At 41.5% G+C, this 70,739-nt stretch overlaps 1 protein-coding gene, 1 long non-coding RNA gene and 2 pseudogenes across 3 annotated transcripts; all 4 read right to left on the reverse strand.

The window, feature by feature from the left end:
• Positions 1 to 4,966: 4,966 nt before the first annotated feature.
• On the reverse strand, positions 4,967 to 6,218 carry LOC118565402. Its single transcript, XR_004932378.1, has 3 exons — positions 6,107 to 6,218; positions 5,879 to 5,958; positions 4,967 to 5,284 (listed from the first exon to the last, which is right to left on the reverse strand). It is a non-coding gene; the product is annotated as an uncharacterized LOC118565402 (long non-coding RNA).
• Positions 6,219 to 14,454: 8,236 nt separating this feature from the next.
• LOC118565141 lies at positions 14,455 to 20,296 on the reverse strand (annotated as a pseudogene).
• A 9,807-nt stretch (positions 20,297 to 30,103) lies between these two features.
• LOC105924121 (major histocompatibility complex class I-related gene protein) lies at positions 30,104 to 40,170 on the reverse strand. 2 transcript variants are annotated; one of them, XM_036145816.1, is made up of 8 exons: positions 40,064 to 40,170; positions 38,209 to 38,352; positions 37,860 to 38,120; positions 35,944 to 36,222; positions 32,852 to 33,154; positions 32,237 to 32,335; positions 30,445 to 30,462; positions 30,104 to 30,290 (listed from the first exon to the last, which is right to left on the reverse strand). In XM_036145816.1, exons 2-8 carry the CDS (start codon positions 38,258 to 38,260, stop codon positions 30,238 to 30,240), a joined length of 1,065 nt encoding a protein of 354 aa, XP_036001709.1. In that variant the 5' UTR covers positions 38,261 to 38,352; positions 40,064 to 40,170; the 3' UTR covers positions 30,104 to 30,237. The 2 variants fall into 2 exon arrangements, with proteins under 2 accessions (XP_036001709.1, XP_036001708.1); XM_036145815.1 differs by lacking the exon at positions 38,209 to 38,352 and having other exon boundaries at positions 30,105 to 30,290; positions 40,064 to 40,161.
• Positions 40,171 to 55,487: 15,317 nt separating this feature from the next.
• Positions 55,488 to 64,911, reverse strand: LOC110367873 (annotated as a pseudogene).
• Positions 64,912 to 70,739: the final 5,828 nt, after the last annotated feature.

The following is a 70,739-nucleotide window of genomic DNA, read 5'->3' on the forward strand; positions in this document are numbered from 1 at the left end:
AGAGAGCTGGTGGACCTACTTTGTGACATGGTGTGGAAGCAATCATCTCATCTTGAATGTGAACAAAACAAAGGAGATGATTGTAAATTTTAGGAGAAACAGGATTAAATCAAACCCATTTTCCATCATGGGAGAAGAAGTGGAGGTGGTTGAGGAATTTAAATACCTCACTGTTCATCTGGACAACAGACTGGACTGGAGATGCAACAGTGAAGCCATCTACAAAAAAGGACTGAGCAGACTATACCTTTTGAGGAAGCTAAAATCCTTCAAGGTTTAGAGCAAGATGCTGTAGATCTTCTCTAAGTCTGTTGAGAGCATCATCTCCTCTGCCGTCATCTGTTGGGGAAGCAGCATCAGAGCCAGGGACCCTAAGAAGCTCAACAACACGATAAAGAAGGCCGGTTCTGTTCTGGGGACGACTGTGGAACCTCTGGATACGACGGCGATGCAAAGAAGGATTTGCATAAAATCAAGGAAATTATGGACAAATTTGAACATCCTCTTCATGACGTTGTCATCGGAAAACAGAGTCTCTTCAGTCAAAGGCTTCTTCAGAGAGGTTGTAAAACAGACCGCTACAGGAGATCTTTCCTGCCCAAAATCAGTTACATAAACATTTAATTTCCCTTTAGGACAAATAAAGTATTTTTGAACTGAATTAAATTTTGCTGTTGGGACATGTGATTTTTCCACTGAGAAACAATAAAGGTTAACTCTATACTAATAAGGAGACCTTGCTAAAAAAAAGTATCCGACTCTTTTTCTGTTTTGATTCAATGCCAGATCATGTGGTTCCCCACAGAGAGAGAAAAGGTAAAAAAAAATGTTGCAATAATAGCACTGATTTTTAAATTTTTACATGTTCTAACTCACCTGCCGTAGCTCCTGGTAGTCCCAGTAGATTTAAAAAGATTAAGGCCGTCATGTTGGCCATGTCCCTTTCATGTTTACATCCATCCGTTCTTGTTCCGTGAGAGAAAACACCTGAAAACCAGGTAGGACAGGTGTGTACCTGGAGTTCAGCTTTCATCTGGGCCAACAGGAGCGTTTATTCTCACTGAAACTTAAATGTGGTAATACCACCACCAACTGATATGGAGTGTGGTTCATATCATGTTTTAATTAATCAAATAAAATTGATTCAGTTTCTTTTGTTTAAATAGAAATGGTCAATAAGTTGTATATATGTTTGCTTCCTAAATTCCTTTGCAACAAGTATAATGTTTTAAACTTTTCTTCAATATGAATTCATTATATTTCTGACACCGTGCTCTGTTTCCTCCTCCCCAGTGATCACATTTCTCTGTATTACTCTACTCTACTGTCTATTTTTAAAAAGTGTAGTGTTAACTTTTGTGGGTCAAAATCTTAATCTTATTAATTGTTCCTTCTGTCTTCTCTTTCTTTTAGTTCTAATTAGCCCTGATTCTTTTGATCTTATAAAACCATCCTCATTTTCTTTCTCTATCCAACCTTTTCTGCTATTCTTTCCTCAGTTTTTGTTTGATGGTACTTCTTGGTTCTGATTTACTAATATGAACTCTAAATTTAACATGACTTTGCGTTGCCTTTTTTGCCCTCCTATCTGCCATTCCATTTCCACTTATTCCAATAAGAGTTGGTGCCCATAAAATACTACAGTTAATTTGTATAGTTTGTATTCTGAATAAAGTTTGTAATATTTCTAATAAAATGCCTGACCTGCTGTCTGAATAAATGTTTCTCAAACTCAGTAATACGGAACTTGAACCTCGGCAAATTAGTTTTTAATGCTTTTGTCATCCACGCACTGTATAGCAAATAAAGTTTCCCACATTTCCGTTTTATAAACAGATAATCCATTTGTCACTTGTTTTGCAATTTTTATTTCAAATTCATGTACTACAAAAGCGACTCCTAATTTTTCCTGTTTTTTAAGCGTCTGTTTGAATCTGGACGTACTGATAATAATTCTTTATATATGCCTGTGTTGTATTGATTCTAAATTGAATGTCTTATCCTCTATCTTTTCTATTAATGTCATTTCAACTGTTGGTTCTGGTAAAATCCACGGTGCTATAATTGGTATTAGTATTATTGGACTTATTTCTAAAGTATGTATTTGAAATTCTTCTGTCATTTTCCTAATAGCCCATATGAAACTTAATGTTTATTTTTATTTTTCCCCTTTTCCCAGCATAGATTTAAGTGTCACGTGTTGGATAATCCAGGTTATTACCTTATACATTTAACCGTTAATGTATTGCTAATTTTGTTCTTCCAAGTTTCATATCAACTTTGACTGCTACTGTTGCAGTGTTTTTATTTTATCTTATTTTTTTGCTGAACCATAAGCTATACTTCCATAACTCATATTATCAATTCTGCGTGAACCAGTGTTAAAGCTATTTTATCTGCTCCCCAGTCACTGTTTAAACATCTCATGATATTTAATATTTTCTTACATTTAAATTTTTTTCATTGTGGTGAATAAATAGTTCATGATGTTTTATGCATAAATATCCACATATCATTTCTTAAAATTACCCTACTCAAGTCACAAAGTTCTATGAGTTTAACAGCTGCACATGAGGTTTACACTAAGGTTAGCTAATATAGGGTAGTTCACCCGTGACGTCCGCGCTACTTCCGGGTCCCGCTTGTAGGCAAACACAGGACTGTTCTCACATTCTATCATTACAAAACGGGTGAATTAGAGCGCGCTTTTAGTTTGTTTATTTTCGAAATGTAAACAATGCCTACGACTTGTTGTGCTCCCGGTTGCACACAGAGGCATTCCAAATCGTCGGATGTACGTTTCATTCGTTTACCGAAAGAAAGACAAAAGAAATGGATATTTTCAATGAAGAAGGACCCAGGCAGACACTCCCAATCGACTGGGGCAGCCATCATACCACGACAGAATTTGCAGTCTACACTTCATCTCCGGTAAATACAACTTAATTCCGCACTAGTCATTGTTCTACTAAAATAGCGACGGAGGGGAGGTGGCGATCGCTAGACGGGGCCGGGAGAAGCGGAGTCGATGCGCTGCAGCAGCCGCTGTCTGCAGCAGCGGCTGCTGCAGACAGCGGCTGCATTACGCCCCCCGTTCACTGTGCAACATCGCCGACACCTCCACCCATTTTAATAACACAAAAACACCAAAATAATCCCTTGTGAACAATTTTTTAACCTACTGGGCGGGTCTTCCTGTCTGCTGAGGCTCTGTGTGTCCGACTCCGCTTTCTGCTGTTACACAAACATGTGTGAACATCCATCCATCCATTTTCTGACCCGCTTAATCCCTCATGGGGTCACAGGGGTTGCTGGTGCCTATGTCCCGATATCAACCATCAACTTACTCTTAAAACGATCTTGTGATACGTTATCTAAAGAAGAAAAATACATTGAGAACTGGTCAGTTTCCTTTGTTTTTGCACGCTATGTGTTCGCCTTCTGCATTCCAGTCCGGCGCGCATGTGCGAACAACCCGGATGAAAACAATAGCAGTGAACTGGTCTATAAAGCGTAATAAACTTTAATGCTTTACTATTACAAACAATAACATTTTCCAACAATATGACACTCAAAAATAGTAAAGTTTACAGCTCACCAAGACCTATACAATAATTTCATACAATGTCTTTTGTAAAATCTGACTTCAAATGTCATCAAGGCATCAGGAGTCAAGAATATTTCTAGTCATTATGTGTTATCATAATAACATTTTTGATGAGAACCCACATCTCAGAATGCACAGATTACAGATAACAGGCAGACACAACAAGACAATCGTTTTTTCTCCATGAAATCAGCTGATTGCACAACCCCTCCTGAGAACCTTAAAGGATGCAAATAGTTCTTATGATCTAATAAGAGTCAGATTGCAGTCTCTTTACAGACATTATGGATTACTGTACAGTTGAATGCACATATCACACGAACGCGCCATCATCTGATACTCATGCACACAGTAAATACTCTGCAATAAATTCAAATATTCAAGTTACAGAACTGTGCAATCTGCACTGATGTCCAAACAAAACACTCCCTGAGAAACCCAAGTGTGCAAATAGACATTAGCATGTGAGAGAAAATATAAATTATTCTCATCTGATCAAGAACTTGTGGAAGCAGTAGTGTATTTGTAACATGTAAACAGATTATGAACTGGGCTGGTGGCCTGTTGATTGTCAGCAGGGGGCGATAGCCCTCGAGGCTTTGGGAGAGAAGCTGTTTTACGTCTATTAGTTTTTCACTTAATATTTCTGAAGCATTAACCAGATGGAAGTGGGTCAAACAGTGCATTGGTCAGGTGGGTGGGCTCTGTGGCAATACGTCTGGCTCTTTTCTGGACTCTTCCAGCATGAATTGTTTCTACATCCTGTAGACAACATCCCACAATCCCCTGTGCTGATCTTACCACCCGTACTAGATTCTTCCTTTGCTGCACCATGCAGCTCCCACACTGTAACGCTGAGACATAAAGTGTTTTCTATTGTAGCTCCGTAAACGTTTATTAGCAGCTTAGTGGAAAGCCCAGTCAGTTTAAGTTTCCTGAGGAAGAAGAGTCATTGTTGGGCCTTCTTCACCAGGTGGGAGGTGTTCACAGTCCTGTAAAGGTCAGACAAGATTCAATTCAATTTTACTTATATAGCGCCAATTTACAACACACATCATCTCAAGGCTCTTTCCAAAGTCAGACTCCATCAGATCCTCCAGGGTGGTCAGAAAGTTTCCTCTCTAAGGAAACCCAGCAGGTTGCATCAAGTCTCTCCAAGCAGCATTCACTCCTCCTGAAAGAGCGTAGAGCCACAGTGGACAGTCGTCTGCATTGCTGATGGCTTTGCAGCAATCCCTCCTACTGAGCATGCATGAAGCGACAGTGGAGAGGAAAACTCCCCTTTAACAGGGAGGAGAACCTCCAGCAGAACCAGAACCAGGCTCAGTGTGAACGCTCATCTGCCTCCACCCACTGGGGCTTAGAGGAGACAGAGCAGAGACACAGAAAGCTCAGAAGCTCACATTGACCCAGGAGTACTTTCTACATTAGATGATAACAGAACTAAAGAAAATATGTGAATGGCTAGGACCTTTATATTATCCACACGGAACACCACCTCCCCCTGTTTGCAGAGAAGAGTGTGTCCAGTCTTCCTTGACCTCATGTAGTCCACTATCACCTCTTTGGTCTTCAGTATGATTTTGTTCCTGGAGCATCACTGTGTCAGATCGTGGACCTCGTGTCTGTGGTGGTTCTCATCGTTGATGGAGAAGAGACCCACCACAGTGGTGTCGTCTACAAACAACAGAACAGTTCTGTGTGAACTGGATAATAAATATGAACTGAGACAAAATGTGATTTTGCAGATAAAGTCTGTAGGTCAGAATAAAAACAACAGCATCTGGAGCGATTAATGTACACTACTAAATTTTAAAACTTAAATTTCTCTTGTTTCTGTTAATTTTCATTTCTTCTGTTTTGCATTTTCTGCTGTGAGGTGAAAGCTTTGAGTTTTCTCTGCTGACACTTTTGATTTCTTACATTCTGGACATTTTCCTTCTGAACATTTTGTATAGACTCAAACAAAAGTTCACTAAAATCTAACCACTTTTAATCCACTGTATTAATTTAGCTTCATTAAACATTTTTATAATCCTTTCAACTGTTGCAACCAGCAGCTTTCTAGTCAGGACTGTGTTTCTTGTTCAACCAGATGTAGCAGCTTGTTAAGCTCTAGAAGCTTCCTCTGTTAATGGCAGCGTCATGTTACATGATTAGAGTTCTATATGGATTGGTTTTGGAAATGCAAATTAAAAATCTTAATAAGTCAAATTATATTTGGGTGTTATGTTTATTAATAACAGCTTTGTTCAGCTTTGATCCACTCACATCTTTGTGTTTGTCTGTTTCTGTTTTTCAGGCTTCTGGAAGAAACATGGTTTCCTCTGGGGGTGTAATGTTCTCCACAGCTGGAATTAAAAAAAAAGTGTGTGAATAAATGCTCTGAACTAAGGTAAACATCCTGAAAATATCTCCACCACCATAAAACAGAAATACATTTAGAAAATGAAGAGCTAAGAATAAAACCAGATCAGAGCAGAGAGTGGCTGTACTTACGAGGAGGTGGACGATTGGCTGAAACAGACAAAAAAATAAATACATTTAAAAAAGCCTTTCACATCTGCCTTCATTCTACAGATAAAACCCTATCAGCATTTTTATCAAAATAAATCTAAACACATAGTTCAAAGACCTCAAGGCTAAATTTGACAGATATTTGGTTTAAAGGTGAAACACTTTTGAATGTCGATAATTAGTTTTGGCTGACATGTCTTAAAAGAACATGCAAGACGTTAATCTGCCTGAATCAGGACCCATGAATCACTGTTAATTACCAGGTAAGCCACAGAATATCATTATTTGCACAAATAATGTTATTTCAGCAAATTCTGTGATTCTGGTTTCGTTATTATCATTTCACAGTTAGAAAATAGACACTTTAACAAATATGCAATAAATCATGACTTTTACACATAGTTGTGACATCAATAATATCAATATTGTTATATTCAATGAAAGGCATATTTTTTAATTGAAAGGCATAAAAAAAAATTCATTTTCATCTTTGCTGGTTAGATGTCCCTCAAGGACTGCCAAAAGGCGCAATATCCACTGGCTCGTAGGTTTCAAACCACAGCGGAGCGGCTTTGTGTCTGCGGTCCAATGCAGCGAGGACTGCTCAGACTCCAACATCAGAGAAACTACAACAGCTACATAAATGCATGGAAAAGCAAACAAAGAACAAAGGAGACTCTTGATGACAATGATGTCCATATTTCAGACAGGGAGAACAGATGGTTTTAAAGAGAGATGAAAGAAGCTATCTTTGTCAAAACAGAAAAGCCTTCATTAAACAGAGGAAGAGGACTGAGCTCCTAACTCCCCAGTGTTTACAGCTCAGTCTGTCAGGACTCAGCTGGCAGAGCCGTGCAGTTTCTGCCGGCCCTGCCCTCTCTGCTTCCCTCCGCAGGTGTTTGCGGTTGACTGGTGGGCGGGGCACGCACACCTACGGTTGGTTCAGCAGCGCCGGGCCGCGCTATAAGAACTGCGCACGGACAGCAGGAGGATGCCAGAGTATTAACCTGAGTGGTATGCGAAAGGCCACTGTCTTCGACAGATCTCCAGTTTTCGATAAACTGATCATCTCTCTGTGCTCTCCAGGTCTCACCTGATCGCCCTCCCGGCGGATCCCTCTCTAGGAGTCACCTGTGCCCGCTCAGTACGGTTCCTCGGATCCCTTCCCCGTGCCAAGTGTCTGAACTGGAACCCCTCGGGACTCACCTGGTTCCTCCTGCTGCTCCTGGACCTCTGGATTCTCCGGCGCTGCTCGGATTCCGTTCAGCCTGCGCCCGCCGGTCACTCAGACACCTGCCACCAGCTCCATCAGGCAAGGCTGAGTCCGTCCCATCCTCCCCGGCCCGGTTTCCTGCGCCCAGTGGTGAGCTTATGCCCAACTCTAACGTGTTTGGTTCCATCAACCCCTTTTTGACGTTTCCCTTTCCCTTGCAGCGTCTGAACGCGTCCTGGTCGGCCTTCGTTCCCGCTGTCCTCGTACCCTGATTTTCTGCTTAAATAAATCCTTTGAAACTGATTCCCTGCTGCCGTTCGTGTCCTGCATGTGGGCCAAACACTTAAAACCAGCCATGACAGAAGAATACTCTGGCCAAACCGAGCCCGCGGACACGTTCGGAAGAGCGTTAACCGCTCAGCAGGACCAAATTCGGGGCCTTGAGTCCACCGTTATGGCCATGCAAAGTCAGCTCCAGGGCGTAGCCGCCCAAATCCAACAGCTGACAGGCATCCTTAGCGCAACCTCCCAGCCAGTCGCCTCCGCGTCCCAGGGCCCCTCCCCTGAGCTTCCGACAGCCGAAGCGTCTCCGCCTACCTCCGAAACTTCCTCACCCAGCCCCGAGAAGTTCTCGGGGGACAGCGGGGACTGTGGAGGTTTTTTGTTTCAATGTTCCCTCACTTTTAATCGCTGTCCTCGCTCGTTTCCCCATGACGACGCAAAGATTGCTTATATTTTGCGTTTACTTTCGGGAAGAGCTCTCAGATGGGCCGAGTCCCGTTTCCCCGATTGTAATCAATTCGGCTGCACTTTTAGTGAGTTCTTGACTGAGTTTAAGATGGTTTTTGCGGCGGAATCTGACGAAGTCCAAGACTCCAGACGCCTCCTTGCCCTCAGGCAGCGGGGGCGGCGCGTCGCAGATTATGCCATAGAGTTTCGCACTCTGGCGGCAGCAGCCGGCTGGGAACAGCGCGCGCTTAAAACGGTGTTTCATCAATCCTTAGATGAACCTTTAAAGGATGAATTGGCTCGCCTAGAGGAACCCACATCCTTAAATGAGCAGATCGCGCTCGCGATCCGGCTAGATAACCGTTTAAGGGGGAGGTTTAAGGGCAGAACTGAGAGAGTTCTCACGGCCCGACTCCCGGACTCGGCATATGTTAAACCCACAGCGGCTTCCCCACCCCCTGCGGCCCCTCCTTCTCCACCCGAGCCCATGCAGCTGGGCCGATTGCGGTTAACTCCCGAGGAGAGGCAGCAGCGCATGACTGCCAGGTTGTGCCTATATTGCGCTTCTCCCCGTCACTACATAAACGATTGCCCCGAACGGCCAAAAGAACGGGCCCGCCGGCTGTAGCAGGGAAGCCGGCGGACCAACCTATGTTGTTCGCCCCTGCCCCGTCACGACTTTGCCTTAGCGCGATTATTGTTACTTTTCGAGAAACCTTTAAGTTGTCCGCCCTGATAGATTCAGGGTGCGATTTTAATTTAATCGACCAGTCTTTTGTTCGTCGTTCCCAGCTCGAGACTGTGCCCCTTCGCACCCCTCTCCGCGTCTCAGCCCTAAATGGTGGGATCCTCCCATGTATTACCCACCGAACTAAGCCCCTGGAGTTCGTAGTTTCAGGAAACCACAGAGAACGAACTACCTTTTTAGTTTTCCCTGTAAAACAGGCTTCGCTTGTCCTGGGCTTTCCGTGGTTGAAACAGCACAACCCACACATAAACTGGACCGACCGGCGAATCGAAGCCTGGTCACCTGAGTGCCTCTCTACTTGCTTGCAGTCGGCGGTCCCTGTCAGCCCGATCTCCGCTCAGCCCTCAGCTGAGGTGGATCCGGAGATTTTAGGACTAATACCCGAGTCATACCGAGACCTTAAGCTGGTTTTCAGTAAGTCTCAGGCAAGCTCGCTGCCGCCCCATCGGCCGTACGACTGTGCGATCGACCTTCTGCCGGGCGCGCCACTGCCTACCAGCCGCCTGTACAATATTTCTCGAGCTGAGCGGCAGGCGTTAGAGAAATATATTAAAGAGTCACTAGCTGCTGGGTTGATTAGACCATCGTCCTCTCCCCTCGGGGCCGGGTTCTTTTTTGTCGCTAAGAAGGATGGCACCCTTCGCCCATGTATTGATTACCGCGGGCTAAACGCTATTACGGTCAAGAATAAATACCCCCTCCCACTCCTCTCCTCCGCACTCGAACCGGTTCAGTCCGCTACCATCTTCACCAAGTTAGATCTGCGTAATGCTTACCACTTGGTCAGGATCCGCCGGGGGGATGAGTGGAAAACAGCTTTCAAAACACCGCTGGGTCACTTCGAATACATGGTGATGCCCTTTGGTCTCTGCAACGCTCCGGCGGTTTTCCAAGCTCTAGTAAACGACATACTTCGTGACTTCCTGAACCTCTTCGTTTTTGTTTATTTGGATGACATCCTCATTTACTCCCAAACCCTCTCAGAGCATCAACATCATGTGCGCCTCGTACTCCAACGACTCCTCGAGAACCGACTTTTCATCAAAGCCGAAAAGTGCGAGTTCCACAAACCTTCCGTTACCTTCCTTGGTCTGATCTTGGAAGGGGGGCGAGTCCGATCAGACCCAGAAAAGATCAAGGCTGTCATCGAGTGGCCGGTGCCCGAGAACCGCAAGGAGCTGCAACGCTTCCTCGGTTTTGCCAATTTCTACCGCCGCTTCATCCATAGTTACAGCCAGATCGCCGCCCCCCCTCCATGCCCTCACATCCACTAAGATCCCTTTCGAGTGGAGTACAGAGGCTAACTCTGCCTTCTGCAATTTAAAAGAGAGGTTCTCCCAAGCTCCTATCCTCATCCACCCCGATCAAACCAAACAGTTTGTTGTGGAGATCGACGCCTCCGACACAGGAGTGGGGGCCGTGCTCTCTCAGTGCTCAGACCAAGATCAGAAGATGCATCCCTGTGCCTTCTTCTCCCGTCGTCTGTCCCCCGCAGAACGCAATTACGACGTCGGGGACAGGGAACTTTTGGCCATAAAATTAGCCCTAGAGGAATGGCGCCACTGGCTTGAAGGGTCCGAGCAGCCCGTGTTGATATGGACAGACCATAAGAACCTGGCCTACCTGCAAACAGCCAAACGCCTCAACCCCAGGCAGGCCCGTTGGTCTCTTTTTTTTTTTCTCGGTTTAACTTAACAATTTCCTACCGCCCTGGTTCCAAGAACCTAAAGCCCGACGCCCTTTCCCGCCTATATGCGCCCCTGGACTCCATTAAGGAACCCGCCCCCATCCTACCCCCGACCTGCACCTTTGGTGCGCTGCAATGGGAGATTCAGGACCTCATCTCCCAAGCCCTGCACTCCGACCCTGATCCGGGAAACGGCCCGCCCAACCGGACCTACGTCCCCTCCTCCGTGCGGCTTCAGGTTATCCAGTGGGCACACTCTGAGAAATTCTCTGCGCATCCCGGTGTCCACAGAACCCTCACATTCATCTCCCGGCGGTTTTGGTGGCCCACCTTGTCCAAAGATGTTAGACAATTTGTCCTCTCCTGCCCTGTGTGTGCACGAAACAAACACTCCAATAGACCTCCCGCGGGCCTGCTCCAGCCCCTGCCGATCCCAGAACGTCCATGGTCCCACATAGCCTTAGATTTCGTCACGGGCCTGCCCTCCTCTCAGGGCATGACCACAATCCTTACCATTGTTGACCGGTTTTCTAAAGCTTGTCACCTCGTTCCCCTCCGAAAGCTCCCTTCAGCCCTCCAGACGGCCCAGCTCCTGGTGAAGCATGTTTTTCGCCTGCATGGCATCCCGCAGGACGTTCTGTCTGATCGTGGTCCTCAATTTATATCTCGGGTCTGGAAGGAGTTTGCCTCGGCCATTGGTGCCAGGTACTCCTTAACCTCCGGTTACCACCCACAGACCAACGGTCAGACAGAGCGGCTAAACCAGGAGCTGGAGACCGCTCTGCGTTGTCTCACTTCCTCGAACCCCACTGACTGGAACCAATATTTGCCCTGGGTCGAATATGCACACAACAGCCATGTCTCCTCCGCTACAGGCCTTTCCCCCTTCGAGACCTCCTTGGGGTACCAGCCTCCTCTCCTTCCTGAGGACCACAGACAGATCGCGGTCCCGTCTGTCGAGACTCACATCAACCGCTGCAAACAATTCTGGGCCCAGACAATCAGAGCGCTGAAGACGTCAGCTGAAAGAAACCGTCGATTCGCTGATCGGAGGCGAATTCCGGCTCCCACCTACCACCCCGGTCAGCGAGTTTGGTTGTCCACTAGGGACATTCCAGCCAGGTCCTCCTGCCGCAAATTGTCTCCACGTTTTACTGGTCCCCATGAGATAGTTTCCATCGTCAGCCCCACAGCCGTCCGTCTCCGCCTCCCGTCTCACTCCCGAGCTCATCCTACGTTTCATGTTTCTCTAATCAAGCCCGTCCTCCCCAGTCCATGTGGCCCTCCGGCCGAACCCCCACCACCCACCCTTGACCATCTCGGACGTCAGGTTCAGAGGATCGTTGCCTCCCGTCGGCGCGGTAGAGGACATCAGTACCCTCGTCGATTGGGTGGGCTGCGGTCCCGAGGATCGGTCGTGGGTTCCTGGGTCTTCCATTCGTGACAGCTCCCTGATCAATGCTTTCTTGTCCTCTCGTCCCTCCACATCCTCCTTAAGGTCGCCGGGTGGCGACCGTTGAGGGGGGGGTGGTGTCAGGACTCAGCTGGCAGAGCCGTGCAGTTTCTGCCGGCCCTGCCCTCTCTGCTTCCCTCCGCAGGTGTTTGCGGTTGACTGGTGGGCGGGGCACGCACACCTACGGTTGGTTCAGCAGCGCCGGGCCGCGCTATAAGAACTGCGCACGGACAGCAGGAGGATGCCAGAGTATTAACCTGAGTGGTATGCGAAAGGCCACTGTCTTCGACAGATCTCCAGTTTTCGATAAACTGATCATCTCTCTGTGCTCTCCAGGTCTCACCTGATCGCCCTCCCGGCGGATCCCTCTCTAGGAGTCACCTGTGCCCGCTCAGTACGGTTCCTCGGATCCCTTCCCCGTGCCAAGTGTCTGAACTGGAACCCCTCGGGACTCACCTGGTTCCTCCTGCTGCTCCTGGACCTCTGGATTCTCCGGCGCTGCTCGGATTCCGTTCAGCCTGCGCCCGCCGGTCACTCAGACACCTGCCACCAGCTCCATCAGGCAAGGCTGAGTCCGTCCCATCCTCCCCGGCCCGGTTTCCTGCGCCCAGTGGTGAGCTTATGCCCAACTCTAACGTGTTTGGTTCCATCAACCCCTTTTTGACGTTTCCCTTTCCCTTGCAGCGTCTGAACGCGTCCTGGTCGGCCTTCGTTCCCGCTGTCCTCGTACCCTGATTTTCTGCTTAAATAAATCCTTTGAAACTGATTCCCTGCTGCCGTTCGTGTCCTGCATGTGGGCCAAACACTTAAAACCAGCCATGACACAGTCCTCCAACACGTTCCAGAGAGATTACATCAGCATCTCGTCATGATTCAGGTGACCAAGTACTCCACTCACACCAATAGCTTCTAAAGACCCGGGACAGTGACGGTAGGTCATTGATTTGCCTCAGACTTAGAATGCGCCTAGGAGGATGGGTCTCCATGTCCTTAAAAACGGAAGCGCTCCAACTGCAGGTTGCTCAAAATGTGAGCGACCAGAAATGACAAACACTCCTGGATAGGTGTTGAAACGTTTTCAGAAAGAAATGAATGAAAAGCTCCGTCTTCACAAAATTGAGAGACCAATAGTGAGATCCTCTGCCGAAACCGCCATGCACATATTGTCCATAACACTGTGAAAAAAGCTTTGGACAAGCTTTCAGTTAATGCGAAAAATGTTGTCCTAAAGATATACGGTTACTGATATACTATTCTATCATGGACTCGTTTCTGAGAAGGCTGATTCAGAGAAGAGATTATGGGTACCTAACAAGACAGAAGCTTCAGCGTCTCTTGCCATGAGATGCTGATGTTGCCAGGCAGGAGTTTACAACCTTCTTAAACACGACCATCGGTTATACACAAAAATGGTTCTGATAGGAAAACTGGCTCTTTCCCCTGCAGCCTCTCTCTGTAGCATTTTTGAACATCTCCTTTGAGAACATGGAGAAGATCACTGAAAAGTTTCATCTGGCTCACAGCTAAAAATATAGCTATTGCTTGTGCAGTGATGAACCTCGAGGCTTGTAAACAAAAGTATACAATTTATAGAGTATACAAATAAATACATACTCATTTCATAACTTTTTGTATGTTCAACCTGTCTATGGACGAGCTTTATGCAGACATCCTACTAGAGCGCCTCACTACAGGAAGGAAAACTGTCAGTCCAAGGGAACAGCAGAGAGATGGATGCAAGCAGCAACTTCCAGACTGTCATATTCTTTGTCCTCAGCATTCTGTCTTTCACTGGGTTTGTGGAAAGAATTTTCTCTATCATGAAAAATAAGTGGACTGACATTTGAAACAAATGTTCTTCTGAATTAATCAGAAATTGCTCATTGTGAGTCTAAATTATGAAATGTCCTGCTCAGAGTTTTACTCTGCGGTGCTGAAAGACAACCGACTTTTTACAGCAGCAAGAGCTCAAAATAAATACAGAATAGAATTTACACATGATTTAGAGTTGCACTTTTCAGTTCATAAGTTACATTTTTTGTACTACATCTTTACAGTCATGCCCTTTGACTGCAAGTTTTAAAGTTTACAACTTTCTTACTTTTGTTTCTGTGATATTAAGGAAATGTTGTGCTGTTTTGTATATTTATACTCTTAAGTTAAGAGTAATTTTTCAGACATTTTTTTCTTTTAAAATGATATTTATGTTAGTCTGGTTTGTTAGTCTGGTAATTTTTTGACCAAAAAACAATAATTATATATTAAGTTTGACTGACCTAGTCTGACACACACACATCATACGTCCTGATCTTCATCTGAGACTCCTCTACTAAAGTGTCAACCAAATATATAATAGCATCTACATCATTGTGTCATTGACTCGTGACTAAATGACGTCTATATGTAGCTTTAATGTTTAAATGAGTTCTATTTCTAAGTGACCCAAAGATAAATTCAAAATCACAATTGCCACATATTTAAACTGGGAGAAGGTTGACAATCAAAATACGGGAAAAGGGAGATAAAATATCTGTCTCTCATTGTTATTTCTGTAAAGAAAGAATCCAATCACACCAATAAGACCCAGGACAGTCACAGCAACAAGAAGGCTAATGATCACCGTTCTGCCATTTGCTGTTGAGAAGAACAAACCAATTAAGACTCACAGGTTTGTTTGTGTCTTTTATTCCAAATTACCTTAACATCATGACCAGATTTTAGCTTTGTTCATCTTTCACTTGTTCTAGTTTCTGTTCTGAACATTTTTCTTACACTGAACACAATTACACCTCCAATAAGATTCAGTGTGTTTTTTTTTTACAGTTAATATGATTGCGAGTGGTTTATTATATAATAATAATAATAATAATAATAATAATAATAATGCTCATAGATTTTCAACTGTTATAAAGCTGTTTATTAAATTAGTGTAGTGACTGGTTGAACAACGTCTAACATAAATTAAAACATCAAAATGAATAAATCTGAACATTTTTATTGACAACGGTATTTACTGATAATATAAAAGAAGCACAAACAACTGGAGCAGATTGTGACAGTAGCAAATCACTTCTTCTAACTGTGGAACAAGCTAAGATCCATCCATCCATCCATCCATTTTCCAAACCGTTTAATCCCTCATGGGGTTGCGGGGTTGCTGGTGCCTATCTCCAGCATTCACAAGCTTAGATAATGATCACAAAAAATCCTTCTGATCTAAGCCCTAAAACATATAGTAAATTTTAAAAGAGAAGAACGGCAGACAGAACTTTAACATCAAAACATGTGGCTCTTTTTTCAAATCCTTACATTCATTGCTCAGGATTCTTGTTTTCTCCAGTCTATTGGTGATGTCTTCATTGACTCCAAAGAGCTGAAACACACATTCATACTTGTTCCAGTCTTCAGGTTTAACAGATGACAGATCGATGTCAACACTCATCTGGAAGGTCCCATCATTGTTAGGGAGGATCTCTCCTCTGACCACACCATCATGAACCTCCTCTCCATCTTTCCTCCAGAACATCTCTGCTCTGTTGGGGTAGAAACCTGTAGCGTGGCAGCTGACTGGAGACGAGGAAGACTTCTGGAGGAAGGAGACTGATGGAAGATCTGCAGATAGAGACAGCATGTTGGAATATAAACTGTTTATAATTTTAGAGCTAGAGACCAACCTCAGATACGCAGAAATTATGCAAAAAAAAAAACATGGCAGTGCAAAAATTAGTGTGCAGTTAGAAAAGTCCTTTTAGTAATTCTGTTTTGTTTAAAAGTATTAAAAAAAATCACTTAATACAAAGAAAATCAGGATATGTGACTATACCTGTTCTCATCAGAGAGCTCCTCCCATAGTCGACATATTTCTTCAGCCACCCAGGACAGTGGTTGGTCAGGTAGTTCTTCCTCGCCTCCAGATAACCTTTAATATTGTTCACTTTGTTTGTAGTGATTTCAGCCTGGTCGGTTTGGAGCAATCCATCTGTTTTCCTCTATGTCCATTATTAGGAAGTCTTCTCCATCATAGCCACGCTGGTTATAGCCAGTAACCTCTCCAGTCTCATCATCCCACTCACAGCCGTACATGTGCTGGACAATGTGAACTCCTAAAGACAGAGAGAGAAAACAGAAAACTGTCATGCTATCTGCTGTTGTTTATGTTTTTTTTTTGTTGTTGTTGTTTTTTGGTTGGTGCTGACCAGCTATTTTTACTCCTTCTGCCCAGCTATGATTATGGTCATGACTGGGGCTGCTTCTGATTTGTGGATTTTACCTAGACCTTTGGACTCTACTGCCTGATACCATCTCATTATTGACAATAAACCACACTTAGTGGAGACCTGAGATGTCCCAGGAGAGGGAACAGTCTATGTCTATGTTCATATGAACATAGACGTAAAAGCTTTTACTTTTAAAAAGGTTAATCCTATTGTTAATTTAGTTTTACATCATGTGTTTCTGGTTGTTTAGCCTGATGGGAGACGTTATCGACCACTGAGAGGTTCTGTTCTCTGAAGGACCGTTCAGGTCCAGGTTCTCACTCTGCAGCTTCAGCTTCTAGTCTCTATTCTCCAGCAGTAGCTCTGATCTTTCTGCTCGGTCAGCTCCTCTCAGTTAGGAACATTTCAGATGATCTTCACTTCACTTCATCTTGTTTCTGTCTGCTCAGAGTTTCTGGAAAGACTCAACTCATGGAAGCAAACCCACCTGCCTACAAATATACCGACCAGAACCAGAACCACTGACCCAGCAGCTCCTCCTCTAGAAAGCAGCTAAATCCACAGCAGATGTTGGACCTGATGGTTCTTCTGCTGCGTTGGTGAAGATGTTCCTCCTGATCAGAGGAGACCTGATTAACCTTCAGTCCAGACAACAATAAACTGAGTTTGTGATCAGCTGGACAGCTGGAGTAGCAGTGTTTTGCCCTCCTGGGGCTGTAACGGGTTGATTCTCACTGGGGGACTACTGGCAGGTAGGTTTGCTGTTTGTTGGTGAGCACAGCGTTCGCCCCTCCTCTCTCAACTCGGCTTGCGGTAACGGTGTTGGTAGTACACACTGTATTTACTATTAAAGCTACAGTTGGTGACAGTAGCATTTTTGCCCCTTCTCACAGTTCTAGCTGATCTCATAGTCAAAGTTTGATGACAGCTAATGGTGTTAGCCTTCCTTAGTTTGTTGTCTATAATTGATGACAGATAGCTGAAGTGGCTGATGACCAAATCCTACCAATAGCTAGAGAGGTCTGGACTGGAGGACAGCATTGAAGCACTAATCATGGCAGCACAGGAGCAGGCCTTGAGCACCAGAGCAACAGAGGCCCAGATCTAATGGCAGGCAAGATCCCAGGTGCAGGCTATGCAAAGAGGTCTCAGAAACCACCCAGCATGGGTGTTACATACTAGCAGGGAAGGAATAAAAACACACACACAAATTGTGTGATTAAAGTTATTTCTGTGTCCATTATGGATTTTTCTTTCATTAAACAAGGGGTACCGACAGTTTTGTCCATGTGTATCATATGTATATATATAAATATGCATTTATAGCTGCTGCAGTTACTGTTCTGAGCAAAGGAATATTTAAACATTTTGAAAATATTCAAGATGTATCATGTTATATTGTTGAGATGCATGTGGAAGCCACCTACTGTACATTTCATTTTATTTATGTATTATTTTAATCATGTAATTTTATTTAATTTGAATTAAGTTTGTATTTCATAACCTAATGTGCAATGTGTTTTTAATTTTTGAAAAGTACTTTTAAGTACAGTACATCTTGATTTTCTGTCCTATGTTTTCAAAACAACTCAAGTTTACAGAGTACTTTGAAATACTGTTTACAGATCTGTAGTTCTGAACTATCATGATACCGTTTGGATGGAAACATAACACTCCAGTTTTACCATGCTTGATTCATTACTGGCAGGAGTTTAACATTTTATGGTACCAGGATGTTTTCGTTCCAATTTCTGAAAAGTTCTTAAAAAATAAAAAACGTTTTTTTTTAGACATGTTTTTTACTCATGTCATTTATTGCATATTAAAAATGCTCAAATAGGCTTTTATACTTCAAGAAATAAAGGGATAAAATATGTGATTAATTAATTAATGTTGTAAGTCATATTTTTGTGTTTCTCTGGTACAAAATATGCTGTTAGCATTGATCAAGGATGATCATAAAAAGTTTAAAATCAAGTCTGTTACTAATTTATAAATGTACTCTCACATGGGAGATAAACTTCAGTCAGTTTCAATTTTTTTATAATTAATTAATGTTTTAACTTTCAATATTTTTACCATCACTCTAACAATTAGTAACACTAAATGCTTACAAACGTTACACCTGCTGGATTCCTGATGGATTCCCTTCAGCAATAATGTAAATAAAGTGCCTCTGAGGACAATAAAAATATTGACTATATATGTAAACACTTATAATGGACAATATTAGGAATCTATGAAATGTTAAATATCACCATTAAACAATTTGATGATTATATGCTTACTGTTACTTAGACATAAGTTTGGCTTTTGCTTCTTGGAAAATTTTATAATTGTATTATCCCTGTGTGATTAATTTAACATTATATAAGTTAATAAAGGAAGAGTCACCTTAAGAAAAGTTAATTTCATTTGAACAATTGTTGTACTTTATATTTGTTCATAGCTAAAAAAAAAAAATGTTTAGTGGAGTCTCTCGATCTTGTTTGTGTGTGTTTTTGTATCATACTTGCTGTAAACAACAATAAGACAGACAAACCTCCAGTATGGTTGAAGCGCTGCTTTAGAATTTCCATATTGCCTTTAAAGGTCTGCTGGTTACCCAAAAGGATTTCAGTCTCTCTCTCCCAGTAGTGTGGATCAGTGTTTATCCTCATCCAGTCCTGTTTGGGCTCACATCTCTGGGTGTTGCTGTCGTAGTAATACTTCTCAACATCATCAACCAAACCAACAGCCACAAACTCTGGGAAGTTTGGGACCTGAGACGATTAAGTGTAAAAATACTTCAGGGAGTGGGTCACTAGAAAAAAGACAAAATTGTGGTTTGAGCTGAGAAAATAAAACCAAAGATTTAAATCCACCCTTCATTCAAGTTGTTGTGTTTAAGTAAAACGATACATAACATAATACCATTAATTATTATTAATAAATGAAATTTGCATGAAAAACATCCTCCAGAAAGTGTTTTTTTCCCTTTTAAATATTTCTAAAGAATGTAATTATTTGATATAAATATTGTGAATTAAATATGTTTTACATTCAGTTTAATCATGTTATCAACTTTTTATTTTACTTCTTCATGTGGCTTTATATCCACTCGTTACACGACATATTTAACCGTTTGTTTAATTTTAAGAAGTTAAGAAATTCAGAACAGTTTTTAAAGTTATGAAATACATCTAATGTTCTCCTTTCCTAAAAAGGTTGTTGTAAACATTCTGTGACCATTTTATATAAAACAATATAAAATCTTGTATTAATCTTATGACCTCCATTCTTAAAACATTTCAGATTCTAAAAGACTCAGATCTACCTTGTTTCCTTTGATCAAAGTTCACTTTGAGTTTTATTAGAGCTCTATTACCTTTATTGTAGAGAATGTTTTATCATAAAACTATATTAAGACAAACGTTTTGTGGGAGACATTTTAATATTTAATAATTCGTGGCTACAATGACCTAAAAATAATTAAATGTTTGATTTCTTTATATATCAAAGTAATTCATTACACATGTTAACAATACTATCTCCACACCGCAAAGGATAAAATCCAATAACTGTTACAGATAATGTTAAAATCTATTTAGTTTTACAATACATTATTTTTAGAACAATGAACTGATGGGGAATTTAAGTTAAAATACATAGGCGACTGTATATTAATACACAGTTGCCTATTATATGTAACATTAATAAAAGCAATCATGATCATGGTGTAAATCGACAGCATTCAGCATCTTATTGGGGTCGGGACACCCTCTGCAATATCTCCGCACGCCCCCTAGGGGTCGCCACCCCCACGTTTAATACCATTCTTATAGAGGCAATAATAGATTGAAGAGGACAAATACAATAGTTCAGCTTTGTAATAAAATGCTGGACGTTACTTGATTTCCTGAGTTATTTATATTTATAGAATCAATTGCCTTAATGTCAGAGAGGGGGTTGGAAACAATATAAACCCGAAGTTTACCAGAACTGTACATTTTTCTCTATATTAATTCATAACATTTGGATAAAACAAGATACAAAAAAAAAAATTACAGCTAACTTACCAGTATTAGCACTGTGTATTCTCAGGAAAAGCAAAAGGATCCATTTTAGCATCTTGACTTGTCCACGTCAACAGATCTATTCACAGAGGATCTCTTCATTCAAAAGGGGGCGTCAACGTGAATCAGAACCAATGGAAAAATACTCTGACTCCTGACGTCACATATATCTGGGCGAAATTTAGCTTCTGGGGTTGGATTTACTTTTTGTCCCACGTCATGACCTCAGATGTATGGAGGACCAGCTCTACCATATTTAAAAATAAATACATAAATAAATTAATGCTCAATAAATAAATAAGCATACAATTAATTGCCACCAAAAATACAATGAACAAATAAATGTAGGTAGAAATTAAATTATACACTGAGACATAAATGTATATATCTCTTTTAATTAGCTTCTTTATTGTAGTTGATTCTAAAATCAACTACAATAAAGATATTTATAATTATATTTATAAATTATATATATATATATATATATATATATATATATATATATATATATATATATATATATATATATATATATAAATAACACCCAAAATATTTCAGCACATGACTTTCTCAGTACTTGATAGTTTTAGAACATAACATAAGAGTATATGGCATTTGACATTTTAAAAGTCTTAAAAACCCCTGAACATGAGAAAATCCTCGTTATTCGATGCTGCGCACATATTCACTAGTCACTGGAGGAAAATAGAAAGTACCTATACCTATATATTTTTGTAAAGTGAAGTTATAGTGAGTTTACAGGCTGTTGTATAAATGGATGACTTTTAATACTTTCCTAGCCTTAGCAAGAGTATTTTGGGTGCGGGAAAACGAAGTGGAATTTATGTTTTTTTATGCAAGAATACTGAACACTAAGATGTCATCAGCGGGTTGAGTGGACGCTGGCGCATTTTGTAGCTGCTGCTCTCCACTACCTGTTTTTAAGTTATTTTTAACGTTTTTACGGATCACTGGGCCGTATATTTACACTCAAGTTAGAGCAAAAGCATGCGCCTTTGCTTTGATTGTCCTGACTTCGGCTGCCATCCCAATGTTTTCGTGTCTAAGTGTGGTTAACTAACCTCATTCTCCACCTGTCTTCCCGACTCGACGCCGTTGCTGCTGTTAGCTAGCCACCCGCTGTCATTTATAATGTCGGCCTGCAAGTTTTACATCTGGTGTATCCTCCTCTGGACTGTTCTTTCCACTCTACATTGACCTGGGGCAGGTTTTTGCCAGTATACAGCAAGCTAATCTCCTCCCGCTCCGTGGGCTTCTATCTGCGCCTCCACCGCTAGTTCTCCAGCTACACCCAGAGATCGCTCTCCATCCTTGCCGGAGATACATCCTCCGCGGATCTCGCCAGAATTTACACCTTGATGACTGTAATCCAGTAACTTCATTCTGGTCCACTTCTAGCCGCTATCGCCAATATTCCAGTCGGGCCGCTAGCCTGGCTAAGTCAGCAAGCCCCGACCCGGCCACAACAGCTACACTGTCAACTTTAGTCTCCTGAATGTCCGCTCTCTCACGAACAAGGGTCAGCTCATCCAGGATCTTCTCCCTGACTGTAAGCTGGACTTCCTCTGTCTTATGGAGACCTGGCAACAACCTAATGACTTCTCCCAGCTCAACGCCTCCACTTCACCTGGGTTTGTTTACCACTCTCTTCCTGGTGGCTCTGGGCGTGGGGGAGGTCTCACACTACTACAATATTTTGCCAGTTTCCACTCCAGTTTTCCGCTCTATGAAATGCTCTGCATTTGAATTGCCTGGTCCCACTCTGATATTTATTGGCATAGCCTATCGCCCCGCCAAACCATACAGCAACTTTTTAAACAAATTCTCAATACTACTCACCCACCTGACTACTCCTAATGTCATTCTCTGAGGTGATTTCAATATTAATATGGACAATATAAACCTCCCAATCACCAGAGACTTTACCTCCTGCCTAGACAGTTTTGGATTCCATCAGTATGTTGATTTCCCCACTCACATAAAAGGACATTCGCTCTATTTGATTTGCTGCTCTGGTTTAATCCCCTCCAACTGTTTGCTAATGATGTTCACATGTCTGATCACTTTCTTCTGTCCTCCAGATTTGTTTTCGCAATATTAAGAACATAAATACAGACATTCTACCCTCCCACATTGACAATATCCCAATCCCTGCTCTTTCCTCTCCGGACCACCTAGTCACCCACTGCAACTCTGGACTTTCCAACATTCTCAATTCCTTTGCCCCTCTCAAAACCCGGTCTGTGTCCTTTTCCCGCTCTGCCCCTTGGTTTACTCCTGAGCTCCGCCTCATGAAAGCCAAAGGCCGGCAACTTGAACGCCTCCATAAAACAACTGGTCTCTCCATACACAAAGAAATGCATAAAACTCATTTTCTTCACTGCCCAAACTTAATAGCCATAAATAAATCAAACTACTATTCTGACCTTATCTGCGCCAACGACAGAAACTCCAAGTCTCGCTTCTCAATAATGCAAAAGATTTTTGACCCGCCTGATTCCCTGCCTTCTCACATGTATTGAAGTCAGACTTATAATTCGTTAATATAATTTTTTTATAAAAAAAAATCGGCTCCATTCACCAGCAACTACATGTGACCCCATTGCCTCCCCCTTCCCCTCTGCCCCTCCCCCATAGCCAGTCATTCTCCTGCTTCCTACTGCCCACTTCTTCCGAAATTTCTGATCTCATCCATAAATCCAAGTCCTCAACCTGTTCCCTTGAGCCTCTCTCTCCTCTGGTATTGTCCCCTCACTTTTCAAAACTGCATCTGTCTCCCCGATTCTGAAAAAACCTGGCTCAGATCCCACTAACTTTAATAATATTCGTCCCATCTCAAGTCTTCCCTTTGTTTCTAAAATACTTGAAAAATAGTGTCTGCTCAACTCCACGCCCATCTTAAGGTCCATTCATACCCTACGTATGGCCTCAAGGCTCAGTTCTTAGCCTCCTCCTTTTCATCACCTATCTCCTTCCTCTTGGCAATATTTACCACAAATTCAACATTCATTTTCATTGTTACGCAGATGACACCCAGCTTTACTTATCCAGTAAACCCACTTCCTCACTCCTCCCCCCTTGTCCCTTACTAACTGCTGACTTGAAATTAAAGACTGGTTACCTCAAACTTCCTAAAACTAAACAGTGATAAAACTGAACTCCTCCTCATCGCCACCAAATCCACCCTATCCAAAATCAATAGTTTCTCATTACCCATTGACGACTCCTTGGTCTCGCCCTCCCCTCAGGTCAAGAGTCTGGGTGTCATCCTCGACTCCTCCCTATCCTTTCAGTTACACATAAATAACGTTAGCCGGTCTGCACACTTCCACCTACGCAACATTAACCGCCTCCGTTCCTCCCTTACCACTCACACTGCCTCTGGCCTTATCCACAGCCTCATCACCTCCTGTCCTGATTATTGTAACTCTCATCATTTCGGCCTCCCCCATAAATCCCTCCATAAACTCAAACTTCTTCAGAACTCAGCAGCTCGTGTCATCACCTGAACCCCCTTTTTTTCATCATATCTCCCCTGTCCTTCAGCAGCTCAATCGGCTCCAGGATCAATTCAGAATACAATTTAAAATCCTTCTATATACTTTCAAAGCCATCCATAACCTTGCTCCTCCATATCTATCAGACTTCCTTCACATCGCCACCTCCTCCCGCTTCCTTAGATCCTCCTCCTCCATCCACCTCACTGTACCCCCAGCTTGACTCGTCATCATGGGGGGCAGAGCCTTCAGCCGCTCTGCTCCCCAGCTCTGGAACTCCCTCCCTCCTGACCTCCGCAGAATTGACTCTCTCCCTTTATTCAAAACCAGAACCAAAACCCTCCTGTTCCAGCTTACTTATTTGTAAATACACTGTTCTTGTCCCTCCCCATAACTGTTTTTATGTTCCCTGTATTTGTATTTTTGTATTTTTATTTTTTATTGTCTGTAAAGTGACCTTGAGTGTCAAGAAAGGCGCTGTTAAAAAAATGTATTATTATGAGTTGCAGTAAAGGTATAATTGAGATGTTAAAAGACTAGTATTACAAGGTTACATAATATTACTACAAGTTAGTGTGTAGTTGACAAGTTAGCGAGTTGTATGATGAGTCATCGTAATGTAAATCTTTATCTAGCAGGGGAGTCTGGGAACACAGATAAGTGCATGATGATGTCGGGTACGGGAGCTGTATGTGGATGGGTGAGAGATGGTAGATAAGCATGTTAGTGGCTGTCCGACTGGAGCCTGATTATCAGTGTTAAACAGAAGTAAGGAAACATAAGACTTTATGCTTTAAGATCTGTTATTTTGAATTGAAGGAGGGCATGGTTTTTGCTGAGTCATTTTGCGTAGATGTTTTGCTAAAATGATGATTAAAGTAATGTTTTTTCCTTGGCTGTTATATCTAGATTATTGGCATTAACAAGTATGTCAAATTTGCTCAGAAAGATATCTTTTTTTATACATTTTGTGAAATATATCTTTGTAAGTGGAACCATAAAGTAGGAAGAAACGTACAGATATTTGCTTTTGAAGGGTAGTAACGATGTATAATTTTGAACAAAATATATTTGATTTAGTTTACAATTAAATATTGATGATGTAGCAGTAAGATCACATTCAACAAAGTATTTTGTTCAGGAGAGTCCATCAATGTCTACATAAAGGAGTGATTAAAGGCACAAGCTGATTTTCTGATACAAGTTTTGTTACGTTTCTTATCTGGGATACCAGAAATACTAGGAGAGCTAACTATTATGGGTAAAGAAGTACCTGTTAGTATGCTTTGTGTTATAGAAACAACATTGATAGGAAAATGAATAGATTTGATCAGTTGTGTTTAAAAGTCTGATTCCAATACAACACAAGTTGTTTATGTTTATGGATGGAGAAAGGTAATATGAACAGAAAGTTGAGCCCACCAAGTATCAAGACTCAAGAGCATTTTATTTGTCACCCAGGCAAAATTTTTCTTTGGCCACTTCATTTCACATTACACATAAAGAAAGCAAAAAACGACAAATAGACATACAATGAACTAGGGTTAATTTTATTTTTTTGACCGTTCAGGAGGCTTCATCTACAGAAATGTTAATTCAGATATTCAGAGATGTTGGTGTGCAGCAGGCAGTAACATTAAGGTTATTGTAACGTATGACGGATTAGTAACAGTGGAGTGGTTTTAAAGCGCTGGACTGCAGTCTCCCATCAGGGGGCGATTGCCCTCACAGCTCTTGTGGTCTGCAGTCTCACTGGTACCCTGGTACTTCCTGGGAAGAAGCTGTTTCTAAGCTTATTTGTTTTGGTAAATAAGTTATTTGAGATGATGTTCCACATGCTGTTTAGACATTTAAGGAATCTTTTAGTACACTTTAAGTGATGTAAAAGTCAGGACATCAGCTAAAGGGTTTGAGCCAGAGGAGCATCATCAGCTTCTCGTGCTGCAGCTTCACCAAGTGACCTCCTCCTTGAATGTTCAGCCACCAACAAGGCCGCAGGTCCAGACATGGTGTCAGGTCAGACAACTAAATTGTGTGCTGACAAGCTGGACATCTTCAACCTCTCCCTGCAGCTCCCCAAAAAAACTCACCATCTCCTGCCTCAACAATTATCATCCTGTTGGTCTGACCACGGCATCATGAAGTGCTTCCAGAGGATCCTCCTTAAGTACATCAAGGACGCCATCCCTGCTGGACTAGACAGTCTGCAGTTTGCCTCCAGGGAGATTTGCTCCACGGAGGACGCTGTCTGGTTACCCACTCAGCTCTGATTCATCTGCAGCGTCCAACACCTATGTTAGGACTTCATGGACTTCAGCTCACCATTCAACACCGTGCTTCCAGACAGGCTGGCTCTGAAGATCCACAACCTGGATTATCCACACCTCTCTGCTCCTGGATCAGTGACTTCCTCACCAACAGACCCCAGGTGGTGAGGATAGGGAACATCTGCTCCACTGATCCTCAACACAGGAACACCACAGGGTTGTGTCCTCAGCCCTGTTCCTTTCACCCTTTTCACCCAGGACTGTTCTGCTGTCCACCCCACAAACACAGTGGTGAAGTTTGTGGATGACATCACTGTAGTGGGTCTCATCTCCAACAATGATGAGTCCATGTGGTCAGCAATCTCACAACAACCTGGTCCTGAACACCAGGGAGACCAAGGAGATAATAATAGACTAGAGGAGGTCCAGGAGGACTGAACACACTCCTCTCTTCATACAGAGCGATGTTGTGGAGCGTGTGGACAGCATTAGGTATTTGGGCATCCACATCTCCTCTGACCTCTCCTGGACTGTGAACACCTCTCACCTGGTGAAGAAGGCCCGAGAACGGCTCTTCTTCTTCAGGAAACTGAAAAGGTCTGGACTTCCCACTAAACTGCTAAAGAACTTCTATAGAGCTATCATAGAGGGTATTTATGTATCAGCATAACTGTGAGGTATGGCAGCTGCACAGTCCAGGAGAGGAAGGATAAGATAAGATAAGTTAGGCTTTATTGATCTCACAAAGGAGAAATTCACATGTCACATCGGCTCAGTAATCAGTAATCATAGGAAGAAGGAGTCAAATAGGACGAGGTGCATCAAATATATACACTGTGTCCTCGTTATACCATGGATCAAAAGGAGTAGATATGAAAAAAAAATACAAAAAGAAAGAAGTTGGGAAGCTGGACTTAGCATGGGTGGTGAGGACAGCGCAGGGGATTGTGGGATGCCGTTTGCAGGACTTGGACTCAGTTTATACTGAACGATTCCGGAAGGTGAGCGATACCAAATTCAGAACTAATAAACTCAGAAACAGCTTCTTTCCAAGAGCTGTGAGGGCTATCACACCCCTGCTGAGAAGTTTGTGGTCTATCATATGTTACAATCACATTGTATTATTGCCTATTTGTACAATTTTATTCTCAGGAATATCAAATTGCACATTTCTGTAAATGAAGCCTCAAGATCACGGCACAAAAATGACATCATTATCTCAATGCTTGAGATTCATGAAGGAGGGACTAATCTAACTAACATGGCTCATGTCACTCGCTAAGGGACAGCAATTAAAATGAAAGACAAAGTAAACAATAAATACAAAAGCATGTGGGAGAAAATGCATAATTTAACCCATAACAAAGTATTAATGAAAGAATTAGGTGAACATTAAAGCAATAAAAATAATAATGTAGATATTTATTCATTCCTGTTATGCAAAATCTAATCCAGTTGTTGTACTAAACGTCTGACAACTAGACAGATGTAATGGTATACAGTGGGGCAAAAAAGTATTTAGTCAGCCACCAATTGTGCAAGTTCTCCCACTTAAAAAGATGAGAGAGGCCTGTAATTTTCATCATAGATATACCTCAACTATGAGAGACAAAGGGAGAAAAAAAATCCAGAAAATCACATTGTCTGATTTTTAAAGAATTTATTTGCAAAATATGGTGGAAAATAAGTATTTGGTCAGCTACAAACAAGCAAGATTTCTGGCTCTCACAGACCTGTAAGTTATTCTGTAAGAGGCTCCTCTGTCCTCCACTCGTTACCTGTATTAATGGCACCTGTTTGAACCCGTTATCAGTATAAAAGACACCTGTCCACAACCTCAAACAGTCACACTCTAAACTCCACCATGGCCAAAACTAGAGAGCTGTCAAAGGACACCCGAAACAAAATTATAGACCTGAGAATGCTGTGTTTCATCCAAAGAACACCCTAGCTACTGTGAAGTGTGAGGGTGGAAACATCATGCTTTGGGGCTGTTTTTCTGCTAAGGGACCAGGACGACTGATCCGTGTAAAGGAAAGAATGAATGGGGCCATGTATTGTCAAATTTTGAGTGAAAACCTCCTTCCATCAGCAAGGGCATTGAAGATGAAACATGGCTGGGTCTTTCAGCATGACAATGACCCCAAACACACAGCCCGGGTAACAAAGGAGTGGCTTCGTAAGAAGCATTTCAAGGTCCTGAAGTGGCCTAGCCAGTCTCCAGATCTCAACCCCATAGAAAATCTTTGGAGGGAGTTGAAAGTCCGTGTTGCCCAGCGACAGCCCCAGAACATCACTGCTCTAGAGGAGATCTCCATGGAGGAATGGGCCAAAATACAGTGTGTGAAAACCTTGTGAAGACTTACAGAAAACGTTTGATCTCTGTCATTGCCAACAAAGGGAATACAACAAAGTATTGAGATGAACTTTTGTTATTGACCAAGTACTTATTTTCCACCATATTTTGCAAATAAATTCTTTAAAAATCAGTCGATGTGATTTTCTGGATTTTTTTTCTCCTTTTGTCTCTCATAGATGAGGTATATCTATGATGAAAATGACAGGCCTCTCTCATCTTTTTAAGTGGGAGAACTTGCACAATTGGTGGCTGACTAAATACTTTTTTGCCCCACTGTACAATCAGATCAGACCAATTTAAACACCACTTAGTATCAGTACATTATTCAAAATCTCCAATTGTTGTATCTTACATTTAATTTTGATCCATGTGCAATGTTCTCTTTACTGGCAAGCAAATGTTTTCTTCAAAACGAATAGCAAAATGCACCATTTTGTGTATGGTGCATTTCAGAAATGTATAAGGTAAGTCTTGCATTATTAACCATTACTTATTAATTCATTTATTAATATAATATGCAATTTTACAATAACTAACACTAGTAAAAAAAACATGCTTGTACAAAAAATATTTTTATTTTTTATTTTCAAGCACTTTTCAGAATTGGGATGAAAACATCCTGGTGCCATAAAATGTTAAACTCCGGCCTATATTGGCTAAATCACTAATCATAACGCCCTGATGTTTAAACAATGTGTAAAAAAAAATGTGTAAATAAATAAATATTTTATGTCAAAATATTTTTTTGCCTCTTAAACAAAGATAGAAATGGTATTAAGTATTTACATAGTCAAAGTCAAAATAAGGTTTTATTAATTTTTTTCACTCTCTCACACACATCTAATCTTGAGCTTTCAAACCAACAACAATAATTTCGTTGTAAATTTTTGCATGCTGATTAAATCCACATTCATACATTTTAAAACCTGGAAAAGGTTTTAAATTTCCAGGTCATCCCAGAGTCTTACACTTTGCTTGCAACGGGGGCAGGACCTTAATACCCTTGAAAGAGAATCGTTTAGCACAGCTTCATGTGCTGACACTGTAACGCCGGGTACTTAATTTGGCAACGTGATTCAGCCTTAGTCTGTCAAATGCAGAGACAACAAATTAATAAGCATTATAGTATGGTTTATGGGTTGGTTTCTGCAATGTTATCAGCGCGTAAAAACTCATCTTCAGAACCAATCTCTGCTCGAAATGGTGATCTGCACCAAGTAATCTACTTTCAGCAGTTATCACAGGTTATTGTAGCCATATGATGAGCCGAGGGAGCCGTACTCCCTATGTCAGTCTAGAGGAGAAAAGACCCCGCAGCGACGCAGGATGCGCTCCAGTGCGTAATGAGGCGGAGGGATATTTCACTTGGTTATACTCACTGTGTCTGTAGTGCGGCAGCGACACTTATTTTAGAGCCCAAATAAGCGACTTCACTTTCAGAAACTAGCCCAAAAAACTGCAAACCTCATGCAACTCATGAAATTTAGAAGCGATTTTAGGAAAAAGAAGCCCAAAGTCACATAAAATAAGCGGACTTGGCAACAGTGAGCGCAGGTCTGTTTTGCTAATGTCAGTGTTATGGTCTAACAGAGTTAACGCGATAATAACGTGTTAAAACTGACAGCCTTGTGGCGCAGAAGGTAGCGCGACCCATATACGGAGGCCTTACTTCTCGACGCGGTCGACCCCATCCTTTGCCGCATGTCTCTCCCCCTCTTCTAACCCCCTTCCTCTCAGCATACTTTCAGAAAAAGCGAGCCACTAGAGCCGCAAAAAATCCCCCAAAAAAACCTGACCGCCCTAGTTTATTACTAAGAGCTTCAACATTAATGAGCTCACATCTCTGTGTTCGTCTATTTCTGTTTCTTCAGGCTTCTGGAAGAAACTTGGTCTCCTCTGGGGGTCTAGCGTACTCCACAGCTGGAACAGTAAAAAGTGTATGAATACATGTTCTAGTATGAGCCGAGGTCAAATGGATAGAAAACATCCTGAAAAAATCTGATGGAACATAAAAAAAAACACTTTTAGAAAATGCATAACTAATAAAAACAGATCAGTGGGTGGCTGTACTTACCAGAAGGTGGACGCTTGGCTGCAACAGACAAAAACCCAACATTAGATCTTCCCTCAAATAAATCCTTTCACTTCAGCTTTTTTACAGATAAAACCCAGTGAGCATTATTTTATCAAAATACATCGAAACAAATATTTCACAGACCTCAAAGCTAAATATAATGGATATTCAGTTTAAATGACAGACACTGTTAAACATCTACAATTAGTTTTAGCTTACATGCCTTGAAAAAGAAGATAAGAAGATAGAATCAGAATCCTTTAATTAGTGTCAATTACCAGGTAAGCAACAGAATATCAACATCCATCAATCCATCCATCCATCCATCCATCCATTTCCTGACCCGCTTAATCCCTCATGGGGTCACGGGGGTTGCTGGTGCCTATCTCCAGCGTTCTGGGCGAGAGGCGGGGTACACCCTGGACAGGTCGCCAGTCTGTCGCAGGGCAACACAGAGACAAACAGGACAAACAGCCACTCACACCTAAGGAGAATTTAGAGAGGCCAATTAACCTAACAGTCATGTATTTGAACCGTGAGAGGAAGCCAGAGTACCCGGAGAGAACTCACGCATGCACAGGGAGAACATGCAAACTCCATGCAGAAAGACCCAGGGTTGGACTTGAACCCAGAACCTTCTTGCTGCAATATGTACCAATAATATATTGGGTAAGTAGAATTAGTTATTCTGAGTTTTTCCGTTGTTTTTATTTTTACAATTAGGAATCATCAGTCTGTCTTCTGCCTCTGAGTGCTGAATAATCTCTGTGTTATTAACTGGAAAATAGAATTAATGGTGATTTACTGGCATTTTTTTACTTTTATGAAAGTAAAAAGTACTGAACTTTGCTTTCAAAACTGTATAACTAGATAACTGCTAATATCCAGCAAACAGCTGCCTGTATAGCTCAGATGTTTAAAGACTTTTTTGATTAAAGCTATAGTTGGTAATCCTGTTTTTTTTTTTGTTCTACTTGTTAAATGGTCCTTTCATCCTGAAAGTAGTTAATAAATTATCAATTCAGAAATTCTGCCTTGTGGCAGCTGCAGACCTGTAAACAACTCTGAACTATTGGTCTTCGCTAACTGGTCTTCAGGAAATAAATCGCCAACTCTATGGCTCAATCCGCATATCCTTAATAATAACGTCTCGCACTTGGTTCAAGCTCCTGTTCCTTGACCTTTCATGGGATCAACAGTCAGAATTTATCATGGGGAGGAAAGGAGCTTTGGACTGCTGTGCCGATTTTGGACAGCCTTTACCTCTGATGTTGTCACGTGACAGAAACGCACATGGATGATGAGAGTCAGATCCAGGCCTACAGCCTTCTGAAAATGAACTACAAAGTGTGCGCCCTTTTCTGCAGACATTTTCTGTGATTTTCATGAGGGGGCTGTGTGAAGGATTATAGGATCCCTTAAAGCTTCTTAGCGCTGATAAAGGACGTTGGCGAGGTTCCTCGGCAAAACTAGTTGCAGGAGAAAGCATACAGGCTCCTTCCCTACCTCCTTCCTCACTGACTGCACTTTTCAGACAGCATTGATCATGGCGTCCGCTGACGCACTTCCACTTTGGCTAAAGAGTCCTGACTCTATGAGGGTGTTCGGATTGAGCCTAACTTTATCTTTTGCTCTGAAACCATGTGTAACTTACAGCTACATATCATGTCACTGACTAATGTGTATATGATGTCAATAAACACCTTTAATGTTCACGTGAGGTCTATTTTTATCAGGGCAAATGTCAATCATCAAAATACAGGAAATCAAAGATAAAATAACCATCTCTTACTGTTCTTGTTGTTGTGAAGACAGAATCCTGTCACGCATACAAGACCAAGGAGACCAAGGATAGCCACATCAACAAGGATGATGAACATGTTGGGGTTTGCTGTTGAGAAAACAAACCAGGTCAGACAGAGTCACAGGTTTGTTTGTGTCTTTTATCCCAGTTATTCTAAACACCGTGACCAGATTTAGCTTTGTTCAGCTTTTACTTGTTCTTTTGTTGACATTTTGCTTCCACTGAACACACTCACACCTCCAATAAGCTTCAGCATTTTTCTTTACAATTACTATAACTGGGTTGTTAACCAAATAATAATCCTCATTGATTTTTAAGTGTTATAAAGCTGTTAGTAAAATTAATGCTATTAAATTAATGCAATGTTGAATAAAGTCTAACACAAACTGAAACCTAAAAATTAAAAAATCTGAATGTTTTTATTGATATTAAAATTTAACTCTTAACTTTGGAACAGGCTAACATGACAATCTCAAAAGAAGTATTATTTCAGATCCAAGCCCTTAAACTGAAAATAAATCTTATACAAGCCAAACAGACAGAACTTTGACATCAGTAGATATTTGCCTTTGAACACATGTGGCTCCTTACAGAGTTCCTTACATTCATTATACTGGATTCTTGGTTTCTCCAGTCTATGGACGATGTCTTCTTTGACTCCAGAGAACTGAAACACACATTCATACTTGTTCCAGTCTTCAGGTGCAACAGATGACAGATCGATGTCAACGCTCATCTGGAAGGTCCCATCATTGTTAGGGAGGATCTCTCCTTTGACCACACCATCATGAACCTCCTCTCCATCTTTCCTCCAGAACATCTCTGCTCTGTTGGGGTAGAAACCTGTAGCGTGGCAGCTGACTGGAGAGCAGCAAGACTTCTTGAGGAAGGACACTGATGGAAGATCTGCAGATGGAGACACAAGAATCTTTGACGCATTGTGAGTAATTGGAGCCATGTTACATGGATTAGGCCCTCTTCCTGAAAGTAATGAGGTCACTTTGTGCAGTGATCTTGAGGCTTCATTTCAGAGCTTGTTCTGTTTCTCGGTGAAAATGTCACATTTCCTCCTTCTCCTGCTGCCGCCCCCTCCCTCTCCCTCTACCTGCTGTCCCTGCTTCTGCTGTGTCTTGTCTTTCTGAGCTCTCTCTTCATATCACCCGAACTCTGGAAACTATGGATCTGGTCTGCTGGTCTCTCAATGCTATTGATCAAATTTTTTCTGACAGGAAGGCAGGGAAACGGGGACCCGTCCTGTCCTGACGGGACACACTTCGTGGGATACACCCTAGATTCTTGGAACAGGTGGAAAATGGTGTGTTTTTCGATTTTGTCAGTCGAGGACATTGAGGACGTATACATGTTTCATGATACTTGGATTTCTGATGTACCAACAACTTCAGAGGATGTCGGTGGCAAATATGACGATTAGGCTGCTGGCCGCATTTGATGCGTTCACTAAGGCTGTGAACGAGCAGAACTGTAAGTTAGATGGGCAGAGCCGCAAGCTGGATGCAATGGAACGCAGGCTGGCTGATGGGATAAATCTGGATGTGAAACGCGAAAAAACTAATTTGGAATGCTGGATTCGCCGTATGGAGCCAGTGACAAAGGACTCAAAGCTGAGGAAAGTGTGCAGCTTGCTTTTTTAAAACAAAAAGTGTATTTGGATTAGGTCTCCCCCTATCTAAAACTCCCATGGATGTCATAGCGAGAGGACCCAGAAATGCTCTCCCCACTCCCTCCTCCCCCATGGACACCTGTGGATGTGTTCAGAACTGTGGTGCCGGTGTAACATTGTTTAGGTTTAAGTTGTAGAATCCCACTTGCTTTCTATGTATCAGTGCAATGGGGAAATAGCGCCCCCCTCTCTGTGTGGTTGGTTATATGTTGCTGGTCCCTCTAGTCAGTGCCAGTCTGTGAAAGCTGCACGAGAGGTGAGTTGCATTCTTCAGCACACAGTAGAAAAGTGTTAGCAACATCATAAAACATCATTTTTTACTAAATTAGACAAGTACTTTGTAATGATTAGTTACTAGATGTGTGCCTGGCACCAATATCTGCACTTTTAGTTTTCTTAATATTGTAAAACACTTTGTGTGCTAAGTTAAAAGCTAACATAATGCTCTGTTGTAGCGTGCTGAGTGAAGCTGAGCTGTTGCACTGATTCAAACCCCGATATGTTCCCATTCAGGTACATCATTTATTATTGTATTCTTCATTGTACATTGAAAATATGAATGTTTTGCTGTAATTACGGCCAGTCTGTGAAAGCTGCACTAGAGCGTGCTGAGTGAAGCCGAGCTGTTGCACTGATTCAAACCCCGATATGTTCCCATTCAGGAAATAAACTGCCTGACAACCCAGAAACTCGTCTTCATTTAAAAAAAAACTACACAACGCAGAGTCGAGGGGTTACTTGGGCCAGCCCGGTACAGTGGACTGAAGCAGAACCCGGTTACACCGGTTGATAAACTTTCCATCATATCAAGGACAATGGCCCCTGGACAGCGTTCATGGACAAACTGCACAACATTCACACACACACACACACACACACACACACACACACACACACACACACACACACACACACACACACACACACACACACACACACACACACACACACACACACAACTGATGCCCAGAATCTACATAGACTTACATGCGACAAGTCTCCAATGTAAACCCCCTGCATAAATGTTATCTTGTCATATGTGCTTTTCTCGTGCTGAGGTTTTTTGATATCTCAAACACCATTTAGGGATAAAGTATAAAATATGCCTTTTTTTCCCTCTCCCTCCCCAAATGTGGCAACTATCTTTCCACAGAGTTAAAAGGCAGCACCCTATGGAAACCGCGTCAGGCAGCTTGGAAGAATGCGCCTAACGGCAGCGTTCTTTGGCAACGCAAGGCCTCAGTCAAATCCTTCCCCCCAAATGTATTTGATGTATGTGATGGACGGTTGTACTAGAACTGTAATCTCGATTACATAAAACATTATCTTTTATTGTAACTCTGAAACTGTTGCACTGAAAAAATTCCCTGAATTTAATTCCCACAGTTTCAGTCCCGTATTCACCTCATTCACTGTGTGCCTCAGACAGCTGCTGTTTAGGTAAAAGTTAGTTTTATGTTGTGTGATTTAAGCAAGGTATTAAAATTCATACATTATTTATTAAGGTTCATTTATAGATCCAAACAAGGTTGTATATTGATAAAAAAAATGTAAATTGAATTTTGAGATTTCTTTATTAAACTGATTAACATTTATTACCATATACCACAGTAGAAAAGTACCAAAAATAGGTAACATTAAGTACCGGTACCAATTCCCAGGTACCGGTAATGGTACCATATCAGTTCAAATGTGAAAGGTACCCATTCCTAGTCATGTCTAGTGAAAAGTAAATAGCAGACATTTTCTGTGATTTTCATGAGGGGGCTGTGTGAAGGATTATAGGATCCCTTAAAGCTTCTTAGCGCTGATAAAGGACGTTGGCGAGGTTCCTAGGCAAAACTGGAGACCAGCCTCAGATACACAAACAGAACTGAGTAATTTAATTTAGTCAATAATGTAGTGATGAGATCAGTACATAGATGAGTGTTAGAAAATTACCTTTTGGTATTTCTAGTAAAGTAAAATATTCAAATAATCAATTCATATGAATAAAATCAGGATGTGACTATACCTGTTCTCATCAGAGAGCTCCTCCCAGATTTGACATACTTCTTCAGCCACTCAGGACAAATCTGTTTGAGGTAGTTCTCCTTTCTCGCCAGGTCAGCTCTGTCTTTGTTCCATTCATTTGTTATAATTTCAGCCTGTTGTTTTGCAGCGAGCCATCTGTTTGTCTTCACATCCCATTTCAGCCAGTCTTCTCCATCACAGCCATACTGTTCATAGCCTGTAACCTCTCCAGTCTTATTATCCAACTCACAGCCGTACATTTGTTGGACAATGTGGACACCTAAAGACAGAAAATGCAGAAAAATAATTTTTGATTTGTTTTCTAGGTTTTTCTGGCACTCGTGGCTTTAGGCTGGAATCGAACCCATCAGCCACATCAAGGACTAAGGCCTCCTTATATGGGTCATTCTCACTAGCCCTGCACAATCAGAGGACGCCTGACATTAAGTATTTTATGTTTTCACTTAAACAGTGCAGACATACTAAAGGGAAAGAGAGAAACCAACAGAAAGGGCTGAGAAAAATTTAGAAAAGTTATTTATTTATTAGACAGATTGTCTAATAAATTAGAGAAATACACTATTGTAAGATAAGAAATAACATAAAACTATACTAAAGAATATCAGTAAACAGTTAATTTATTGTTTGTTTATAATCTTTTTTTTTCAAGCATAAAAATGGTAGGTTGAAATAATATCTAACAAATAAATTTTATCTTATGTACCAGCAAATGTTTAACAAGAGCCAGTTTATAACTGAATTTATTGTATTTATTTCAACTTCATTTATAAAGTTATCTGTTCAGATATTTATATTAATTGTGTTCTCCTTCTTCCCAGCTCCTGTTAGACTTTATAATCTCAGCTGCTCACAACAAACTCATTAAGTGTTTACAACATGCTAATAGCTCCATGGGTTCTGATCTGATCATGAATCTACATGAATTCACATCGCTTCATGTGCTACTGGCTAGTTGGACAATTTTTAGCTTCTCCGGGAGTGTTTGTCGGTACATTAGTTCAAACCACAGTTTTCTACAGCGTTCTTCAGATTTTCTATTATTTGTCTTCTTTATTTGACTTGAAAATCTCATATTTATCTAAATATGCCTTATTATCTATTAATAATCACACAGTATTTTTCCTTCTGTTAAGTCTTTCTCTTCTGCCATACAGCTTAACTTTGCTTAGCTTTATTCACACACATTAATCTTGTGTGTATGTCTGGGGTGACAGTGGTATTGAATATCCTCTCATTCTAATAAAAGTTGTTGATACAGTATTTAACAGATTTAAAAACTAAATAAGAGCTAAAATGTGAAACAAAGAGAAATTCTATAACTGATCCAGCTTGTCTCATCATTACACTCAAATTCTTTTTTCTTTTTCCTATTTTAGTGCTTCTCTGGAGAGAAATGATGCTGTTAAGATTGAACAAGGACCATCAAACATTCAGAATCAAGGCTGTTATTAATTTAGAAATTAAATCTCAGACAGAAGATATTCTTCACTAAGTTTTAAATTTCTGACAATTAAATAAACTGTCAGTTTCTAGCCTGTCTACATTACTTTTGTCTTCACCCTGACAACCAGTATTATTAAATGCTTATAAGCCTTTACACCTGCATGATTCCTGAAGGATTTCCTCAGCAGTAAATAAAATGACTTTAATGGAAATTGAGGACCAAATATTGGCTATAAATTTAAACTCTTAGGCAAATATCTAATAATTGTATTAATCCAATGAGTAACTGAGTGAACATTATATAGGTTAATAAAGGGAGAATAACCGGTAAAAAAAAAACAACTGTTAAAAGGAGTTTATCCATTTGTCTCTGTCTTGGTAGTGTGTACTTCTGTATCATACGTGATATAAACAACAATGAAAAGATCAATAAATAGTGAGAATCAGACACACCTCCAGTTTGGTTGAAGCGCTGCTTTGCTATTTCAATAACGGCTTTGAAGATCTGCTGGGCACCCCGACACCTTCCAGTCTCCATCTCCCAGTACTGTGGATCTACTACATCATTCATCCAGTCCTGTTTGGGCTCACATCTCTTGGTGTCGCTGTCATAATAATCAATCTGAACATCATCAACCAAACCAACAGCCACAAACTCTGGGAAGTTTGTGACTCGAGACGATCCAGTGTAGAAATGCTTCAGGGAGTGGGTCACTGGAAAAAAGAAGTGCATATGTGCTGTTGGCTATAATAACTTTTGACAAGAAAACAAGTTAAGGATAAAAATGTTCCGTTAACTTACTAGCAGCAGTGATGTTTATCCCCATGAGAAGTAAAAAGATAGATTTTGACATTTTGCGCCATCAGAACAGCCTCCAGCTTCGTAGGATGGTGTTTATCAACAGACCGATCTTCAGCTCCACAGAATAGCTCCCTCGTCTAGAATCTAAAACGTGAAAACAAGCCAATGATAAGAATACTCTGCAGACGTCACTTAAATCGGGGTGAAATACAGTTAAAGGGGTTGTAAACGAAAGTGAAACTATTTGCTTCTCAGATGTTGACAGATTTTGGCGTACTTCATATCCTTTTTGTTTTATTCTAGTTTTAATTTCCTGGCAAAGCATTGTTTTTGGTTTTGTTTTGTTTTTTTGTCAAAGTTCAAATTAGTATATTTTAATTATCATATGTCTGGCTTCAATCTGCCTAAATAATGAATATAATGAATTATTATTGTCTTGTGCTCAAGCTTTCTCAGATAAAGTGGAGCAACATGAATCCTCAGTGATTCTACAGGGTGTCTTTAAGTTCACTCTCTGAAAGCAGCTTCTCACAAAGAAAATGATGCATTAAAAAAGTGTGCAGTTTTCACTGCAGGTGTGCAGGGAGCTTTCAACATTTTTATTTGATAAATCTGATCAACATCAACCTGACTCTAGCAATGAGGATGAGCTGTCTATATAAAAGTATTGAACTTTGAATTCCTGCTAGATTACGGGTTTTTGCCCTGATCTTAAACGCATTAAGATGAAAGGTCAGTTTTCAGTCCACATGTCTGAGTTTCACCACTGACTGTTTCATCCCTTCAGAATTGTCAGCAGCTGATAAAATATCTACAGCTAGCGTGACATTAGCCTGTTTTGCTATTCCCTCATGGACCAGTTAAGGTCCAGGATCTGTGGCTCCCTATCATGCCTGAGAGTTTTATCTGACCAACTGGCCCCCAGATTCACTCAGATCTTCAGTCCCTGGAGTTGTGTTAGGTTCTCTCCTGCTTTAAATGTTTAATCATCATCCTGATCTACAAGAAACGCAGCATCACATTGTTACATGACTACAGCTGTGTAGCCCTGATGTCTGCGGTCATGAAATCTTTCGAGCACAAAGAATTTGAGTCAGTGGGTCAAATGACCTGGAAGCTATTGAAGAAATATGAATTTTATATTATTATAAAAAATCTTTAAAAATAAAAAAAGACATAAAATGGAATAAAAATTAGTGAGCCCCATCAGGCTAAAGTAGTAGAACAATTTCACAAAGAATTTAAGTCAATGGGTTGCATTACCTGGAAGCTATCGAAGAAATATAATTTCTTTACTATTATAAAACATCGTAAAAAATATAAAAAGGCTTAAAATGGAATAAAAATTAGTGTGCCTCATCTGGCTAAAGCAGTAGAACAATTTACCACAGGTTTTGAGTCAGTGAGTCACATGACCTGGAATTTATTAATGAAAGGCCCAATATTTGTCTTTAAAAATATCTTAACATTTTTTAAATAGCTTAAAATGGAATAAAAACGAGTGTGCCTTACATATGTTATCTATTGGCATGCTTTTCTATTAGTTTGTCTTAGCTGGTCAGAATATAAGGAATTTATTGATTTTTGTTTCTCAAGAATGCTTGGTTAAAAAAGTTGTTGACGGTCCCTAACTGCACCACCGCGTGTGGGAGGAGGGAGCAGCTGAGAGACGCGGGCCGAAATTGGAGTCCCTCAGCCGGATCAACCGTGAGCGAGATCCCGCTGATTCCGCGGAGCTTTAATATCCAATATCCAACTTCACCACGGTACATAACCAGAAGTATATATTTCCTGTTGGCTATAATAACTTTTGACAAGAAAACAAGTTAAGGAGAAAAATGTTGCGTTAACCTACCAGCAGCAGTGCTGTTTATCCCCATGAGAAGTAAAAAGATAAGTTTTGACATTTTGCGCCATCAGAACAGCCTCCAGCTTCATAGGATGGTGTTCATCAACAGACCGACCTTCAGCTCCACAGAATAGCTCCCTCGTCTAGAATCTAAAAGGGGCGTAAACATGAAACAAGCCAATGAAAAAATATTCTGACTGCTGACCTCACTTAAATTGGGGTGAAATATAGTTGAAGGGGTTGTAAACGAAAGTGAAACTATTTGCTTCTCAGATGTTGACAGATTTTGGCATCCTTCATATCCTTTTTGTTTTATGTTAGTTTTGTCAAAGTTCAAATCAGAATACTTTAATTATCAAATGTCTGGCTTCAATCTGCCTAAACAATGAATATAATGAATTATTATTTTCTTGTGCTCAAGCTTTCTCAGATAAAGTGGAGCGACACGAATCCTCAGTGATTCTACAGGGTGTCTTTAAGTTCACTGTGTGAAATCAGCTTCTCACAAAGAAAATTATGCATTAAAAATATGTGCAGTTTTCACTCCATGTGTGCAGTGAGCTTTCAACATTTTTGTTTGATAAATCTGATCATAATCAACCTGACTCTATCAATGAGGATGAGCTGTCCATATAAAAGGATTGAACTTTGAATTCCTGCTTACATAAAAGTTACATACATTATTGTCTAAAGTAGATTAAGACAACAAATATGCATAAATGTTTAATAGCATACCTAAAAATAACCTTCCATGACTGTCACATTGCATTGCAAGACAAAATGCCACAAAACACAAATTGCCACAAAAAAAGAGGAATGCAAAATACATAGACACATTTAAAGAGGTGGGGAACAAGTGGAAATGATCAGGACAAGGAAGACGATTAGACCAACAGGGGAACACAAGAGGAAGGAGCAAGTCACCTGAAACAAAAGGAGATACATTTCAAAATAGGGATTTTGTCAAGGTTTTGTTTACTGATGAACTCAGGACGCACACACGGGACTAAAAGTTTGAGTCTTTATTGAAGGAAGTATGCTGGGTGGTGAGTGATGAAGACCGGAGGTTCAGGACTGCAGAAGGTCAGGGATGAATGTGATGGCAGGAGCTGACGGCCCGGAGACAGAGAGTCCACACTTGCAAGGTGCTGCTCGGCTAGCAGGCCTCATAGCCCTCAGGTTAGCCGTTCATTGGAGACACCAGGGCACAGAGCTGAGCTTCACCAGGGCGGCTAGTCAGGTTAGCAGAACTTGAGAGACACCAGGGCACAGAGCTGAGCTTCTCCAGTGCGGCTAGTCAGGTTAGCAGAACTTGAGAGACACCAGGGCACAGAGCAGAGCCTTTCCAGGATGGCTAGTCCAGTTAGCAGTTCTCTGGAGACACCAGGACACAGAGCAGAACCTCTCCAGGAACAAACAGTGAACAAACAGTCTTTAGAGTGACTGACAGGACTAACCTTAACAACAGGAGCAAAACAAAGCTTCCAGGGCAAAACAGGGACTGGCATGGAGAGGTGTGGAATGATGATGACGGCCCAGTGCTGAACTAAAGACAGAGGGAGGTTTAAATAGAGAACTGACAGGTGACACCAGGGTCTGACTAATTAACCAGCAAATGATATCAGGTGTGACTGACTGCTGAGGAGGAGAAGTGAAAATTGACAGAAAATAACTGATGACTGAAAACTAACAATAAATAAAGTCAAACCTAACCCAAAAGAGATGAAAAAATGAAAGTAACAGAAAAACAAAGCCAAACCAAAACTCAACCATGACATTACCCCCCCCTCAAGGCCGGACTCCGGACGGCCTAACATCAAACAAAACAAACTACAAAGTGACCGAACCAGGGTGGGTGGAGGGAAGGCAGGATGGCGGGCAAGAGTCATAACCAAGCTGATCTAACCTGGGTGGGTGGAGGGTGGTACGGATGGTGGGCCAAAAACAAAAAACTACCCACTCAGGGCGATCTGAAACAAGGAAAAACAAAAGCGGACTAAAGGGGTTACTAACAGCCCCTGGTAGGCCAACAAAGGGCATCTAACCGACGCTGACAGGCGAACATCGCCACAAGGCAAAAACGGGCAGAACAGGCGAACATCGCCACAAGGCAGAACAGGCGTACGACAACGCCAGAGGGAAGAACAGGCGTACGACAACGCCAGAGGGAAGAACAGGCGTACGACAACGCCAGAGGGAAGAACAGGCGTACGACAACGCCAGAGGGAAGAAACAGGCGTACGACAACGCCAGAGGGAAGAAACAGGCATACGACAGCGCCAGAGGGAAGAAACAGGCATACGACAGCGCCAGAGGGAAGAAACGAGCGCACGACAGCGCCAAAGGGAAGAAACGAGCGCACGACAGCGCCAAAGGGAAGGAACGAGCGCACGACAGCGCCAAAGGAAAGGAACGAGCGCACGACAGCGCCAAATGGAAGGAACGAGCGTACTTAACGCCAAAGGGAAGGAACGGGCGTACTTAACGCCAAAGGGAAGGAACGGGCGTACTTAACGCCAAAGGGAAGGAACGGGCGTACTTACACGCCGGGGAACCGAGAACAGAGGGCGTCCCAACACGCCGGGGAACCGAGAACAAAGGGCGTCCTAACTCGCCGGGGAACCGAAAACAGAGGGCGTCCTAACACGCCGGGGAACCGAAAACAGAGGGCGTCCTAACACGCCGGGGAACCGAAAACAGAGGGCGTCCTAACACGCCGGGGAACCGAAAACAGAGGGCGTCCTAACACGCCGGGAAACCGAAAACAGAGGGCGTCCTAACACGCCGGGGAACCGAAAACAGAGGGCGTCCTAACACGCCGGGGAACCGAAAACAGAGGGCGTCCTAACACGCCGGGGAACCGAAAACAGAGGGCGTCCTAATACGCCGGGGAATCGAGAACAGAGCGCGTCTAAGCACGTCGGGAACACTAAATCTAAACGCTAGAAATCTAAACACCAGGGAACCAGGAACAAAGGGCATCCTAATACGCCAGGAGACAAAGGGCGTTATAACACGCCGAGGATCCAAGGGGTCAAAATTTAAGAAGGCCGAGGAACAAGAAGGACAAAAAACTTAACTAAGCCAAACCGAAGGAGCGTGAAACAGCTCATTATCAGGGGTCAGAAACCTAAGCAAGCGCTAGGAACTAAGGAGCGCTGGGAGAGCGCAGGACAAAATAAAGAATTTAAACTAAGAATTAGAAAATAAAGGCAAGACTAGAACAGGGATAGCACCACAAAAGAAAAAACTAAAGCTACCCCTGAATCAAGACAAAAACACTAAGCAGAAAACTAAAACGATACCAGAAAATAAAAACAAAACAGAGAAACTAGGACCCGAACTGGTAAACTAATGTAAAACTAGATAGCTAATGTAACACAAAACTGAAGCTGAAAAACTAAGGTAAAAAACAATACTTAAGCAAAATTATGAGACTAAAGCTAAACTAGAAATTAAGGCAAAACAAGAAAACTAGAACATGAATAAGTAAACTAACGAGAAAACCAGAGAACTAAGGCTGTAAATGAGGAAATAAAGCAAAGCCTGGAAACTAAGGCGAAATCTAGAATCCTAAAACGGAGCAGGAAAAACAAAAGCAAAACAGAGACTAAGAACTCTAAGAAAACAAGAACCCCTAAATAACTCTAACACCCCAAAAATCCTAAGTAAATCAAAAACTGAAATCGAGCCCAAAAAAAAACAACAAGGCACTGGCCTTAAGGGCTCAGGCAAAAACGGCTGCTAAGCAAAAAAGAAAAAGTCTTCGTGGAGGTCGTCCTGGACGAGGCAGGCGGCGGAGCAGCATCGCCCGACTAAACCCTCGAGGAGGGCGGCCCCGACGAGGCAAAGTCAAGCGGCCCGGAGACCGCAGTCGGCGGCTCCGGCCGAACAGGAAAGTCAGAGACGGGCGCCGTGGTGGACGGCCCCGACGAGGCAGGGTCGAGCGGCTTGAAGTCCGCAGTTTGCGGCTCCGGCAAAACAGAGAAGTCAGAGGCGGGCGCCGTGGTGGACGGCCCCGACGAGGCAGAGTCGAGCGGCTCGAAGTTCGCAGTCTGCGGCTCCGGCCAAACAGAGAAGTCAGAGGCGGGCGCCGTGGTGGACGGCCCCGACGAGGCAGAGTCGAGCGGCTCGGAGTCCGCAGTCGGCGGCTCCGGCCAAACAGAGAAGTCAGAGGCAGGGCCAAGCTACCGGTCTCGGCGGAAACCGTGGGTGGAGGCAGGTCCTCCTGCACCTCCTCACGAGGCTTGGGCGGAGGCAGGTCCTCCTGGACCTCCTCACGAGGCTTGGGCGGAGGCAGGTCCTCCTGGACCTCCTCACGAGGCTTGGGCGGAGGCAGGTCCTCCTGGACCTCCTCACGAGGCTTGGGCGGAGGCAGGTCCTCCTGGACCTCCTCACGAGGCTTGGGCGGAGGCAGGTCCTCCTGGACCTCCTCACGAGGCTTGGGCGGAGGCAGGTCCTCCTGGACCTCCTCACGAGGCTTGGGCGGAGGCAGGTCCTCCTGGACCTCCTCACGAGGCTTGGGCGGAGGCAGGTCCTCCTGGACCTCCTCACGAGGCTTGGGCGGAGGCAGGTCCTCCTGGACCTCCTCACGAGGCTTGGGCGGAGGCAGGTCCTCCTGGACCTCCTCACGAGGCTTGGACAGAGGCAAAGCGGCTCCCTCGGAGGCCTCGGGCTGAGGCAAAGCGGCTCCCTCGGAGGCCTCGGGCTGAGGCAAAGCGGCTCCCTCGGAGGCCTCGGGCTGAGGCAAAGCGGCTCCCTCGGAGGCCTCGGGCTGAGGCAAAGCGGCTCCCTCGGAGGCCTCGGGCTGAGGCAAAGCGGCTCCCTCGGAGGCCTCGGGCTGAGGCAAAGCGGCTCCCTCGGAGGCCTCGGGCTGAGGCAAAGCGGCTCCCTCGGAGGCCTCGGGCTGAGGCAAAGCGGCTCCCTCGGAGGCCTCGGGCTGAGGCAAAGCGGCTCCCTCGGAGGCCTCGGGCTGATCCTCGTCGGCCGGTGGATCTATTTTCTTGGCGGCCGGCAGAGCGGAGCCTTCAGTGGTCGGCAGAGCAGATCCTTCGGCGGCCGGCAGAGCGGAGCTTACTGGTGGAGGCGGAACCCTCTCCTCGGCTACTTCAGGCAGTGACAGGCAACAGGCTTCAGAAAGCGGCGCCGGGCTACAGGCTTCAGAGTGCGGCGCCGGGCTACAGGCTTCAGAAAGCGGCGCCGGGCTACAGGCTTCAGAGAGCGGCGCCGGGCTACAGGCTTCAGCGGACGCCGAGGTTGGAGGCGGATCCTCCTCTTTAGCCTTGACGGACCCTCCGCGCCGGTGGTTCTGCTGTCTTCGCCGGGAGGGGACAGATGAGGAATCTGGGGCAATCTCGGGGGTGGCAGCTGGCCAGCAGGGCAGAAGGTCGTCTCGGTCACCGTAGTAGAACTCCCACAGCTGGCTCTCCTTGATGCGTGGGGCTCTGCTAGGTGGAATGATGAGCCTCACTCGAGGGGCCAGCTGCGAGTCATGGAGGTGATGACCGAGACGACGAGAGGCTGAGCGGCTTCTCTCACTGGGCTCCGGGGTAGCTGTAACAACGCCCACGTGAACCACGGGGGAAGTGGAGTCGACCCGGATCGGTGGCGCAGGGTCCCGGGCAGAAGCCATCTTGGCGTACCTCTCCCTCATCTGGCGTTCGCACATCTCCAGATATGCGAGGATGTCCGGGTCGTCAACTCCTGCAGGTAAGCCCCGCATGGCGCCTGAGTTCACCCTTTGTCTGGGCCGTACTGTCAAGGTTTTGTTTACTGATGAACTCAGGACGCACACACGGGACTAAAAGTTTGAGTCTTTATTGAAGGAAGTATGCTGGGTGGTGAGTGATGAAGACCGGAGGTTCAGGACTGCAGAAGGTCAGGGATGAATGTGATGGCAGGAGCTGACGGCCCGGAGACAGAGAGTCCACACTTGCAAGGTGCTGCTCGGCTAGCAGGCCTCATAGCCCTCAGGTTAGCCGTTCATTGGAGACACCAGGGCACAGAGCTGAGCTTCACCAGGGCGGCTAGTCAGGTTAGCAGAACTTGAGAGACACCAGGGCACAGAGCTGAGCTTCTCCAGTGCGGCTAGTCAGGTTAGCAGAACTTGAGAGACACCAGGGCACAGAGCAGAGCCTTTCCAGGATGGCTAGTCCAGTTAGCAGTTCTCTGGAGACACCAGGACACAGAGCAGAACCTCTCCAGGAACAAACAGTGAACAAACAGTCTTTAGAGTGACTGACAGGACTAACCTTAACAACAGGAGCAAAACAAAGCTTCCAGGGCAAAACAGGGACTGGCATGGAGAGGTGTGGAATGATGATGACGGCCCAGTGCTGAACTAAAGACAGAGGGAGGTTTAAATAGAGAACTGACAGGTGACACCAGGGTCTGACTAATTAACCAGCAAATGATATCAGGTGTGACTGACTGCTGAGGAGGAGAAGTGAAAATTGACAGAAAATAACTGATGACTGAAAACTAACAATAAATAAAGTCAAACCTAACCCAAAAGAGATGAAAAAATGAAAGTAACAGAAAAACAAAGCCAAACCAAAACTCAACCATGACAGATTTACAAGACAACATAGACAAAACTAAACATGACTGGATTCCCCAGACATAACAGTAAAAAGGGGAAAAAGATTCATACCGGTGAAAAAATACTGATAATTGAAATATGTGTAATATGTGTGAAGCACCTCTGCATTTTACTGAGGAATGGTCTGAGGAATGGTCTTACATATGGTCATCCATCACTGGTCGTCCACTGTTGGTGCATTTAGACACTGTTGGTGTGTCACCATCCAGCAATATACTTGTAGAAGCCAATATGTGCAAAGTCTATACAAGAAAGGAAATGATGTGTGTATGGATGTGTGTTTCACCGGAAAAGGAAAATCGGTTTTGACAATACTGATGTGTCTCTTCATATCAGTGGGAGGAAAAAGACACATAAAAGCAATAATTAAAAATCTGCAAGACCGAAAATATTAAATACATTTTCAACTCAGCAACAAATGTTGATTCACGTCATGGATGAAGAACTCCTGACTGTCTGCTAACATGAGGAGAACTGTCCAAATTTAAAGTCTAACTCTTGGACTGAAAAAAAATCCTGAAAACTGTTGAATAACTTCCAGAACAAGGTAAACTTTGAATATTCATGTGTCAAAAGTGTTCAAGACCATTCCTCAGACCATTCCTCAGTGAAATAACAGACTGTGCATGTGGATACTTTCTGCAGGACTCGTTGTTGGTGAGAAAATGGTTGCCACATGTTGACATTGTGGGGGAACCGGTGTTTCAGATAGTGGTTCCCATTAAACTTCGCTCTGCAGTGTTAAAAGTTGCTCATGACGAGTCTGGCCATTCTGGTGTACGTAAGACGTATGACCGAGTTCTAAGACATTTTTTCTGGCCACGTCTGAAAAAGGACGTTTCATCTTATGTTAAGGTGTGTCATGTCTGCCAGATCATTTCCAAGCCCAATCAGGTTTTGAAACCGTTCCCTTTGAGCCCAGTTATTGCCGCATCTGAGCCATTTGAGCATTTGATAATCGACTGCGTGGGTCCGTTACCCCGCTCAAAGGCTGGGTCATCATATCTGCTCACTGTGATGTGTCAAAGTACACGTTACCCAGCAGCTTATCCATTACGTACAATAACAGCGTACAATAACCCTAAATTAATACAGTCTGACCAAGGCACTAATTTTTCTTCACATTTGTTCAGGCAGGTTCTAAAACAGCTACGGGTGCGACATAATAAAGCAACAGCGTATCATCCAGAGAGTCAGGGGGCATTAGAGCGTTTCCACCAGACTCTGAAGTCTCTCCTGCGCGCTTACTGTACAGAACTGGCGGGTGACTGGGAGGAAGGATTGCCTTGGCTGATGCTGGCTGCCAGGGAGGTAACCCAGGAAAGCACCGGGTTTAGCCCAAATGAACTAGTTTTTGCACACACTGTGAAGGGTCCATTGGCTGTGGTGGTGGACGGGCTGAAAGAGCCTGTTCCACCGAAAAACTTGGTGGATTATGTTAATGGTTTTAGAAGGCGCTTGATTCGGGCAAGGGAACTCGTTAAAGAGAAGTTGACTGTGGCACAGAAAAAAATGAAAAGCTTGTTTGATCGGCGTGCGGAGGTGCGCACATTTCTGCCGGGAGATCAAGTGTTGGCTTTGTGTCCAATTATGACTTCTCCTTTTCAGGCGAAATTCACTGGTCCATTTACAGTTCTGGAGCGGGTTTCCGATCAGAATTATTTAATATCTATGCCAGAGCAGAGAAAGAAAACCCAGTTGTGTCATGTCAACATATTAAAACCATATTATGCTTGTGGTGATTTATTTCAGTCACAGTGTAATGATGCCATGCCTGCATGTGCTGTAAACAACCTTGCTGGAAGGAGCGAGACTTTCGGCACCACGGACAGCGCACTGTCACTTGTGGGGGATGACAGTGACGTGGATGGGTTGGACAGCTCTCTGATTCATGGGCGTTTTAAGAACTCTGGAACTTTGAGCAAGTTGGACACGTTGTTGGCTCACTTACCTGCAGGTCGTGCTAAACAGTTAGCGGAATTGATACAGGATTTTCCATGTCTATTTTCAGACACACCTGGTCGCACACATTTGATCGAACACGATGTGGATGTGGGTGATGCTAAACCAATAAAGCAGCGGTTTTACAGGGTGAATCTGGAGAAGCGTAAGCACTTGGATGCAGAAGTGGATTACATGCTTCAAAATGGGATAGCAGAACCAAGTATGTCCAGTTGGGCATCGCCATGTATACTAGTCCCCAAGTCTGATAACACTCTACGTTTCTGCTCAGACTTTCGCAAGCTTAACGCTGTTACAAAACCAGATTGTTTCCCTTTGCCGAGAATGGATGATTGTGTTGACCAGGTGGGTTCTGCTAACTTTGTCAGTAAATTTGACCTTTTAAAGGGTTACTGGCAGGTGCCATTGACAAAGCGCGCACGTGAAGTGTCAGCGTTTGTTACACCTACAGGCTTGTATTCCTACACGGTAATGCCGTTCTGTCTGAGAAATGCGCCGGCGACATTTCAAAGACTAATGAACAGAGTGGTTAGTGACATGACTGGTTGTGCGGTTTACTTGGACGACGTGGTGGTGTACTCTGACACGTGGGAAGAGCACGTGGAGCGCATCCAAGAGCTTTTCACTCGTTTGACAGGGGCGAGGTTAACGGTCAACCTGGCCAAGTGCGAGTTTGGAAGGGCGACTGTTACCTATTTAGGTCGTGTGGTTGGCCAAGGTGAGGTCCGCCCTGTTGCAGCAAAGGTTCAGGCGGTAGAGCAGTTTCCTGTTCCAGCTACAAAGAAGGAGCTAATGCGTTTTCTTGGGCTGGTGGGATACTACAGATGTTTTTGTCGAAACTTCTCATCTGTGGTGGTGCCTCTGACAAATTTGCTGCGCAAAGATGTAAAGTTTGAGTGGTCTACCCTTTGTCAACAGGCTTTTGAGCAGGTGAAAAGGCTCCTCTGTGCTGCTCCTGTATTGGCTGCACCACGTCTTAAACATCCTTTCCAACTTTACGTGGATGCCAGTCATGTGGGTGCTGGAGCTGTCCTCACCCAGACTGATGATCTGGGTATTGGTAGGCCGGTGAGTTACTTTTCGAAAAAATTCGATAAGCATCAGTTGAATTACTCAGTGATCGAGAAGGAGACGTTTGCTTTGATCTTAGCCTTAAAACATTTCGATGTTTATTTAAGTGGTGGCGCTAACATCATGGTTTTTACAGATCATAATCCGCTGACGTTCTTGTCTTCCCTGAAATGTCCAAATCAGCGTTTGATTCGCTGGTCATTGTTCCTGCAGTCTTACAATCTGGATATCCATTACATTAAAGGAAAAGACAACGTCACAGCTGATGCGTTATCTCGAGCTCCACTTTTGTAGCACGTTTGGTTGTTTTTGTGCTTGTTTTTGTCCCTGTTTCCTTTCTATGTGCCTTAAAGAAGCTTCTGAGTGCACCAGTTGCTGGTCTAGAGAGGAAGCAGAGGAGGAAATCGGTACATTAAACCAATCCAGCTGAGTATAACGTGGGTAAGAGAGCAATATGTTAAGGGTGGCTGGGTTTACTTTACACGTTTGGTGAGTTTGGAGCAGGGTTCCATATAGAACCTGCTTTTTTATGAGCGGGGGTGTGACGGCCCTGCTGTGCGGTCCGGTGTGCTATGACTGTCAATTAATGCTATCAATTAAGGTCCTCTAAGTGGGAGGCGCTTCCATTATGCGGCCACCTGGATTGTACTTAAGGAGCGCCGTTCCATTCAGGAGGGGAGTCCCCTGGTCGAAGCAAGCGCGCTGCAGACAGCCATCCAGTCCAGACCAGGTTGGGGTCTGGGCTTCCTGGTGTGGAGGGACCAGGCGTGATCGCCCCATTCGAGCTGCCGTCTGATTCCGACGTCTAGACCAGTTTTTTGATTCTTTTAAATAAATGCCTTTTATAGGCTGAAAGCACTGCCTGTTTCCGTGTCCCCCAGTTTTTTTTGTTGCAACCAGTCGAGCCGGGTCGTAACAATATATATATATATATATATATATATATATATATATATATATATATACATACATATATATATATATATATATATACACACATATATATATACACACATACACACACACACACGTATATTGATTTGGTTGATTGCAGATTTGCTCACAGTGATGCTGCACGGATGAAATAATGGGCGCAGAATGTGAGAAAGGTGCAATGAGTGCAAGTATGTGCATTCATACTTGTATGTATAGTATATGCAAATTCTCAACCAGAACCGCAACTCTGTATATCATTACATCATTGAAGATGTTTTTGGTCATTTGTTTACTGTTACTTGCATTATTATTATTATTTAGAAATGTGTGTGCATACACGCTGTACTTGAGTGTGTTATTAGCAAATTTATGTGATTTTTTTCTAGTGTAGAAACTAAAGCTCTGTGGAGTTCTTAAAATGGTTCATTTATTTAGCTCTATTGTAAATCTATTTCAGATTTAAAGGCTAATGCACAGACACAGCATAAAAGTATGTGGCATTTTAAAAGTCTTGAGCCCCCCCTGAACATGACAAAAATCATCGTCGTTCGAAGCTATAGCGCACGTATTCCCTAGTTACTGGAGGAAAATAGGGAATACCAATATGGCGGCTGGTGGCTCCACAGTGACGTGTACTACCAACGGCCAATCAGCAATCCAGTGAATAAATAGCGATCAGTGGGGGCTACTCAACTCAGCCCAGCTAAGGTCAAATGAACAGTAATAAAAACGCAAACAAAACTGACTTTCAGACGAAGAACAGAGCCTGCTTAAATAGGGGTGGAATAACCTAAACTTTCCACATGAGGAAGGCAAAACATAACAGAGGAACAACAAACCAAAAATATAAACAAAAAAAATAACAAACAAATAAAGCAAAATCGTCTTTAACTTAGCACAAATAGATTAATATTAAGATAACCAAGTAATTAAATTCAACTTCAACAAATAAGGCAAGGCAAGGCAAGGCAAGGCAAGGCAAATTTATTTATATAGCACAATTCAGTACAGAGACAATGCATAGTGCTTTACATGATTAAAATATAGGAAAATAAAACAGAATAAAAGCAAGTAGGGATAGTATAGAAACAAAAAAGAACATTTGAAAACAGTAAAACATTTTAACTTGAACATTCAAAGACAATTCTAAACAAATGTGTTTTTAATCTCGATTTAAAGGAACTCAGGCTTTCTGCACTTTTACAGTTTTCTGGAAGTTTGTTCCAGATCAGTGGAGCATAGGAACTAAATGCTGCTTCTCCTTGTTTAGTTCTGGTTCTAGGTATGCAGAGAAGGCTGGAGCCAGAAGACCTTAGTGGTCTGGATGGTTGATACACTGATAACAAGTCTGTGATGTATTTAGGTGCTAAGCCATTCAAGGATTTATAGACTAACAGAAGTATTTTAAAGTCTATTCTCTGAGATATAGGGAGCCAGTGTAATGACTTTAGAACTGGGGTTATGTGCTCTACTTTCTTAGTCTTAGTGAGAACGCGGGCAGCAGCGTTCTGGATCAGCTGCAGCTGCCTGATCCACTTCTTAGGCTGACCTGTAAAAACACCGTTGCAGTAATCAATTCTACTAAATATAAACGCATGGATTAGTTTTTCCAGATCCTGCTGAGACATCAGTCCTTTAATCCTAGAAATGTTCTTCAGGTGATAGAAAGCCGACCTTGTAATTGTCTTTAGATGCTTTTGGAGGTTCAGGTCTGAGTCCATCACTACACACAGGTTTCGGGCCTGATTAGTGGTTTTTAGTTGAAGTGACTGAAGCTGTGTGCTAACTTTTGATCTCTCCTCTATTGGTCCAAAAATGATTACTTCTGTTTTGTTTTTGTTCAACTGAAGAAAATTTTGACACATCCATGCATTGATTTCTTCTAGGCATTTACTCAGTGCTTGAACTGGTTTATAGTCACCTGGTGACATGGTGATGTAGAGCTGTGTGTCGTCTGCATAGTTATGGTAGCTGATGTTATTTTTTATTATCTGGGCTAGAGGGAGCATGTAGATATTGAAGAGGAGGGGACCCAGGATGGACCCTTGGGGAATCCCACATGTGATTTTTGTCATCTCTGATGTAAAGTTACCTACTGATACAAAAAAGTCCCTGTCCTTTAAGTAGGATTTAAACCAGTGGAGAGCTGTAGCAGAGAGGCCGACCCAGTTCTCCAGGCGTTCTAACAGAATAGAGTGATCGACAGTATCTAATGCTGCACTGAGGTCCAATAGAACCAGCACGGTGGTTCTTCCACAGTCTGTATTTATATGGATGTCATTAAACACCTTGATCAGGGCGGTCTCTGTACTGTGGTGAGCACGGAAACCTGACTGGAATACATCAAAGCGGCTGGTCGTTAAGAAGGTGTTTAATTGTTGAAATACAGCTTTTTCAATAATCTTACTGATAAAGGGGAGGTTTGAGATGGGCCTATAGTTCTGGAGTAGAAGTTTGTCTAAATTGTTCTTTTTCAGCAGTGGTTTGATAATTGCTGTTTTTAGGGACTGGGGGAAAACACCTGACAGAAGGGACGTGTTTATTATCTGGGTCAAATCAGACGCTATGCCAGGTAAAACTTTTTTAAAGAAAGCTGTGGGTAGAACATCAAGGCAGCTGGAGGAGGAACTTAACTGCTGAATGATCTGCTCTAAGCTTTTGTGGTTTATTTCGCTGAAATGGGACTTTTTGTCAGAAATAGTTCCAGCTGAATAAAGCATTGGTTCTGGTGTTGATATGGTAGTACAAAGTGATCCTCTAATTTTTAGGATTTTTTCAGTGAAGAAGTTAGCAAATTCATTGCAGGCCCTGGTGGAGTGGAGTTCTGAAGCCACGGACACAGGAGGATTTGTTAGCCTGTCAACTGTGGAAAATAAGACACGAGCATTATTAATGTTTTTTTTTGATGATCTCAGAGAAGAAAGATTCTCTTGCATTTTTCAGTTGTAAGTTATATCTGTTAAGTCTCTCTTTATAGATGTCATAGTGAACCTGGAGTCTGTTCTTTCTCCACCTGCGTTCAGCTTTGCGACATTCCCTTTTTTCACTTCTAACTGATGGAGCATTTCTCCAAGGAGATTTTTTCTTCCCGGAAAAAAACTTCACTTTGACTGGAGCAATGCAGTTAATGATGTCTGAGACTTTAGACTGAAAGTTATCTACTAGCTCATCTACTGAGTTGCAGCCCAAGGTTGAAGTAGCAGAGTAAGCTTGAATAAAAGTTTTCGTTGCATTGTCCTTAAAGGTGCGTTTTCTTACGATGTCCCTTTGGCTAAATGAGTCACTGGAAATGATGTTTTCAAAGGTAACAGAAAAGTGATCAGATAGGGCAACATCAGTTACATTGACCTGTGAAATTTTTAGACCTTTAGTGATGATCAAGTCTAAAATATGTCCCTGTTTGTGTGTTGGCTGTTTAACGTGTTGAGTTAAACCAAAGTTTCTAAGTGTGTCACACAGTTCTTTTGCACTTCTGTCTTCAGGGTTGTCAACGTTAAAGTTGAAGTCTCCCACAATAATTAAAAAGTCATAATCAACACATATCACAGACAGCAGGTCACTAAAATCATTAAAAAAGTTTGATGTGGACTTAGGAGGCCTGTACACATTCAGAAACATAGTTCGTATCGGGCCCTTTACCTGGAGAGCCAAATGTTCAAAAGAGTCAAATTTTCCTAAAAACACCTTTTTACACTTTAGTGAATCATTAAACAATGTTGCTACTCCTCCACCTTTCCTTTGCTGTCTGCTCTCACAAAGAAAATTGTAGTTTGGAGGTGTTGACTCCATCAGTATAGCTGCTTCACTAAATTCATGCAGCCATGTTTCTGTTAAAAACATTACATCAAGATTATTGTCAATAATGAAGTCATTAATTAAAAGGGATTTTCCTGACAGAGATCTAATATTTAATAAACCCAGTTTATATGACTTAGTGGTTGATGATGTCTCTGTGACAGGTTGCATCTGACAGTTTATGATTTTTAAGTATTTGTTCCTGTTTATCCTTTTGTTTTTCTTATTTCTGCCACGTATTATCACAGATATTCCATAATCTCCGGCGAAAGGCCCAGGCTGATGCTGGGAACTCTCATGTCTGATAAACGTGTGGCCAGGGCCCAATCTGTATCACAGCGAAGTAATTTGGAGTTCCTCAGCACCAGAGTGTTCTGTGATATGTGGAGGAGGAGGATCTGAGGCTCTGAGGCCTTTGGAGAATCCTGGTTTATTCACAGCAGAATGGCTATGTGGAGAGGATGTCGTCTGTAGGCCAATCTTAAATACTTTGTTCATGCTATGAGAAAATTCCAGAAAAGGAACTTCTGGGCTTTGTGGAGAAGAAGGGGAGGCAGGTCCATGTCTTTTCTCTGATGTCTTAGAACGAAAATCGTTGACATACCTCTGGTTTTTGTCCTCCTGGGTCACATTTTGGAGCAGGAGAAATCTGTTTAGTAACGGAATTCCAGCATTTCCAGCAGGTTTACTCCTATCATTTGTTTTGAGAACAGCCCGCTGTTGTTTCCCTTGTCCTGGGACATCTCTCCCCCCCCCCCACACGTATTAAGTCATTTGTGGTATGTTCCTGGCATCCTCCTCCAGCTCATTTGTGTTTGCAGAACCTCAAAGAAAAGAACAAAAGTAAACCATTCAGACTGCTATTAACTAAAGTTAATAAGTAAGCTAAACATATGTCTATATGAAATAACTTAAGCTTAATTTATGCATAGAGTAATCTGGAACCGATAAATATAAATTATGAAAACACAACACTAACACTTGATAGGGGAGGGAGAAGCATCCACCACAGGGATTAACAAACAGGGTGTTGGTTTGGGATGGAATGAAGCTAAACAGGCAAGATCTTTGATACAACTTTTATTTTCCACATTACCAAAATACATTTACAAGTAATGATGTCATTAACGAAGACATAACACCCACATGCCTTTCAAACCAATCCATTAAATTATATTTACAATCAAAAATATACATGTTCGGTTAATAAGTTTCTCTAAATTGTCCTTAAGCATGAGTGTGTTCAGACCCTGGAGTGTCCAGGTCCAGTCCTCCAGAGATCCTGTCCTGCAGCTTCTCCATCACGCCTGAAGCAAACGGCTGAGTTCCCTCATCAGCATCCAGTCCTTCAGCTCTGCAGAGGTCTGGTAACGAGACTTTCACCTGAATCAGGTGAACTGGAGGGATGCATCTAAAAGCTGCAGGATAGTAGCTCTGGTAGACTGGAGATGGGCATGAATGATATAAACAATGAACAAATAGATTAACAAGGTAAAGACATTTCTAGACATTCATTACTCTTTTAAAGCAGAAGCACTAATTAACTAGCAAAATAACATTTGTAATTACTCTAGGAAGGGCAGAATAGTAAAAGAATAATTTCAGGTACAATAACAACTTTAAAACTAATACATTTATTTTTAAAAGTGTGATTTTTATTTATAGTAAAAACAGAAACAAAATCATTTAACACCTACAAATAAGAAAAGAAAAAGCTATACAAGTATTTACATTCAATATCAGAAAAGAATATCTTTTGAAAAACTTGATGTCAAAAGGTCAGCCACTGGAAAATTGATAGAAATGTATGAACTTTATTACTGTTTAATATTTCGTAAACTGTTTGCCAACAAAACATGTTTCAGACTGTATGTTTTATGTTTTATCATACTGGTTTTAAACCCGAAACTTTTCCAACAAAAATCTGTCAGCTCTGCAGGAAAATAGCCTCTAATCTTTCCTATTGTTCTTTAATGTGAAACTTAAGTTGGTTTTACCTAAATTAAACTAAAAAGCAGCATAAATTGAGCCCTGTTCCAAACCTCTTACAGACATTTGAACGTAAGGGTAAAAAAATACTTAGAAAAAAAAAATACTGAATGGTTTTGATGCGGTTCAGATCTTGGTGTCCAGAATCCTCATTAATTAGTTGTCTTTTTCCTGTTGAGACATTTAAATGAGCTGAAATATTATTTATACAATGTTTCAATGTACCTATGTACATACAGTATTTGTATAATACATAAAAGGCCCTGATAGAGAAACAAGTTATAAGAATGAGACTTTACCTTTGTAGCAATGGTTTATCTGATGAGTTACTATCTTGGTTATCATCAGATATGTCACTAGTTGAAGATGAAGTATCTGAGGACGGTGTCTTGGTGTCTTCAATAGCTAAAAGAAGAACAAATCCTAGTCAAATATCATTTTGATTTTCAGGGAAAAAAAGCTTTTTTAAACATTTGTTTTTGATGATGACAAGTGTTTTTATTTTACACAGAAAATGCTTAACATTTTATTGACCTTTTCAGGGGAAAGATGCATGTTACCAGGTTGTGGCAAACATGCTCCTTTCTACCTGTAGTCCTTTGGCAGGTTGATGTTAGTTAAATATAACTTAACAGATATTGTTATCATAATAAACCAGTGTAAAACCCAATTGCATTTCTTTATATTCTATACACATCAAATAAATCATGATTCACATCTCACAACGTTATTATGATGCCTTTTTGATAAAAGAAAATAGCTTTCAGACAGGATCACACTGTTATTACTGGATCTGTTAGAAACTAATTGAAGAAAATATCTGGTCCTGAATCCTTGAATGGTTGTCTGTGGTTGTTCAGGGGAATAAATGCACAGCTCTCTCCACCAAAGACTACATAACAAATATGAAACAATATTTGTGGGAAATCTGCTCAGCGTTGTTGCTGCTTCAACAAACACATGACCTACAACCTACACCTCTTTTTTGTACCCCTTATATTTCCCCTCCTCTCATTTGTATTGTCAAAGTCTAGTAATAAGATTTGAAAAACTTGGGATTCACTGTTAAGTTATAGACATCTTAATTCCACCTTTCTGATGTGGTTCAGCTACAGCAACAAATCTACAGTCCTATAACTCCTATTGTAAAGTGTCTTAGCACTGATAATCAATGTTCCATATTATTCAGCTTCCACGATGGGACAGGGCTGGTGAAACTGTTCAAAACACACGTGTGTCAGTCTTTACTCAATATCCACAGGAAACATGAGATAAAGGATTATGAAATATTTTAAATACTTATTGGCTGCAGGTTTAAACCACGAAACAAACAAAATGAACAAATTATTTGCTAATACAATGTATTGCTAGCTCTACTACAGCTAGAAGCATTAGAGCTCTTAGATAAGTTTATAAACTATAAAGTATCCAGTAGTTAGTATATACCACTATTCATAATGGACTCAAACAAAAGGAAAGATTTTTTTTCTACACAACGATATTATTACCACAATATAACAACCGATAAAGAGAATGAAAATAATTCATACTAAATCAAATAAAGCAGTATTTGAGTTTATGTTTTTTATTAGGTAAAGGTCAATTATAAAAATATAGGAGAACGAAAATAAAATGTTCATCACTTACCGATCTTCTTGTAAATGATGAATCCAGTCACACCAATGATACCAAGAAGCACCATAGCAGTAACAACAGAGATGATGATCATCATATTTGCTGTTAAGAAAAAACAGGTCAAACTAAGACAGGATCACAGGTTTGTTTGTGTCCTTTATCCTAGTTTATTTAAACACCATGACCAGAATTTAGCTATGTTTATCTTTTGCTTGTTCTGGATATTGTTCTTACACTGAACACACACATCCAATACACTTAAGTGTTTTTCTTTTCAGGTACTATAAAATGGTTAATTCAATAATGCTTCTGATCTAAGCCCTAAAACTGAATTTAAATATAAAAAGAGGAGCAGAGCAGAACTTTGGTACCAGCAGATGTTTACCTAAAATCACATGGCAAGGCAAGCTTGTTTATAAAGCACGTTTGAGTAACAAGACGATTTAAAGTGCTGTACATGAACAAAACAATAAAACAGAGGGAGAACATTACAGAGGAAAGCATGATGCAGTGGAATAGTACGAGCAGGTCAGATATAAGACGAGTTGGACTAGAAACTAAAACATTAACATGTAATGGCTAATGTAAACAAATACTTTTTTAACCTTGATTTAAAGGAACTCAGGCTTTCAGCACTTTTACAGTTTTCTGGAAGTTTGTTCCAGATCGGTGGAGCATAGGAACTAAATGCTGCTTCTCCATGTCTGGTTCTGGTTCTGGTTCTGCAGAGCAGGCTGGAGCCAGAAGACCTGAGTGGTCTGGAGGGTTGATACACTGATAACAAGTCTGTGATGTATATAGGTGCTAATTCAGGGATTTATAGACTAACAGAAGTATTTTAAAGTCTATTCTCTGAGATACAGGGAGCCATGGAAGGACTTCAGAACCGGGTCCATGTTCTCTACGTTCTTAGTCTCAGTGGAAGGACTTCTGATCCGGGTCCATTGTTCTCTACATTCTTAGTCTTAGTGAGGACTTCAGAACCGGGTCCATGTTCTCTATGTTCTTAGTCTTAGTGAGGACTTCAGAACCGGGTCCATGTTCTCTACGTTCTTAGTCTTAGTGAGGACGCGGGCAGCAGCGTTCTGGATCAGCTGCAGCTGTCTGATCCACTTTTTAGGCAGACCTGTGAAAACACCGTTGCACATGTGGCTCTTTAAACAATTACTTACATTCAGGGTTCATTCTTATTTTCTCCAGTCTATTGACGATGTCGTCATTGACTCCAGAGAGCTGAAACACACATTCATACTTGTTCCAGTCTTCAGGTTTAACAGATGACAGATCAATGTCAACGCTCATCTGGAAGGTTCCATCATTGTTAGGGAGGATCTCTCCTTTGACCACATAATCATAAACCTCCTCTCCATCTTTCCTCCAGAACATCTCTGCTCTGTTGGGGTAGAAACCTGTAGCGTGGCAGCTGACTGGAGACGAGGAAGACTTCTGGAGGAAGAAGACTGATGGAAGATCTGAATAAAAAAAAAATCATTAAAAAAAATCAAGAATCTTTGAGACAAACACCGGCTTAGGATGTATACAGATAACATGACACACAGACACACAGACTTAGTATTTACAGGAGTTTTTTTTTTGTTTTTTTCCTCCACACATTAGAGTATGCAAGTTTGTATCAGAGTCTGAGAGCTCTGATATCAGTCCCTTTGTGAGTGATTGGAGCTATGTTACATGGATTAGTCCCTCCCTCCTGAATCTCAAAGTGATGAGGTCATTTTCTGCAGTGATCTTGAGGCTTTTTACTCTGAAACTGTTGCACTGAAATAATTCCCTGAATTTAATTCCCACAGTTTCAGTCCCACATTCACCTCGTTCACTGTGTGCCTCTGACAGCTGTTTAGGTAAAAGTTAGTTTTATGCGGTGTGGATTTAAGCAATGTATTAAAATTCATAGATTATGTATTAATATTATGTATTAATTCCCAGGTACTGGTTATGGTACCATATCAGCTCAAATGTGAAAGCTATCCATTCCTAGTCATGTCTAGTGAAAAGTAAATAGCTAGAAATATTTCAGATACATAAACAGAACTGAGTAATTTAATTTAGTCAATAATGTAGTGAAGAGATCAATACTTAGATGAGTGTTAGAAAGTTACCTTTTGGTATTTTTAGTAAAACAAAATATTCAAATAATCAATTTATATAAATTAAATAATAATATGTGACTATACCTGTTCTCATCAGAGAGCTCCTCCCATAGTCTACATACTTCTTCAGCCACACAGGACAAATCTGGTTGAGATAGTACTTCTTCGTCGACAGCAGAGCTCTGTTATTATTCCATTTGTTTGCAGTAATTAAAGCCTGTTGTGTTGCAGCGATCCATCGGTTTTCCTTTACATCCCATATTATCCAGTCTTCCCCATCACAGCCATACCGGTCATAGCCCGTAACCTCTTCAGTCTGATCATCCCACTCACAGCCGTACATTCTCTGGTTAACATGGACACCTAAAGACAGAGAATGCAGAAAAATGTATTGAGATTTATTTTTAAGGGTGTTTGTGGCACTTGTGGCTTCAGGCCAGAATTGAACCCATCAGCCACATCAAGGACTAAGGCCTCCTTACATGGGTTGTAATCATTACCCCTGTGCCATCAGAGCACACCTGAGATTAAGTATTTTATGCTTTTAACTTGAGTTTTCTTTAATAAGCACAAAACAAAAGTCATGAAAACAGTGCAGACATCCTAGAGGGAAAGAGAGAAACCAACAGAAACGGCTGAGAAAAAGTTATAAAAGTTATTTATTAATAATCAATAGAAACCTTCACCATGTACAGATTTCCTTTCTGCAGTTTATATCAACTGATTAAAAGTAGTTAAATCGAAAATGATTCAGATGAACATTGTGGACTTCTGAACAGGTTCATCACATTAATTTAGTTTCACATCATGTGGATCTACACACGCCTGGTTGACCAGCCTGATGGGAGACGTTACCAACCACTGAGAGGTTCTGTTCTCTGAAGGACCGTTCAGGTCCAGGTTCTCACTCTGCAGCTTCAGCTTCTAGTCTCTATTCTCCAGCAGTAGCTCTGATCTTTCTGCTCGGTCAGCTCCTCTCAGTCAGGAACCTTTCAGCTGATCTTCATCTGTGTTTGCAGCAACACAGATGATAAAACACTGTGATAAAATCTGTTCCTGATCAGTTTGACAGTCTGAGCTTCTTAAACCTAAAATCAAGTATTTTCTCTTGAAACACATTCAGTCATATTTTACTACTTTTAGTTGTTGCTCATTATGTAAGTTGTGTCTCTTAATTATATTATTTTTTTATTGTGAAAATTTAAAAATAGTTTCCATGTTAAGAATATTGTTCTGTGGACGCCAGGACAGACAGATTGCTCACAATTTTCTGTTGACACTAATTAATAAAGTTTATCTTCAAGGTTTTCCAGCAAACTGAACCAGAAATTAATCATGAGTTAAAATCCTCCAGCTTTAAACACCAGACATATTATCTAATAAATCACAGAAATACAGTATTGACAGATAATAAAACTCTAAACTACTAAAAACATAACCATGCTATAATAATTATTATTTGTAAACAATTAATTTGTCAAATTTTACAGTTTATGTATATTCATTTTTACAATCAAAAAATTGTTTGGATTATTTTTTAACAAATTACATACAATATTATTATTTTATGTACCTGCAGTATAGAATGAACTTGAAAAGTTCATTCTATAAAATATATATTTTTTTATTGCGTCAAATTGTCTCCTTATTAAAGTTGTTGATACAACATTTAGCACAGATCTGAAAACTAAAAAAAAGAGCTAAAATATGAAACAAGGAGAACTTCATAATGATCCAATCTTGTCTCATCTTTACGCTCACATTTATATTTTAAATGTTTAATTATTCATATTTTTGTGTTTCTCTGAAGATAAATTATGCTGTTAGCGTTGAACAAGGACCATCATTAACAGTTCAAAATAAAGTTACTAATTCATACATGAAATCTCACACAGGAAATAAACTTCCCTAAGTTTTACATTGACAATTATTTAAAATTTCAATAGTTAACTCGAGATTAATTACAAATTAATTGCATATTTTATCTTTTTATTTCTGAAAGTGTAATAGCCTATTTGGGCATTTTAATATGCAATTTCGCAATGACACTAGTAAAAAAAACATGTTTTGTTTACACAATGTATAAACAAATTTATTAGGGAAATTGTGTTAATCGCGTGTTTTGACACGCAAATAAAATGTTGTCGTTATGGTATAATAAAGTTAATGTGTTAAAACCACTTTAAAACTGACAGCCCTAATTTTTATCATCTTTTATATTTCTTCTTTTAAACAAAAAGTTTTCAAAAAATATTTTTAGACCAATTAGGTGAAATTGGATAATTTTCCACGGCACACGTGATGATCACTAGTGTTGTGGCACAGTGGTTGAAAAACACTGTTCTAGCCTGTTTACATAATTTTTATCAACCAGTCTCACTAAATACTTAATAAAAATTTACACCTGCATGATTCCAGAGGAGTTCCTCAGCAATAAGGAAGATAAAGTGTTTCTGAAGAAAAAGAAAAAATACTGACACTAAATTTAAACCCTTAACATCGACAATATTAGGAAATCATATAATGTGAAATATAACCGATATCACAGCTGTTACTTCAACATCAGTTTGACTTTTGCTTCTAGGCAAATATTTAATAATTGTATTAATTCTGTAATTGATTAAATAAACATATTTTGGGTTAATAAATGGAGAGTCACCTTAAATAAAGTTAATTTAATTTTAGCAGTTGTTTTATTTTATATCTATTCATGGCTAAACAACTGTTAAGTGAAGTCTCTCCATTTGTCTCTTTCTTGTTGGTGTGTTTCTGTGTCATAGTTGCTATAAACAACAAAAAGATCAATAAATAGTGAGAAACAGACAAACCTGCAGTTTGGTTGAAGTGCTGACTTTGCTATTTCAATATCGTGTTTGAAGGTCAGCTGTTCACCCTGAAGTCTTTGAGTCTCTCTCTCCCAGTACCACTCTTCAGCGTTCTCCTTCATCCAGTCCTGTTTGGGCTCACATCTCTGGGTTTTGTTGTTATAGTGAACAATCTGAACATCATCAACCAAAGCAACAGCCACAAACTCTGGGAAGTTTTGGACTTGAGACGATCCAGTGTAGAAATACTTCAGGGAGTGGATCACTAGAAAAAAAAACAAGATTGTGGTTTGAGCTGAGAAAATAGAACCAAAATTATTTCATTCCTTTTTTTTTTTTTTTTTTTACATACAAGTAAAATTAACTACCGCATATTGCCTTTATTATTAGTAGTATTGTTGTTTTTGAAATTTGCATTTAAGAACATCCAGAAAGTAGTTTTATCTCCTTTTTAAGATTTCTAAAGGAAGGGACCTAAATCTTAGCATCCACAGATATTTCCCCCAAAAATAATGATGACCCCCCCCCCCCTCACACACACACCCCAACTGGAGTAGTGATGCTATGCATACTGTATGACAGTAGGTCCATTTTGAGATTTTGTAGAAAAGTACACATACAGAAACACCCAGGACGTCTTTGTTTAAACTTTATTGATAATTTAATACTGTAGTAATATAATGACCTTATATATGATTACAAATAAAAAGCTTGGAAATGTGTGTGTCATTAAAAAAGTAACTCCAAGAGAAAAGCAAGAATCTCTTTCTTTACCAGAACGGACACTTAGGGAGCATTTGGTGTAATTTGCTTTATTTCTTTTATTTTGAGTTTTTGAACCTCCAACTTAGTGTTTTTAAATTGTATAATAGTGAATAAAACACATCTTCCACTGTCAAAGTCCACCTGCTTAAATACAACATAGCTTTTCATATAACTGCATTGCTGAGTTATGATGACATCAAATTTTATACAGAAAACCAAATTCTGCACTTTCCATCATCACCGGCTGTAAATGCACTCTCACTTTCACCGTGTCCTATATGCTCCCATACAAGTGCCTAATCCTTAATTTGAAAGCTTAATGTGTTCTGTTGATAGACGAGAGGAGTTGTGAAAAATCCAGTTCCAGTGAAATAATCTTCCCCCTCTGTGATTCCATGCAGGAGGCATTGTTGCTTCACCTGGGCTCTGTATTCATGCTTTACACACGGATTCTCCTCACCAGTCTGCTACCCACTAACACTAACCTCACAGGAGACAGAAAGAAACCTAAAGAAGTCAGGATCAAACCCCTAAAAAGGTTACAACTCATAACTAAACCTAAAGAACTCTGTAGTGAAATGCATGTAGCGCCCCCTATGTGCGACTGGGGGAACAGGTTATTTCATAAGAGCGGAATTTCACCCTAACACCTGAGTCAGGTATGTTGTTACCTGGGTCGTATGTCCAAAGTAATCAAGATTGTTAATAATCTAAGTTTAATAAAATACTATTTGCCATATCTCTTGGAAGCAGTGCTTTTATTCCATGTTCAAATGTTTCTGGCTTTATTTTCTTTTCCAAGTCCGTGTTTACTCTTTAACAGTGAGTGACAGAAAGAGGAAGACGACTAGTGTAGTTCAGCTTTATACCAAAATACTAAGCGTTATTCTGTTTTCTAAGTTACATTAGTTTAAAACTTAACTTCTTAAATGTTAAAGATTGGTTTTAAAAAAACAACTTTGTATGCTTATATTTGCTGTTGGCTATAATAACTTTTAACAAGAAAACAAGTCAAGGATAAAAATGTTCCGTTAACTTACTAGCAGCAGTGATGTGTATCCCCATGAGAAGTAAAAAGATAGATTTTGACATTTTGCTCCATCAGGACAGCCTCCAGCTACGTAGGATGGTGTTAGTCAACAGACCGATCTTCAGCTCCACAGAATAGCTCCCTCGTCTATAATCTAAAAAGGGGCGTAAACGTGAAAACAAGTCGATGAAAAAAAACATTCTGCTGACGTCACTTAAATTGGGGTGAAATATAGCTGAAGGGGTTGTAAACGAAAGTAAAACTATTGCTTCTCAGATGTTGACAGATTTTGGCGGCCTTCATATCCTTTTGTTTTAGTTTCATGGTAATGCACTGTTTTTTTTGTCAAAATTCAAATTAGAATAATTTAATTATCATATGTCTGGCTTCAATGTGCACTATTAAATAATGAATTATTATTTTCTTGTGCTCAAGCTTTCTCAGATAAAGTGAAGGGACACAAATCCTCAGTGATTCTACAGGGTGTCTTTAAGTTCACTGTCTGAAATAAGCTTCTCACAAAGAAAATGATGTATTATAAAGATGTGCAGTTTTTACTCCAGGTGTGCAGTGAGCTGTCAACATTTTTATTTGATAAATCTGATCAAAATCAGCCTGACTCTAGCAGTGAGGATGAGCTGTCCATATAAAAGGATTGAACTTTGAATTCCTACTAGGTTAGGGTTTTTTGCCCTGATTTTAAATGCATTAAGTGTCATGAGTTATCTTCATGAACCCAAGCACGACCACACAAATTGAGCTCAGTTAGAGAGAGTTTATTTAAGAAGGTGAGTTGTGGAGGATGAAGACCTGAGACTTTACAGGGCTGGAGCAGACGATGAGTGCTGGAGAGGATACACCAGGGAACAGAGCAGAGCTTCTCCAGAGTAGCTTGTCAGGTTAGCAGCCCACAGGAGACACCTGGACAAAAAGCAAAGCTTCTCCAAGAACGAGCAGCAGAATATAAAGACTTACAGAGGGACTGGCATGGAGAGGGTGTAAAATGATGACGGACCGGCAAAGTAGTGACAGCAGAGTGAGGCTTAAGTAGTGAGACTGGCAGGTGAAATGAGTCTGGCTAATTGGTGGCTGGCAGGTGTGACTAACTGCAGTGGAAGGGAAGGCTGAAGTGAGGGGAAGGAGAAACTAAAAACAATAAATAAAGTCAAACCCAAACTAAAACTAAAACAAGGTGGAAAAACCGAAAACCAATGGCAACAAAAGCCGAATCAAAACTAAACCATGACATTAAGATGAAAGGTCAGTTTTCAGCTCACATGTCTAAGTTTCAAAGTTCAAAATCCTGATTGTTAGTTTAACTGGTTACTCTAAATACCCTAATGGACCAGGAGTGGTCCAGGATCTGTGACTCCCTATTATGCCTGACAGCTTTAGCTGACCACCTGGTCTCCAGCTTCACTCTGATCTTCAACTAGTCTCTGGAGTTGTGTGAGGTTCTCTCCCGCTTTAAATGTTTCATCATCATCCTGGTCCACAAAAAATGCATCATCACATTGTTACATGACCACAGCCATGTTGCCCTGATGTAGGGCTACATGGCAGCTGGAGATGAAGTATCTGAAGGAGATCACTTCAGAACCTTCTGCAGTTTGCGTACTGGATGAACACTTCAGAATGATGCAGTCATCCTGCACCAACTCAGCCACCGTACAGAATGTATGTATATAAATTACAGCAATGAGTCACACTCCTGAGAATTGTCTCCTTCTTTGCTGTTGCTAGTGGACCCCGATGTTGTTCCTGCTGATGGGGAATGAGCTGTAGAAAAAAAGTTACATACATTATTGTCTAAAGTAGACGAAGACAACAAATATGCATAAATGTTTAATAGCATACCTAATAATAACCTTCCATGACTGTCACATTGCATTGCAAGACAAAATACCACTAAACACAAATTGCCACAAAAAAAGAGGAATGCAGAATACATATACACATTTAAAGAGGTGGGGAACAAGTGGAAATGATCAGGGCAAGGAAGACGATTAGACCAACAGGGGAACACAAGAGGAAGGAGCAAGTCACCTGAAACAAGAGGAGAGATACATTTCAAAATAGGGATTCACAAGACAACATAGACAAAACTAAACATGACTGGATTTCCCAGACATAACAGTAAAAAGGGGAAAAAGATTCATACTGGTGAAAAAATACAGATAATTGAAATATGTGTAATATGTGTGAAGCACCTCTGCATTTTACTGAGGAATGGTCGTCCATCACTGGTCGTCCACTGTTGATGCATTTAGACACGGTTGGTGTGTCCCCATCCAGCAATATACTAATGTGTCTTTGTATCAGAGTGGGAAAAATACACATAAAAGCAATAATTAAAAAATCCACAAGACCAAAAATATTTAAGAAATTTTCACCTCAACAACAAATGTTGATTCATGTCATGGATGAAGAACTCCTGACTGTCTGCTAACATGAGGAGGACTGTTTCATTTACACTAATTTTTACCCAATAGGTCACATGACCTGGATGCTAATGAGCTAAAATGCTCAGAATTATAAAAAAAAAAAAAAAATTTGCCCAAATGAACGGCAGCCTACCGTAAACATGCTCAATATTCTAGATTACTATGGCGTAACAATTGTGCTTTTGACTTAAGCGCCCAGGCCAAAGGCAAGTCAAAGGCAAAATTGTTACGCCTTACACTGAACCACAGAAGAAGAATGTGTGCTAGAGAAGAAGAAACAAAGTGGCGCAATGAGATTGGCGTATTATTCTAACTCTGAGAAGAAGATAACTGTTCTCAAAGTGGAAACAGGCAAGATTTTTCTAATCTGTGAATATGCTGTTTTGCAATATTTGTGACAATATAGGAAGTAAAATTTTTTTTTGGATAATTTAATTAGCTTTGTTATTATCATACGTCACAGCTGGACTGATAATCTGGCATATTGAGCATTTTAATGGTAGGCTGACGTACGTTTGGACAAATATGAGACTGCAAGCTTGAACAAGCACGCCGCTTCAATATGTCAAAAGCACAGCAAATAGACTGAGATGTCAAGTCTTCCCTGTCCTGATTGTTTCCACCTCTTTAAGTGTGTGTATGTATTCTGAATTCCCCTTTGTTTTGTGACAGATCGTCTGGATCCAGAGGAGAATGATGAGCTGAGGGAACCGTTCCTGTTCCTTTTTACTTTAGAGAAAAATTATGAGACATTTTTTCAACAAATTATGGACAAAAGTCAAATGCAGGTGTTTGCTGCCTTTGAACCCTATGAACTTTTATAACTTTTATAAAGCTTGCTACTCAACATTACTCCAGAGTTTTTGAATTGAGAAAGCTTCCTGGATAGGAAGCGAAACATCTTTAAACTTTGGAAGAAAAGTCCAGTTGTTTTGTTTTTTACTGTTTTTGGAATGATCTAGAAGCCTAAGAATCTTCACCAGCATTTTGAAACCTAACCCCTACACATGGTCTGCGTCTTTCGTTCCCTGTTGAGCTCCTGTTTTATTTTGAAGTTCAGTGTCCTGTATTCTTGTGAGTTTATCCTTTGTTGTAGTCTGTTCTCCATGACTGGTTCTCCTGTGTTCCTCATGTTGTTTTTGAGTGTAGTTTACCAGTAAAAATAAAGTTTATTGTTCATCTATCAGTGTCTGCATTAGGCAGTAGGTTTCTATAGAGAGGTGTATGTTATTGTGTCTGTTGATAGGAAAAGCTATGTGTTAGTCCCTATCTCCAGCTGTCAATGGGTGAGAGGCAGGGTACACACTGGACAGGTCACCAGTCCACTGCAGGGCATCACAGGACAAACACAGTCACACCTAAGGAAAATTTAGAGAGGCTAGTTTAACTAACAGTCAGGTTTTTGGATGCAAACTCCATGCAAAAAGAACCAGGGTTGGACTCAAACCCAGGACCATTTTGCTGCAAGGCAACTGCGCTGCGCTACCCACACACACACACACACACACATACACACACTCGCCTTAGGTGCTGCCTTGCTGTTTGTAAATGTGCTGAATAATCTCCACCACCAGATGACGCCCGAAAAGGAGTCAAGCAGGGCTCAATCTGCCCCGATCTGCGGTCTGCAGTCAGTGGCTACTCAACTCAACTGAGCTAAACATTTATAAAGAGAGACTTTACAGATACAACTTACAACTAAAAAATGCAAGAGAATCTTTCTTCTCTGAGATCATCAACAAAAACATAATAATATTTGTGCATTATTTTCCACAGTCAACAGGTTAACAAATCCTCCTGTGTCTGTGGCTTCTGAACGCCACTCCACCAGGGCCTGTAATGAATTTGTTAACTTCTTTACTGAGAAAATCCAAAAGATCAGAGGATCAGTTTGTACATCAACACCAGAACCAAAGTTGTATCCAACTGGAGCTTATCTTAACAAAAAGGAGCCGTTAGTCTGGATTTATGCATTTTCCCACCATGTTTATCCCTCGCTCACAGCGCCCCACTGAAGAAATAATGAATCTGGAGTTACAGGAAATAAATCAAAGAGCTTTTTCCTGCTGGCTGCAGCCTGCTGGTCGTGGGTTAAAGGTCAAGCAGGAGTCCAGACCTGGCTGGGTCTGCTCACACCACCATGAAACATCTCCTCAGAGAACAGCTTCACCCTCAGCCTTCAGCAGGCGTCGTTACGCCCAGAGGCTCAAAGAGAGGAGAGATGATCTGGAATCATGGTGGAGGCTGAGAAAGCTGCCGCTCTGAAAGGAGACCACCAAGGTTTGGAGCTGTGACGGTCCAGAAGAGCAGGAGCAGAACAGAAGGAAAGATCCACGGCTGGATGCTGCGTGTGGACGCAGCGTAACGACCCCCCCGCTGGCTTCAGGCGCCGCAGCAGAGGGAAAATGTCTGAGCTCAGGGAGGCTGGATGAAAGTCAGCCGTGCTGACGATGACGTTACAGGCCGACACCAGCAGTCAGGAAATGTGGACTGACCTTTGACCTTCAGGGGCTTTCCCTCATTTTAGGACTTTCTACATGCAGATCCATAGAGAAGACGTCAGACTATGACTCTAAAGAATATAGAATTATGGATCAAACACAAAATAGTGAAATAACTCTAAACATTTAGTATATTTTAGCTTTTTCTAAACACCCTTCACTTAGTTTTAATCTCTGCTTTGGTCCTCTTGGCCGTCTCTCCATCAGCTTCATGAGCTTCGTCTCCTGAAACGGTTTCCAGACGTCTTGAAGGAGTTTCCAGAGGTGGTAATAAAAATAAAGACCAACCTCTGAATGAGAAGATGAGTCCAAACGTTTAAGCGGCTGGTCGTGTCTGTTAATAAACAAAGCCGTAGATTAATGATGATCAGAGGAGTTTTCATTGCCTGGGGGTGAATCTGATGTTTCAGATTGTGTCTTTATGGTCAACTGGAACATTTTCTCATCAAAGTCAGGAAAACAAAGAAAAGATCGTGTTGTCGTTATGTTGATGAGACGTTTTCTGGAGAACTTCTGCTGGAAAACTGACGTATTTTCCCACTTTTTTCTGTAATAATGTCTTTGATAAAATAAAAGAAAGTAGCAGAAGTTTTCCTTTAGTAAAAATAGAGAAATAAAAACGGTTTAATGTGTCCTGGGTGTCTGGATCCATGATGTGACGCCATTTCTGATCAACGTTATGTTCAGAAACAAAAATAATAACTTTGACAGGCTGCTGCTGTTTACTGGAACGACCCGATAGTGACTCTGCTGGGTTTGTGGCTCCAAGTCGTCTTCAAGGTCCTGATTATTTTTTCTCCTGTCAACTCAAAGATGTTCTTCTGAACAGAAAAGCTCCTTTCTCCTTCCGCTCGGCTCGTATCTCCTCCAGTGAAACTACAAACGTGGAACTTAGAACTAAACTTCCTCTCAGTCATGAATATCTGGACCTCCATGTTGGTACCAGGCCCGGCTGAAGAGCAGCTTCTGGCTGCGCCGCTGATGTTGCTGCAGAGACACATCTCTGTCCTCTGATTGGCT

The sequence above is a fragment of the Fundulus heteroclitus genome, chromosome 13 (assembly GCF_011125445.2).
Source record: "Fundulus heteroclitus isolate FHET01 chromosome 13, MU-UCD_Fhet_4.1, whole genome shotgun sequence".
Classification (NCBI taxonomy): domain Eukaryota; kingdom Metazoa; phylum Chordata; class Actinopteri; order Cyprinodontiformes; family Fundulidae; genus Fundulus; species Fundulus heteroclitus.

Excerpts from the sequence above, each read along its gene's own strand:
- LOC105924121 (XM_036145816.1), bottom strand. The coding sequence starts at position 38,260 with ATGTCAAAATCTATCTTTTTACTTCTCATGGGGATAAACATCACTGCT. Across the intron at positions 38,121-38,208 it reads GATAAACATCACTGCTGCTA|TGACCCACTCCCTGAAGCAT; the intron begins GTAAGTTAACGG and ends TCTTTTTTCCAG. Across the intron at positions 32,336-32,851 it reads AAGAATCCAGTATAATGAAT|CAAACCCCAACATGTTCATC; the intron begins GTAAGGAACTCT and ends TTTTCTCAACAG.